The 70,377-nt window shown below is 41.0% G+C and overlaps 6 protein-coding genes across 9 annotated transcripts; 3 read left to right on the forward strand and 3 right to left on the reverse strand.

Annotated features, from left to right (window-relative positions):
- Positions 1-386: 386 nt before the first annotated feature.
- LOC119745958 (beta-lactamase domain-containing protein 2-like) lies at positions 387-4,756 on the reverse strand. Its single transcript, XM_038222677.1, has 7 exons — positions 4,402-4,756; positions 4,046-4,209; positions 3,647-3,783; positions 2,834-3,053; positions 2,234-2,403; positions 1,583-1,825; positions 387-1,189 (listed from the first exon to the last, which is right to left on the reverse strand). Exons 1-7 carry the CDS (start codon positions 4,542-4,544, stop codon positions 1,007-1,009), a joined length of 1,260 nt encoding a protein of 419 aa, XP_038078605.1. The 5' UTR covers positions 4,545-4,756; the 3' UTR covers positions 387-1,006.
- A 1,052-nt stretch (positions 4,757-5,808) lies between these two features.
- Positions 5,809-19,785, reverse strand: LOC119745957 (beta-lactamase domain-containing protein 2-like). The gene is made up of 8 exons (XM_038222675.1): positions 19,484-19,785; positions 11,149-11,291; positions 10,733-10,896; positions 10,348-10,484; positions 9,794-10,013; positions 9,119-9,291; positions 7,869-8,108; positions 5,809-6,795 (listed from the first exon to the last, which is right to left on the reverse strand). The coding sequence occupies exons 2-8, from the start codon at positions 11,289-11,291 to the stop codon at positions 6,613-6,615; spliced, it is 1,260 nt and encodes a 419-aa protein (XP_038078603.1). The 5' UTR covers positions 19,484-19,785; the 3' UTR covers positions 5,809-6,612.
- LOC119745956 (beta-lactamase domain-containing protein 2-like) lies at positions 13,871-19,501 on the reverse strand. Its single transcript, XM_038222674.1, has 7 exons — positions 19,341-19,501; positions 18,888-19,051; positions 17,571-17,707; positions 17,036-17,261; positions 16,167-16,339; positions 14,855-15,097; positions 13,871-14,610 (listed from the first exon to the last, which is right to left on the reverse strand). Exons 1-7 carry the CDS (start codon positions 19,481-19,483, stop codon positions 14,428-14,430), a joined length of 1,269 nt encoding a protein of 422 aa, XP_038078602.1. The 5' UTR covers positions 19,484-19,501; the 3' UTR covers positions 13,871-14,427.
- Positions 19,786-23,645: 3,860 nt separating the features above from the next.
- LOC119746303 (ketosamine-3-kinase-like) lies at positions 23,646-32,948 on the forward strand. 3 transcript variants are annotated; one of them, XM_038223168.1, is made up of 7 exons: positions 23,646-23,783; positions 25,787-25,945; positions 27,089-27,276; positions 28,125-28,284; positions 28,800-28,995; positions 30,195-30,369; positions 32,227-32,948. In XM_038223168.1, exons 2-7 carry the CDS (start codon positions 25,805-25,807, stop codon positions 32,288-32,290), a joined length of 924 nt encoding a protein of 307 aa, XP_038079096.1. In that variant the 5' UTR covers positions 23,646-23,783; positions 25,787-25,804; the 3' UTR covers positions 32,291-32,948. The 3 variants fall into 3 exon arrangements, with proteins under 3 accessions (XP_038079096.1, XP_038079097.1, XP_038079098.1); XM_038223169.1 differs by having other exon boundaries at positions 23,646-23,777; XM_038223170.1 differs by having other exon boundaries at positions 23,646-23,715.
- Positions 32,949-36,316: 3,368 nt separating this feature from the next.
- Positions 36,317-40,327, forward strand: LOC119718752 (2'-5'-oligoadenylate synthase 1A-like). Of its 2 annotated transcripts, none has more exons than XM_038188157.1 (5): positions 36,317-36,697; positions 36,891-37,100; positions 37,230-37,536; positions 38,537-38,903; positions 39,060-40,327. In XM_038188157.1, exons 2-5 carry the CDS (start codon positions 36,909-36,911, stop codon positions 39,232-39,234), a joined length of 1,041 nt encoding a protein of 346 aa, XP_038044085.1. In that variant the 5' UTR covers positions 36,317-36,697; positions 36,891-36,908; the 3' UTR covers positions 39,235-40,327. The 2 variants fall into 2 exon arrangements, with proteins under 2 accessions (XP_038044085.1, XP_038044086.1); XM_038188158.1 differs by having other exon boundaries at positions 36,894-37,100.
- A 6,030-nt stretch (positions 40,328-46,357) lies between these two features.
- LOC119718909 (2'-5'-oligoadenylate synthase 1A-like) lies at positions 46,358-48,063 on the forward strand. Its single transcript, XM_038188339.1, has 3 exons — positions 46,358-46,626; positions 47,115-47,493; positions 47,913-48,063. Exons 1-3 carry the CDS (start codon positions 46,377-46,379, stop codon positions 48,061-48,063), a joined length of 780 nt encoding a protein of 259 aa, XP_038044267.1. The 5' UTR covers positions 46,358-46,376.
- Positions 48,064-70,377: the final 22,314 nt, after the last annotated feature.

The following is a 70,377-nucleotide window of genomic DNA, read 5'->3' on the forward strand; positions in this document are numbered from 1 at the left end:
GTAGAATTTTCAAAATCTAGGACAAGAAAGCCCAATTCATAAGCTTTCTTTTAGTATGAGAATCATTCAAATCACTTATGTACTTTTCAAGCTACGGAATTTCAAACACAACCACCGTTTTAAGGTTCTGTCTACGGATTACGAAAGACTCAGTGTTCTTTCAGCAAAACGAAAACAAATCACATAGGGATGTGTGTGAATTGTTTTCATTTTGATGAAAGCACGCACACCTTTTTTGGTGATCCGTGGACATAACCTTAAAACGGTGGTTGTGTTTAAAATGACGTAACTTGAAAAGTACATAAGTGATTTGAATGATTCTTGTACTTTGGCTTTCATATCCTAGATTTGTAAAGTGCTACATGCAGAAATTCTATAAAACAATAATCTCGACATTTGGGTTTCGGGTTTTTGTTTACTATCCCTGTAGAGAACAAAGAAATCATCTATACTTGTCTTAATGAGAATGTAATACAAAACTTTCTCTGGCAAAAAAAAGCCAAAACACTAGCAAAAGAAATCTGAACGTAATTAAGCGTTGTTTTGTTCGGAGTTCCGTAACAATTAATCTTTTATAGCTAAAATCTACCAAGATTATTTAAATGCAATTAAACTAAACAAATGAAAACAAGTAACACAATTAAAAAAAACCCGAGGGCTGTATTATTTTTCCCAGACATCTTAAAACCTTGGTTAAAACTTCTTTACCACAACAACGACCCACAACTAATTACTGCAGTGCTAATTTGTTGTGCATGTATACTTAGATTTAACATAATTTACTTCCATTTTACTTTCTATTATACTTTTCACGTTTTTAAAAGATTTTATACACCTCTATAATGTCATTTTAATTTTGTAAAAACCTTTTTTTTTACTAGTTTAAGCGCTATATGTTTTACTCTCGTTTGTTTGCTTTACTGTTCGCAACACGAGCAATAACGATCCTCGAACAGCCGCCAAGCACACGACAAAACCTTTTCCCTACATCTTCACCACGAGACGATTATTTTGCTTCCAATTTCTCAATGCACTTGTACGTCTCCTCTAGCAGTGGGTGGAAGCGGTGGTCTCTCCCAATGGTGTACGTGGACAGGAAGCTGGAGACATAGCCGAAGCCGATCTTGCGTTGAGGGTCGGCCATACCGTGCATGCCCCCTAATCCTGCATGGCCGAACCGTTTTGTCTCCTGTAACAGAAACGACATTTTTTTTTAAGTTTTAAAGGAGGTTTGCTGGTGCACCGCCTTATCTGACGGCGATGGTGACCTATTTCTTCGAGCTCTCTTTAGACGGATCTTGTTTATCTGACGCCCCGGAGTCAGTCTTTTAGAACTCTGATTGGACGAACCTTTTATTTTATTTTTTTGCAGGGGACAGCACATGAATGCGTGACACCTGCTCGCACAAGTACCATGTTACTTGACAAGTGACCAAAAGAAAGAAAAGATGGCCGCCTGTTAGTCCGGAGGTTCGTTATAGACCACAGCCCCGATATCAACATCACCCTAAAGATTGTTTGTAGTTATTTTTAAAAGATATCTCTCATTTGAATCGATCTCATGACAAAGAAAACTTCTCACCTTTTCGATACCGAATCCTAGGTTGAAAGCAACCCCTAGTCCCTCCATCCCAACTGGACTTCCGGCCCATACCTCATCCATAAACTTTTTGATGATGGCCTCAGAAAGTAACTTTTGACCTTTCAACGTGGCTCCACCGTTGGCTAATATTCCGTAGGCTTTAGCGAGAGCACGGGCCGTTCCAACTCCGTAGGCCGACGGCTGTTCGAGGGCTAGTATCTCGGGGAACATGAGTTCATTGAACTGAATGTACAAAAAGAGACGCTCACTGTTTTAAAAAGTCTAGTCATTGTAATAAGTAAGCGGAAGAACAAATCCATGACATTTAATAAAGCTTTCGTAATTTATCCAATTAGACTAGTGAGTTTTATGACTTGCATAGACGTCATGTTATGACCTGTACACCATGCTATGACCTGACCAGACGCCATGTTATGAACTGTCCTGACGCCATGTTATGACCTGACAAGACGCCATTTTGCGACCTGACCAGACGCCATGTTATAACCTGACCAGACGCAATGTTATGGCCTGTCCAGACGCCATGTTATGACCTGTCGGGACACCTCGAACTATGCAATGTCAACAGTACAGATATATAAACATGATCATTATGGGAACGTCTGACCAAATGTTTGTTTTTTTCAATACCTGCATTGGCTGAGAAATCGTCAGGTTACTACTCATCAGCATATCCCAGAAGAATTTGCGCACCATCGGACTGGTTATTGCCGTCTTGAACCACATGTAAGCGCTGGCCCAGGACAAACGCGGATACCGGTGGTACAATTCCAAAGGGAAACCGATGTGAAAATCAATGCCTGTCATCGCACAAGAAAAACCGAGAAAAAGAAAATGGAATCAAGAATGGCAGCTGCCTACAGTTCTGCTCTGTCTTTCAAAAAAAAATACCAACAGGTTGAATATTGAGAACGAAAAACAAAGATGACATTTTCCTTCCCATTTCCACTTCGATGGATTTAATATAAGGTTATATTATGGGAAACGTTATTGCTGGATAAGGAACATCTCTTACACATGGAGCCCTGGCAAAATGTGCACTCGTGTGGCCACTGGTCAGAGCCCGTGAAAGACCGTTGACAATCGACAAAAACGCTATCAAAGCAGCGTAGCTAATTTATTAATAATTTCTTTATTCAATCGTTAACCATATCAATATATATTTATATCAATTGTCAATGCAAACTAAATGACATGGAAACTGCCAATACTTAGTGCCATGGATTTTACCGAATGGCTGAGCGATCTCTTCCTTGAAGAACTGGCCCAGTGTCCTGTGCTTGGGGTCGGCGCGTCTCAAGAGCTGGCTGGCGTACAGACCGAAGGACATCGTGTGGTATTTCTGCGCCGTACCTGGCTCCCATTCGGGGGCATACCGCGCCAAGAATTCTCCCAACGCATCTTGGTCTGCCAAAAGAGTATCGTTGCCGCTGATTTTAGATAGACCAGCCTGCCATTAAAAAAAAAAGAGTTTAGTTGGGTTTTTCGAAATCCAGTTTTGTCATGTCTAAACCACTGTGTTATCTTTTCTATTGTGCTGAAAACGGGGAGATTCAAGATGGGGAAAGTCATGTCGAGCTGACGATTGCATTTATTCATTTCCATGCTTCAATTAATCGCTTGTTAGGCCCTATGTGTAGATATTTTATTTCTGGTAAGAGAACCAAGGTTTCTTAAGTACCTAAGCACTGTAGCTGGAAAACCTCATGAAACCTGTAGAGAGAAGAAAATGAAAAGAAATTACAATTTAAGAGGTGGGAGGAAAAGCCCAGAGGAATATCCTGAGGAAAACCCACGGAATCAGGCAGGGACTGAAAACCCAATCCACATGTTTGTCCGCCGGCGGGATTCGAACGGGATTCGAACCCGGGTCACAGCGGTGGAAGGCGAGGAAAGTACCGCTTCGCCAACCTGAATCCCCGAATGTTTTAGGAATGCAGGATCAAGGTAGAACCGGAAACTAATACCAAGTTGCTAAAATGCCCGCCATCGATTTAGTGATCAGATCAAACTCGTCTAATACGTTCCAATCCCTCTTCTTACCTCGTGGTTCAGGAGCAAACGCACTGTGATTTTCTCCTTGCCATTCTGGGCAAATTCTGGCCAATAGGAAGCCACGGTCTTATCGTAGTCAAGGTGACCCCTGTCCACCAGAACAGCCATGCACAAAGCAGCCATGCCTATAAATATTTAAGGACAAGCAAATAGTTCTGAGCAGACACAGACTTGAGATTATGTATAATTACTTTCAGCCTATGTAACGCTTTTCTTCTCGGTTGAGAATTGCCTCCTCTGTGGTGCAACAATGTTTAAAATCGCTTGAGATCCCATCAAAATGTTACCGATTGAGGGCGCTCTTTTTCAGATCAAAAGGTGAATGCACGCAATTCATGCATTTCCCTAAGTTTCAATAGAAGTCGTCATCTGCAGGAATCACTATACCTTTTGTAGCTGAGAAGACTATAGTCGAAGTGTCCTCCTTCCATGGCCGTCCTGCCTCACTGTCCGCGTAGCCTCCCCAGATGTCGACGACCTTTGACCCTTTGTAGTACACCGAGTATGCCGAACCACCCGTTGGGTATTCTACTCCATTCTCGAAGTTCTCCCTGTAGAAAATGTTGTTGAATTTTTCAAAAGAAAAAAATACATTTCCCCATTCTCATATCTTCTTGTAACATGTAATATAATCTAAGCCTTAATACAAATACCCCTAACATTTATCGCAGAGCCTATAAATAATTTCGTGCTCTCAACCGTTAGACAATTAATGCTAGCTGGCACATAAATCAAGGGGTTACCTGAAGAGTTTGGTCACCGGTTCGAATCCAGGCTGTACAGTTCCTGCAGTGATGATGGGACGAGTCTTAATCCAGAGTTGCGGTAGGTACACCGTCAGCACCGCAGTCACACAGACCAGGATAGCACTCTTCATGAACGCCATGTTTGAACTACATGTATTCTACAGATATTCAGTGCAAAGGCTTTTGAAGTATCGGCAGCGTGCCCTTTGTTCGATGAAGGTCATGTATACTACGTGCAGGTCGAAGCATGGCACTGTTCGTACGTGAACGGTGCAAACCTGATGATAGGCATTAATTTGCCTACGCGGGCCCGCTATTTGTATGCCGCAATGGTATCCTATTATTAGAGCATTTTGTGGGTCATGAACTTGAAGGTTTGAGAAAAAAATCAGTCAAAGCCATGCAGAGGGTAGACTTGATGACAAATCGTTAGATATCTGTATTTGTCAAACTTCAGTCGAACTCCATCGGCGTGGCTTGTAAAAGTACGTAACCGGCCGGGTGAACAGCATTAGTTGGTCTGAGAACCAATCTTCGCGCATTGCAGCGCTAAAAGGCGTGCGTATGGAGCCAGTATGCAGGTACGCACAACAATTACCGACTTGCCACCATGCAGAGAACTGCTACAGCTCGTGAAATTCGGATGAAATTGGGCCATGAACTTGGTAAATTTTGCAATGGAGCGCACGCAGGCATCATTTTTCAAACTGCCGATTGGCCACAGGACTACGTACAGGGTTGACCACCTTTGGATAGAATTTTTAAGCTCTAGTAAAGAGCGAAGTTTTACAAGTCACTTTGTTGTCGGTCGGTCAGTCTGTCGGTCTGTCGTCCCTATAAATATTCTGTCCATGATTCAAGAAGTGTATTACAAATTTAACACTTCATGTCCAAACTTTTCAGTATCATGAGAAAAATTCGTTCAATTCTTAACGATCACAACGACCGCAACCAATAACTTCCGTAAGATGGGGTATCTTTGGTCAGTAAGGTAACTTTGGTCAGCACCGATATTTTAGTTACAAGTGAATATAAATCTCTGGGAAGCAAGATTTCTTCAGTAAATTTTATATTATTAGTTTCAGAAAACTGCAAAGTTTAATGCACTTGTAGATTTGAAGCGGATAATTATATTAGGTCAAACTTTAAAAGGTCAAAGTCAGAGGTCAAGGGACAAGAAGGTCAAAGGTCAAATGGCATGAAGGAGGACTTTGGAATGGAAAAAAACCGGTTATTTTTTTCAGGAATCTAGGCTCGAATGTTTATTTTATCTACTTTTCACCTGGAAGGAAACAATTTTGACAATGTGATATTTCTTGTCCATAGGAATTATTAGGGCTGGCTAATGTTGCCCCAAAATGGAGGTGACTGGGGTCGCATCTTGCGGGCCCCCACCCCCTTGTTAAATACTATTTGTGCAACCAAACAACACCAAAGTGCAGAATTTAGTCTGAATGTTCTAAATATTTCGGAGATTCCAATTTACCAGGTTTGTTATAAAAGCAGTAGTTAAATATGTCTCAAAAATGACCAGTTACCCCATTTGACGGTTCAATACTAATTATTGTACATGTACTTAAATTTAACATTATTCACTTACATTGCACTTTTAATTATACTTTTAACCTTTTAAAAAGATTGCATAGGGTTTACACCTTCTTAATGTCAGTTTCTCTTTTGAATTTTTTTTACTAGTTTTAACGATATATCGTCACCGACACCACGAAGTAACACCCAAGTCCTCTTCAGTGTTGCTTCGTGAAAACCGCTTAATGACACATATTGGTTTCACGAAGTAACACTGCGATTTGCGTTTTTAGAAAGTTACACAACTGTTACGGAAATACTATTTATCTTAAAAAAACAAACAAATAGAATGACTCCAGAGAGAAAACAATTACAAATTGACAGGAATATAATTAATCCGTGTGGTCTTGTAATTTATAGACAATTGTAATAAAAAAAAAAGCTTCAAACGGGTGAAATAAAGACGAATGTTACTTAATCAAAACGAAAATCACTCGGTTCTGTAATATACGCTCACGTAGCGCGAACCCAACTTCACTTGGGTATTACTTCGTGGTGTCTCTGACGATGTGTTTTACTCATTGTTTGTTTACTCTGTTGTTCACAACACCAATAACAACGATCATCAAACAGTAGCCAAGCACACGACACAACCATCTTTTCCAAAACTTCACGAAACGGTTATTTTGCCTCCAGTTTCTCAATGCACTTGTAAGTCTCCTCTAGCAGTGGATGGAAGCGGTGGTCTCTCCCAGTGGTGTACGTGGACAGGAAGCTGGAGACATATCCGAAGCCAAGCTTGCGTTGAGGGTCGGCAATGCCGTGCATGCCCCCTAACCCTGGATGGCCGAACCGTTTGGCATCCTGTATTAAACGGAAACGACATTAAAAAGGAGGTTTTCTGGTTCCCACCGCCTTATCTATTGCTGATGACCTTTAATTTCTTCGACATCTCATTGGACGAATCTTTAGAGCTCTGATTTGACGAACTTTAAAAAAAAAATATCGGGGGACAGCACATGCGTAACAGATGCTCGCGCAAGTACAAAGAAGTGACCAATAAAAAGACAAGATTACTGCTTGTTAGTCCGATGATTCGTTATTTGGGAGGTTCCAAAATCCGAAGGGTTCTATAAGTCCCAAAATAAAATAAGGTTAAATTATCCAAAAGTTCGATAGTCCAAATAGACGATCAATAGTAACGAACCAACAATAAAGTCCGATCCAGATAAGGTTGAAGGGAATTAAAGTGTTCCACGTATTCATTGTATGTGGTTTTCTGTTAATAAACCTTCGGACTATTTAACCTTGTTTTCATTTTGGACTTATGAACCTTCGGACTAATTAACCCTATTCTAATTCGGCCTATTGAACACTCCGACAAATAAACCGTCGGATTATCGAACCTTCGGATAAAAAGAACCTTCAGATTATTAACCTTCGGGCTATCGCATCAATAGTTCGGATTAACGAACCTTGTTTCATTTTCGGACTAATGAACCCCCGGGTATAAAAACTTGATTTGTGTGTTCGAACTATCGAACGTTTGGATTAAAGGGTCTATGAAAAGACATTTTTTTGGAAGACAGTTTGTGAAACTTTTTACTCCTCTGAAATGTATGAACATTATTTGACATCCCTTTTTGGTTAATTTTATGAAAAGTGTATTTCTTTAAACATTTAAAATTGTCCATGCTTTTCTGGACAACTGAGGGCGCTGTACGTTGATTCGGTGTCATTTCAGGAAGACATTGTAAAGGTTTTAGGGTTTTCTGTTATTGTGAACCCAAAATTTTGCTCATTGGAAACATCTGTATCTGGGTCGAAACACGGCACTGCATCCTCCAATAAACCCACCCTAAAGATTGTTTGTATTTACTTTTTATTAGATTTCCCTCGTTTTTCATCGATATCCCATGACAAAGAAAACTTCTCACCTTTTCAATAGCGAATCCTAGGTTGAAAGCAACAGCTGATCCATCCATCCCAACTGGAGTTCCCTTTACCTCATCCATAACCTTTTTGATGATGGCCTCAGAAAGTAACCTTTGACCTTTCAACGTGGCTCCACCATTGGCTAATATTCCGTAGACTTTAGCGAGAGCACGGGCCGTTCCTACTCCCCAGGCCGACGGCTGTTCGAGGGCTAGTATCTCGGGAACCATGAGTTCATTGAACTGGATGTAAAAAAGAGAGAAACTCCCACTGTTTTAAGAAGGTCAGTCACTGTGATAAGTTAGCGAAGAACGAAACCATCAAATTTAATAAAACTTTTCTGATTTATCCTAGTGAGTTTTATTCCGTCTTTCGAGACATACTTATTTGTTTTATTTGTTTTAAGGCCGGGTACATGAGATCATGTACCCATGTCATGAGATCGCTGAAATGTTTATGTATAAGATCGTTTTAATACTTGTCCTTTTCAAAGGTCTGGCTGGAAAGAAACTAACCTAAATTACCTGATGTCGTACCGTTCATGAAATATGACAATGAAAAAAACGGCTTACCTGACCAGACGCCATGTTAAGGCCTGACCAGACGCCATGCTATGACCTGTCCAGACGCCATGCTATGATCTGTCCAGACGCCGTCTGATGACATGACCAGACGCCATGCTATGATCTGTCCAGACGCCATGCTATGATCTGTCCAGACGCCGTGTTATGATCTGTCCAGACGCCGTCTGATGACATGACCAGACGCCATGCTATGATCTGTCCAGACGCCATGCTATGACCTGTCCAGACGCCATGCTATGATCTGTCCAGACGCCGTCTGATGACATGACCAGACGCCATGCTATGATCTGTCCAGACGCCATGCTATGATCTGTCCAGACGCCGTCTGATGACATGACCAGACGCCATGCTATGATCTGTCCAGACGCCATGCTATGACCTGTCCAGACGCCGTGTTATGACATGACCAGACGCCATGTTATGACCTGACCAGACGCCATGTTATGACCTCCAGACGCCATGTTATCACCTGTCCAGACGTCATGTTATGACCTGACCAGACGCCTCGAAATAACCTGAGCAGACGCCATGTTATGACCTGTCCAGAAGCTTTTTTGTTATGACCTGAACAGACGCCAGGTTTTGACCTTTACAAGGCTGCTTTCATAAAGCCATGAATAATCACATCTGATTACGGGTAATTACTAAATATTTGTTTTTGAGATTACCTGTACTGGCTGAAAGACCGCTTGCAGTTTCCCGGTCATCAGTCTCTTCCATATGAATTGGCGCATGAGCCGACTGGTTATCGCCTCCTTGAACCACATGTAAGCGCTGGCCCAGGACAAACGCGGATAGCGGTGGTACAATTCCAAGGGGAGACCAATGTGAAAATCAATGCCTGTCACCACACAAGATAAACCGAGAAAAGAAGATGGAATCAAGAATGGAATCTCCCTTGAGTTCTGCTCTGTCTTCTAAACAAAAATACCAACAGGTTGAATATTGAGAACGAAAAACAAAGATGACAATGTGGTAATGGTTCAACATACATGGACAACATTATTAATCAATCCATAAACGCCATATGTTCAAAGTAAATTGTGTGTGGCGTTCTTGGAGTAGTGTTATACTCTAAGAACCTTTTCCTTACCATTTCCACTTCGATAGATTTAATATAAGATGCAGGTAATTCTATGGGAAACGTTATGCTCCCTGGCAAGTGTGGCCTCTGGTTAGAGCCCGTGAAAGACCGTTGGCAATCGATAAGACAGCTATCACAGCTGCTTAGCTAATTTGGTAGAGCATTACGTTGTTCCGATGGTCTCAGGTCCATATCCCACTTCAGGTAATTTCTTTCTTCAATCATATACTGATATTAAAATGATGTGCAGATTAAATACCAAATGGTTGAGCGATCTCTTCCTTGAAGAACTGGCCCAGTGTCCTGTGCTTGGGGTCGGCGCGTCTCAAGAGCTGGCTGGCGTACAGACCGAAGGACAACGCATGGTATTTCTGAGCCGTACCCGGCTGCCATTCAGGGGCATACCGTGCCAAGAATTCTCCCAACGCATCTTGGTCCCCCAGTAGAGTAACGTTGGCGCCGATTTCAGATAAACCAGCCTGCCATTAAAAAAGGAGCATTTAGTTGGGTTGTTCGATATTCAGTATCGTCATGTCTAAACCACTGTGGCATCTTTACTAATTGTGCTGTAAGGAATACGAGGCGAGATTCAAGATACAGAAAGACAGGTTGAGCTGACGACTGTGTTCAGTCATTTCCAAGCTCCAATTTCATCGGTAGTTGTTAGGCTAACGTATAAAGTTTTTTAGTAATGCAAAATCAAGGTAGAACTGCATGGAAACTAATCTGGCAATGAATTGCAAGTTTTGTAAATACCCGCCATCGATTTATTGATCAGATCAAAATCGTCATAGGTTTTAGCCGTCTTCTTACCTTGTGGTTCAGGAGCGTACGCACTGTGATTTTTTCCTTGCCATTCTGGGCAAATTCTGGCCAATAGGAAGCCACGGTCTTGTCGTAGTCAAGGTGACCCCTGTCCACCAGAACGGCCATGCACAAGGCAGCCATGCCTACAATATTTTTGAGACAAGCAAATTGTTCTGAGCAGACACAGACTTAAAATTGTATATAATTACCTTCAGCGTATGTAACGCTTTCATTCTCGGTTGAGAATTGCCTCCTCTCCTTTGGTGCTACAACTTAACATCGCTTGAGATCCCATTAAAAACTTAACCGAATGGGGGCGTTCTTTTGTCAAATCAAAGGTGAATGCACTTAATTCATTCCCCTCCATTTCAACAGCACAATTTGTCACTACCTTTCGTAGCGGAGAAGACTATAGTCAAAGTGTCCTCCTTCCATGGCCGTCCTGCCTCACTATCTGCGTACCCTCCCCAGATGTCGACGACCTTTGACCCTTTGTAGTACACCGAGAATGCTGAACCACCTGTCGGGTATTCCACTCCATTCTCGAAGTTCTCCCTGTAGACAATTTTGTTGAATTAACTTTTTGAAATGAAAAAATCCTCATTCTCACATCTACTTGTGGCATGTAATACAATCTAAGCCTCGCAAATAAACATAAGCTTATCGCAAAGATGATTCCCGCCTAAGTTAATTTCGTCCTCTCAACCGTTAGACAATGCTAGCTGGTAGATATCTTTAGTATAATCGAAACTTAAACTCATTAAAAGGGTTTCATGTAGGCCTGCCGTGAAAAAAATTGGGGGTTACCTGAAGAGTTTGGCCACCGGTTCGAATCCAGGCTGTACAGTTCCTGCAGTGATGATGGGCAGAGCCTTGGTCCAGAGTTGCGGTAGGTACACCGTCAGCACCGCAGTCACACAGACCAGGATAGCACTCTTCATGAACGCCATGTTTTTACTGTACAACCGATATTCAGTGCAAATTTGCTTTTTGAAGTATAGGCAGCTTGCCCTTTGTTCGATGAAGGTCAGGTATAACTTGCAGGCCGACCGCCGAAGGAAAAATAGCACTGTAGGTACGTGTAACGGTGCAAACCTGATGATAGGCCCTAATAATGATTTTCCTAACGGGCCCACTACTTGTATGCCCTTAACTTTTACAGAAATTCAGTGCAAATGCTTTTGAAGTATAGGCAGCTTGCCCGGGTGAAGGTCAGGTTTAACAGGAAGGCCTGTAGCCTAGCATTGCACTAGCGCTGCAAACCTGTCAATAGGCCCAGAATTGCCTACGCGGGCCAAATCACTATTTGTATGATCTCTATTTTGTTTCTATAATGCTATTCAGAGCATTTTGTGGGTCATTCGAACTTGAAGGTTTGCAAAAAAATGAGTCAAAGCCATGCAGAGGACTGCTAGCTCGTAGATTTGTAAAATTCGGGACCCTAAATTTGGTAAATTTTGCAATGGAGCGCATGCTGGCATCATTGTTTTCTTTCAAACTGCCGATTGGCCACAGGACTACTTTTAGGGGTGATCATTTTTGGATGGAATTTTATCCCAAAAGTCATCATATCACCACCCAACAATTGAGCGGAAAATGAAAGATGATGAAAAGCTTTAGAGTGATGGGTGTTCCAATACCTTGGAGAGTTGCGAGTATTATTAACAATCTTGGAAGTGCGCGTAATTATCAATGGGGTCTAAGGGAGTCGATATACAGATCTGCACCCTTTAGAATTATTAATGGACGACGCCACGAATGCCGCGACAGTGTTGTTTTCAGTGGGCGGGACCTCTCGAGAGGTTAAGGGGGCAGCATTTCAATAGGGTTACCAATTAGGGCGGATCGGCGACAAATGCACTTGAGGGGGGGGCAGATAGGTCATCAGCTGATCACAGCATTTTCGAGAAAAAAAAATGGGGGTTGATAAACCCCTGGAACTTAATTAACGTCTTGGGCGTTGCCAAGATTTTTTCTAGTTTTTCTTCTGATTTGTTTTTCTCCGATAGTCCTAGGTTAAATGTTGTAAAATTCGTCCATACGGCGACAATCAGCATTCAGCACTGCGGTATAAACGTAGACAAGAAGAGCACTATAGCTGTTCATGTAGGCCTACGTCGGGTTTTATGAATTGATTTTCTGGTTGTAAAGGTCGAAGCCTTCACTACGCTCGTCCATTAAATTTGGATAAGTATGAAACAGGTATTTTTGTATTCATCCAGCTGTTTTTACTGTTTTTAGTCGAACTTGTAATTCTAACTTGTAATGTTTTTGTAATTTTCATGGAAATTTCGTGTGTTTTTGGTAGATAGGCATGCAAGGGCAGATCCAGAACACAATTTTTTTTTTTGGGGGGGGGGGGCAAAAAGAATGTTGGTCCCCCGAAAAGTGGGTCAGAAAAATTACGGCGTGGGGTTCGGGGCCCGCTTAAGGGCCCGGACATTTTTTTGGATTCTAGATACTCTGTGGTGCGATCTGAGGCAATTTCTGACCACTTTAACCAATGTTTTTTTTTAGGAAAAGATGGTGGTGTACTCATTGCCTGCCTTTATTGCGATGTCACATAAAAACAATATAAAACAATTGGTTTCGTTGTGTTTTTTTTTGGGGGGGGGCATGGCCCTCTTTTGCCCCCCCTCCGGATCCGCCCTTGTTTGCATGTAAGATCATTTTGTAAATTACCACTCCCTTTTATAGATTTTTAAAATTTGTGAAGCGCTTTGAGACATTTTGTGTAAGTGTCATTATTATTACTATTATTGAACTTGTTCTAATTTGTTCGATGATCAAGCCAATAAAACCAGACATGGTGGTGTTTGGTAGACTAGTGATGAATTTGTCCTACGAATGTTTCATGTTTCAATGGGCGCTCGTGTTGAAGTATCGCACGGTTACTAGGCAAAAATCAACGACCTCAACAAAAGAGGCAAAGTACTGAACAGACGACTTTTTGCCAACAGCAAACAGTACGGAGTAATTGTACCTTGCGTGAATCAGCATTTACTAAGTATTTTTGTTCATACAGAAGATAACATTGATAAAGTCCTTCTCATTGATGTCAATTTTTTTTTATCTTCCCCATATTTGTCCATATCTTTTCAGGAAACTCCGGCAAAGTTTTTTGTTTGAGAAATTTGGTTTATTTGTTTTCGAGTGTTTGCTGTGAACAAAATATAGTAACTGTAGAGATGTCCATCAAGGAAAAGCCAAAGTTGACAGTGATTCAAGAAGTGTTTGAAAATGTTTATAACACTTTACGTCCAAACTTTCCAGCACCGTACCAATCTCCAAAACAAACAAAATGTTCATACAATGAGGATATCCGATTGTCACCTGTTGAAATGAAGGATGGGTCATCACAGTTTTTTTCTCACTTACAAAACAAAATCGGATTAAATTTTGTTTTGTAAGTGAAGACATTGGGGATAATTGTGATGTTACCTTCGGCGTTCATCTGAATCAGCGGCGTTACTATAAGCGCTGGGGAAGAGCTGGGGAACTGACATAAGCACACGTACATCCACTCGCATATCTTGGAGAAGGCAGAGTGCAATAAAAACTATCTTTATAGTGTCTAATAATTATGAGATGCAATACAAAGAAGCTCTGGCAAAAACAAAAGCCGACACACTACAGCAAAATATATCTTCACGAAATCAAGAGTTGTTCCGTTCAAAATTCCGTAACAATTAAACCAATTAAAGCAGCTAAAATCTACAACGATTATTCAAATACAATTTGGTTTAAAAAAATTTAAAAAGTAACAAACTTTCAATAAAAAGGAAAGTTCAACACCTAGCTTGAAAAATTCTTAACGATCGCAGCTAAAAACTACAACGATATATATACTAATTGTACTTAAATGAAATATAATAATCCAATTACATTTTAGGTTCGCTTGCATGTACTTTTAACCTTTTGTTATACAACTATTGAATGTCTTTTTTTCTTTTGTAACAATTTTTCTGATAGTTTTAGCTATATTTCTTAACTCTCGTTTGTTTACAACAACAACGGCGATCAAACAGCGGCCAAGCACTCGACAACAGTCACAAAACTATTGCCTCCATCTTCAGCACGAGACGGTTATTTTGCCTCCAGTTTCTCAATGCACTTGTAGGTCTCCTCTAGCAGTGGGTGGAAGCGGTGGTCTCTCCCAACGGTGTACGTGGACAGGAAGCTGGAGACATATCCGAAGCCCAGCTTGTGTTGAGGGTCGGCAATAGCGTGCTGGCCCCCTGCCCCAGGGTGGCCGAACCGTTTCGCCTTCTGTAACAGAAACGACATCAATACGAAGTTTAAAGAACCGTCGGACTATCGAACCTTCGGAGAGCGGGCCCCGACCTAACAGCAATGATCGACACAATGTCGGCAATCCGAAGGTACTCGACAAATTTTTTTTCTTCCGAATTTACTTTCTCGAAACTTTATCTTGATTAGCATTGGTTTGACACACAACACTCCGGATTTCCACTCGTTTTGGAACGATCCCATAACACAGAAAACTTCTCACCTCATCAATGAAGAATCCTAGGTTTAAAATAATTGGAGTTCCATCTGGAATTCCCAGAGCTTCTACTTGTGCCTGATCCGTGAATTGTTTCATGACGTCCTCAGAAAGTAACCTTTGACCTTTCAGTGTGGCTCCACCATTGGCTAATGTTCCGTAGACTTTAGCGAGAGCACGGGCCGTTCCCACTCCGTAGGCCGACGGCTGTTCGAGGGCTAGTTTCTCGGGGATCATGAATTCCTGGAACTAAAAGTTAAAAGAGACACACTTTCTTAATTTCTCCAAAGATTTATTATGTCTCTCGAGACATTATTTATTTACTATATTTATTCATTTGAAATCGTCAGTCCTTTTAAATATATGCCGAGTAAGGGCTGTCACGGAAATACAAAAGTCAAACTGTCATCAATCAATGTGTATTATTATCCAGACCCATGCCAACAATAAAAGCAAGATTTAAAATTCCACTCATAGAAAATTAACGATATTAAAAAGATAAAGGTACAAAAATATATCACTATACTGAGTACAGTTGTATAGCAATTACAACATTTTTCGACAATTTCCTTAATGAAGCAATTTTTTTCCTCAAACTCAGCAATTATCGCTGTTTGGCTCGCCTTAGACCTTTACCATGCTGACACCATTTCAGTCGTTTCCCTCTCTCCAATAACAGTGCTAAATGGTCAGGCGCGGTTCTACGGGGGGGGGGGGGGTGGTGGCAAAATTTGTTTGTCTAGCCCCCCCAAAATAAATTCCGTAAAAATAAATGGCATTAGCCGAAAGAAGGATTGTGATGTACATGCGAACGGTCTCCCCCTAAAGAAATAGTCGTGACAAGGGTGCATTAGTTAATATAGTGTGAATGATTTTAGGATTTTATTGGCGCTCCCCATTGAAAATATGGCATGAGCCCCCCCCCCCCCCCCCCCCCCCCCCCCCCACCACCACCTATTGATTTTCGGAGGCCTAAGTGTCTGGAGAAAATAACCGGTCTACATTCACGATCTCGCGCGAGTCACCAAGCTCAAGTCTGAGTCAGCATGGTCGAGTCCGAGTCCGAGTCCGAGTCATTTTCCAATGTGACTCGAGTCGGGTCCGAGTCACGAACAATGTGAATCGAGTACGAGTCCCGGACTAGAGTCCTACAACACTGCCCCGACCTGCTCATGAGACACAAATGTTATGAACTTTTCATTGCTTCACATGAAACCCTTTGCTTTGAACTTTACCCTGCTTTACGTGAAACCTTTTTGACGCCATATAAAAGTCATATTTCGGGTAATGACTGAATATGATAATTTTTTAAAGTTACCTCTGCTGGCTTAAAGATCGCTCCCAGTTCACCAGTCTTCACCCTCTGCCATATGAATTCGCGCATAATCGGACTGCTCATCATCTCCTTGAACCACATGTAAGCGCTGGCCCACGACAAACGCGGGTAGCGGTGGTACAATTCCAAGGGGAAACCGATGTGAAAATCAATGCCTGTCACCACACAAAACAAACCAAGAAAAGAAAATACAATCAAGAATGGAAGGTCTCTAGAGTTCTGCATTGTCTTCTAAAAAATAACACCCAATCAACAGCTTGAACATTGGGAACATAAAAACAAAGATGACAATGAGGTAATGGTTCAACATGGTACCCATCATTGACAACATTATAATCGGGTGCATACCTATGTTCCCCATACCTCTGTTTTCCAGTACCTATATGTTCCCCAAACCTAACCCTAACCCTATGCATCTAACCCTAACCCTAAGGGATTTTGGGGAACATATATGTATTGGGGAACATTGGTGTTGGGGAACATCGGGTAGACCCCTTCACGCCACGTGTTCAAAGTCTAAGCTGTAAACCTTTGCCTTCCCATTTCCACTTAATATAAAACTAGTGATTCTGAGGGAAAATGTATTCCTGGATGAAACATCTCTAAGGCCACCTGGGCATTCTCCCTGGCAGCATGTACATGTATACTGGTGTATGGTATCTGGTTAGTGCCCGTCAACAGGCATTGGCAATCGATTTCATGGCTCACTACCTAATTTGGTAGACAACCTTACATTGTCCTGATGGCCTCAGATCAGGTAATATCCTCCCACTAATTTGAAATGTCAGTGCAAATTTAAATTTAAATAAAAGTAATGGAGACCCCAAATATGTACTGCAATGGAAATGTACCAAATGGTTGAGAGATCTCTTCCTTGAAGAACTGGCCCAGTGTCCTGTGCTTGGGATCGGCGCGTCTCAAGACCTGGCTGGCGTACAGACCGAAGGACCACGAATGGTATCTCTGCGCCGTACCCGGCTCCCATTCGGGGGCATACCGCGCCAAGAATTCTCCTAATGCATCTTGGTCCCCCAATAGAGCATAGGTATCCTCGTCGCTGATTTCAGATAGACCAGCCTGTCATTAAAAAAAATAAGAGTTCAGTTGGGTTCTTCGTTTTCAATCTTTACATGTCTTATAAACAACAGTGGCAAAGTTTAATACATTAAGGAATGTACGGAGTTTAAAGATAAAGTGAGACATGTCAAGCTGACGGTTGTATTCATTCATTTCCATGCTCGAATTTATCGTTTGTTATGTGTAATTGCAGACTCAAGGAAGAACTGAAAACTAGAAAAATGGCGATGAAGCATTGAAGTTGCTAAATGGTTTTATTGGTCAGATCAAGACCATCGATCGATCTCTACGTTTCAGACGTCTTCTTACCTGGTGGTTCAGGAGCGTACGCACTGTGACGTTCTCTTTGCCATTCTGGGCAAATTCTGGCCAATAGGAAGCCACGGTCTTGTCGTAGTCAAGGTGACCCCTGTCCACCAGAACAGCCATGCACAAGGCAGCCATGCCTATAATATTTAGAGACAAGCAATTTCTAAGCAGACACAGACTTGAGAGTATTGTAACAAAATGTTCTGGGGGCGCTGCACCCAGCGATTGTAAAGCGCAGCAACGCACGCAGCCTTAATTGCTGAATTTTGATAAGTTTAATTGTATACAATTGTATACATTTGTACTACATTTGGCGCGCAGCGTGCACATGCACATATTCTTATTTATAGTTAAGTTTAGGCAGACAAGGCCTGGTGTCTGTTTAGGTAGGACGTATACGTGGACTTACTTTTTGTGGTGAGTAATTGTGGATTTAACGTTTGTCCTGAGTAATTGTTTTATATTATTCTAAGTTCAATAAATCAGAGATTACCAAGATGGTGTGCACAGTTTCAGTTCTTGAATTACCTCTGGATGATCCTCAATAATTCTGTCAATTACGTTTTCATTAACACTCCGACGCAGAAACTAGCCCTTTTGGGGACCCAATTAGGTTAATTACCTTAATAAAAAAAAACATTTCAAACCAATTCTGGTGATCTTCCATCTAATCCTAGCAAGAGACATCCTCTACAGATATATGCAGTCACCTTTAGTGTGTGACCCCGGGTCAGGCATATCTGAGCCTGACAACCTGGGCTGCCCATATACACGTGCACAAAACAAGGTCACTTGCGGGTAGCCAGTGCACGACTTGACCACAGACTATGTATACAACATCTGTTTCCTGTCAATGACCTCCTTATTTATAGTCTACAGACATGTCGAGATTGTGTACATATAGATAAAGTGTTGTGTAGCCTCAAACCAAGGCGCTAAATATCTGGGTCCCCGGAGGGACCCCTTACTGCAAGCGTGTTAGTAAATAGGCTTTCTGCGTCGGAGGGTTAAGGCCGTTATATTCCCCATGGTTTGGCCAACTGAATTTCCCCCTTGATTTGCTGTGTCGCGAAATCCCTGGGCCCGCTCAGACGACGTTACACAACTTTTAACCATTATGCATGGAACGCCTTTAAAGTTGGTTGAGGATTGCCTCCTCTCGTTTGGTGTTACAAGTTCTAAAACCACTTGAGTTCCCATCACAGAATTTCTTTGACAGATCGGGGCGCTCTTTTATCAGATGAAAGAGGTATGCACTTTTTTTGACCTATGATTCCTTCCCCTCCCTTTGTCGTCAACATCACAACATTTCATTACCTTTTGTAGCAGAGAAGACTACAGTCAAAGTGTCCTCCTTCCATGGCCGTCCTGCCTCACTGTCCGCGTAGCCTCCCCAGATGTCGACGACCTTTGACCCTTTGTAGTACACCGATAATGCTGAACCAGCCGTTGGATATTCTACTCCATTCTCGAAGTTCTCCCTGTAGAAAATCCCCATGCGAAAAAAATCCCATTTCACCCCGACTCAATATCTTCTTTTAACCAAATGTATACTATTTCAGCTTAAACGCATATAGCCTTCTCATTATCCTAGCTCATTGAAAAGATGATTTCCGCTTTCTTGAGTGTTGTCCTAAACACCTTAATTAATCTGTATCAGACGAAGTGAATTGGTTAATATCTCTCTTCGAAACTTATAAAGTCGATAGTAGGCCCCAACAGAAGCCCCTTTAAAAAGTTGCATGTAGCCTACAGGGATAAAAAGGTTACCTGAAGAGTTTGGCGACTGGTTCGAATCCAGGCTGTACAGTTCCTGCAGTGATGATGGGACGAGTCTTGGTCCAGAGTTGCGGTAGGTACACCGTCAGCACCGCAGTCACACAGACCAGGATAGCACTCTTCATGAACGCCATTTTTTAACGTATATGTTCATACAGACATGCATGCATATCTTTTGAAGTATTCAACGGATGGATTATTATAATGTAAGCGACGGATTGGTCCTACGGATGTTTCATGTTTCAAGGCCGGGGCTTGGGGTTACAAAATATAGTAGGGCTGTTAAGAAAATCAATTCTGAACCACACCGTAAATTTATCAACGACTATTTTGCATGCAGTCCTCCAGAAGTAAACATTGAACAGTCCTGCTGCACCTCAGACGTGAGTCAATGATTACCTATAGGCCTACCTGGGCGCTCCATTGTTACGAGAGATAGCAGACAGTCTTTTATTAATCCTGTGTGTTTTTAAGCTTTGCTACAGTGAAATTTTCTATCAACCCTGATTACACGTGAGTGGGTATCAATGTTGCAATCTTTTCCCATTATCTTGTGAATTCGGGGCATATTGTTTTATTTCAAGCTTAGATAACTTCCTTGTAGTCATAAGCCCATTTTATTTCATTATGAAAAGCTACATAATTATATACACGGGTTTGAAGAACGTTTAAGAAACAGACCCTCTCAAGTACCCATTTACTCCTGGGTGGGGGGGGGGACAAAGAACCTTGCCAACACGCACCATGGCAAGCCACAGGCTGGACTCGATCCCACAACATGCATTTTGTGCATGTGCACTGCGAAATGTTTCGCTATGGCGGCATGTTTTTCAGAAATCGGCCTCCGTATCATAAACGGTAATAAAGCTGTTCTTAATAAGTACATTTTGCACGATTTGTTTTATTAATCTAAAAATTAATGTGGCCTGACGTTGCGAACTTAGCAAGTTCTTCTTCAGAGGCTAAAACAGAAATGACAGAGGTACAAACATTAACAAGGGGGTGCACACAAACAAGCAGGGATGAAAGAAGAAACACAAAAGGAGGATTAGGTGGGAAAGGTGTGGAAAGATGCAGGGGAGGGTGGATGAGAGAACAAAGAAACAAAGGGAGATGGCAAACCACAAGGGGTCTGGTATGAACAGGGGAGGGACCAGAAAGGGGAAGGATCAAAGGTCACAGGGAGTGGGAAAGGACAAAAGAGTGTGGGAGTGAAGGGGGATTATGCGGGGGGGGGAACAGTATGGAGGTGGAAAGGGATGAAAGATGGGGGAAGATGGGTAAACACAAACAATGAAGACCAGGTGGATTATCTGTAACAGAAGACAATGGAGAAAGAAAAAGATTAATCATTTCCAAGTTGGATGTTGAGACCATGTGGTTGAATAGTTCGAAGACGATTCATCCACACTTTCTCTCTGCTGAGGCGAACTGAGTCCTTGCGATGGCCAAGAGATTCAATGCCCTGCAAAATCATATCAGAAATGGAGTGGTTAGGCAGGTTGAAGTGATGACCAACAGGGGTGTCTAGTTTTTTGGTGTTGACCGTTGACCGGTGGGCATAGAAACGCTTCTTGAGTGTATTCTTAGTCTCACCTACATACTGCACTCCACAGACCCTGCAAGAAATGAGATATATGACATTGGGGGTGTTACAAGTGATGTTACCAATGGTTCTGTGGGTAGTGACAGAAGAGTGGCCAGAAAAGGAGTCAGACTCCTGGATATGAATCTGGCAGACAACACATCTGGAACTGCACTTGAAAGTACCATGCTGGGTGGGAGGGGATGCATCTAGGGATGGGACTTCAGCTCGAACAATCAAGTCCCGTAGATTTCGAGGACGCCTGTAAGCCAATGTGGGGCCGTTGGGGATGGCGCGGGCAAGGCGATCTGAAGTATGGAGGATATGATGATTGTCATTAGTGATTTTGCGAAGGGGAGGGAGATTGGGGTGAAACGTGGTAACCAAGGGAATCATGGGTTGGGCCATGGCATCAGGGGCCTTTCCCGTGAGAGCTAGATTTCTGGGGATAGCTTTAGCTCTGGCAATGGCACGATGAACTTGGCGAGAGCTGTGACCCCTGGCCACCAAGTTGTTCCTCAGTACCTGTGTATGGCGGGAGAAATCGGAATCATTAGAACAAATTCTTCTGAGTCTGAGTGCCTGGCTAAACGCTATGCCAGTTTTGCAGTGCCTGGGGTGACAGCTGGAGGAGTGGAGGTACTGGTGGGTGTCTGTGGGTTTGGAATACAGGTCAGTGGTTAGTGAGTTGCCTTGCTTGCGGACGGTGACATCCAGAAAGTGGGTTTGGTGAGCCGAGAACTCCGATGTGAATTTGATGGTTCTGTGGAAGGAATTGATGTGGTTAGTGAAGGTCAAGAGACTGTCCTCATCGCTGGTCCAGATGAAAAAAACATCATCAATATATCTCCACCAGATCCAAGGGCGACATGGGGCCGAGGCAAGAATGCGTTCTTCGAGGTCACCCATGAAGAGGCAAGCCATGGATGGGGCCATGCGAGTGCCCATTGCAGTGCCGTGTACCTGTAGATAGTGTTCACCAAGGAAGGAAAAATTGTTCTTCGTTAGTATAAGTCTCATGAGGTTGCCAACATCACTGATGGGAGGAGTCGTGTGTCCTGCCTTGGCCAGAGCCAAGGAGCAAGCACGAACACCCTCCTCATGTGGGATGTTGGTGTACAGAGATGAGACGTCGAAAGTCCCAATGATGGCTGTGCTGGGAATCTGGTCCTTGATTCCTTCAAGCTTGCGTAGGAAGTCTGGGGTGTCGTGAATGTATGATGAAATCTGTGGGACAATGGGTTTGAGAAAACTGTCAATGAACAGGGAGATGCGTTCCGTGGGTGAGCCATTACCGGAGATGATGGGTCTACCGGGATTGCCAGCCTTGTGAATCTTGGGTAGAAGGTAAAATCTGGCAGTCCTACAATCACAGGGAGAAAGAAATTTGTGAGCTTTCTTGGACAACTGGTCACGTGATCGCATATCGTCAAGTACCTGTTGTATATCTCGACAGAAAGTGCCTGTGGGGTCAGAGTCAAGGCGGGTATAGTTAGTGCGATTATCCAACTGACGGTGGGCCTCATCAATGTACTGCTGACGATCCATGATGACAACAGCTGAACCTTTATCTGCTGGCTTGATGATGATGTCGGTGCGAGAGCGCAAGGAGTTGAGAGCCAGGCGCTCCTCTCTGGGGAGATTATCATGAGTCCTGTGGGGGAAGTTGTCCGGGTTAGTGACTTGGGAATTGATAACTTGAACGTATGTCTCTATGGCTGGCACACGATTCTTAGGGGGTACCCATGAACTCTTGACTCGAAAAGGTTCTGGCTCACACGGTTCACTGTCCAGAAAAAACTCACGCAGACGGATTCTGCGGTAGTATTCCGTGAGATCTTGGCTGAGCTGAACCTGGTTCACAGAACGGGGAGCGGGACAAAAATTGAGACCCTTGGAGAGAAGTTTGTGCTCTGCGTCAGATTTGTTTTATTCTTAAATTGAAATTCTGCCTACTCTTACTCATACACTATCGTTTGGTGTTGGCATGGTCGTTGTGCTCAACATTCTAAGTAAGCACATACAAAATTATTCCTTAACGGGCGGCTAAGTAGTCGTTATTATGCACAAAATGCACGAGAAAATCCATTCTTAAGTTGCAAATCTTGCATTTTGGTCACGTTAATAAGCTTTTAGTGAAGGTTTCGCTCTTGTGCTCAAAATTCTAATTAAAGGTGAATAATTAGCACTAATTAGGCCATTCTTAAGCATGGAATGCACAGGATTTCTCATTCTTAAACTATTGGCCATTGATTATTAATTAATCGGCGACCTTTTCGCGTTAGAATTGTGCTTGTGCGCGATATTCTAATTAAAGGTTATTTTTTAGGGGGTCTTTATAGGCGGTGCCCCCTCCCAAACGCACGGGGTGTGACACTTAAGATAACGGTTTCGAAGGTTGGACTCCCCCACCTACTCGCTGCCAGCATTTAGTGTGCGCGACTATAATTAAACCTCACTGGTCTCTCGGACTGTTCTCAGTGGAGAGCAGCAATGAGTGCTAAAGTATCTTTGCCCAAGGGCACGCGCACCATAGCCGTGGACTGGACTCGAACCCAGAAACTTCAGAATTCACTCCGCCCCCCGCCCCCCCCCGGGCCCCCCATATCCCTTGTCGTAGCGGGATTTTAATTTCGCTCGTACCCCCCGCCCTGCAAACAGGACTGCAGGGCGGGGGGTACGAGCGAAGAATTTAATCACCCGCAGACCTGTCGTTGGGGGCGCTTGTCACGTGTGTAGCAGGAGCAAAGTCAACATGGCGACTCCCATGGAACGAATTTTGTATGATGAAAGCCGACTGAATTTTTTTAATTAAAAACCAGAAATCGCACACTGTAGCGCTGGTAAAAGTGTGTTTTCATTCGATATATTTTTGTGTTTGTTTTATTTAACGAAATTTGTTTTTGTTGAAATTGCTTTTGCCTCCTTCCAACTTCCAATCCCAGTTTTCGGACGCGTCGTTGAACAGTCATGCCATCTAATGAGTAATGATCTACAATGATCTACATGTTAAACAGAGAACCGAGTCAACGGTTTATGCATGGAGGTCCCATGGTTTATGTCATGAGGGATGACATTGACATGGACCGTTGAGACTCGGTGTCTGGAGGCATAGTATTGGCATTTTGCAGTTTCATTTTAGACACCACTTCTTTTTTTGTCTACAGTACAGTTAAAGGGAATGTACATCATTTGCTTTTGCTGTAATTTTCAGAAATGGGTGGAATTGGGGGGTCGGAAATATAAAGCAAATATAGTTACACTAACTTTTTGGAGGTTTTGGGTTCGAAAATGCTATAAAATCCAAGAAAAACGATCATTTTCCTGTAGTCTGGTTCCCTGACTCCATATAAGAAGAAACAGAGCAGTTTACATACATTGGGGGAATTGTAAGGTCAGGGAACCAGTCTAGCTGGCTCGTACCCGTTTATAGGTTTGTAATCGATTGCAAACAAGTGCAATGGTCAATTGGGGCCAGTATTTGATAAAAAGCCAGTTGTTTCCAACGCTGATCGGCCGATCAGCGTTGGAAATTGATACAAAAATACCACTTTTCTTGAAAATGACAGTATACCAGGTGCCATAATTTTACAGGATGCTTTAGACTGTCATTTACCAACATCCTGTTAAGGTATTTCGCAAAAACGTGATAGTTTTATTTTTCGTTGTTTGCAAATGTTGTATATTCCCTTTAAGTCTATGGACAGTCACCTGACAGTTGACATGGTTGAGTGCATTGATTTACAAAGTATTTTCTATTATTAAATTAGCAAAATTGGAAGTGTTTTTCAGTCCCGGATTCATGTCTTTTCAACATTTTTTATAACGTGTGACCTTTATGGAGATGATGACAGTTGATGTTTATTGTATAATTGTGATGTGATCATCCTTACATCACTTCATCACATCTCTTGGTGTTCCAACTTTCATAATTTTGGAACTAAAGATGGTACCAGCATGCGGTTTTCACAGTAGTAATGCTGAGATTGTGCTCTTTTTAAATCTGTAATGAAAAAAAATTGACCATGGTCAACAAATTACTCATTTAGCTTAATCGCATCAGGATAAAGAAAAAAGTGGCATCATTATGTAACATTCTTTCCTTGATTTTCCTGGCCAACTCAAGTCTCAACTATTGATTGTGTTGATTTTCATATTTATGTCTTTGAATAAGTTTTTCCCAGTCCAAAAAAAAAGAATTTCTCTTCCAGGGTATTTGACGAACTGAAGGAGGTGGGTGTTTTTTTCTCTGGTTTTCCAAGATGGCGGATTTTTCAAATTTTGTAGAGGATGGACTCCTTCATTTTCTTAAGGAACTGTAACCATTTGTACACACTTTTGATGGAAACAACTAAAAACACAATAGACCTACATTGACAGTATAATTTTTTTTTGAAAAATGTATTTGAACTGTTTTAAATAAATAAAACTTTGTATAAACAAAAGAAAAAGAGGTGGGGAAGATAAGCATTGTTTTGGGAAAGAATGTTGCAACCTGATGCTGCTTTTTTCTTCATATACCTGTGTCATCTCAATGAAGGTCACTCATTGCAAAAATAATGATAAACATGAATCTGGGACTGACAAACATTTCCAATTTTGTTAGGAAATACTTCGAAAATGTTCTTGACTCTCCATAGACTTTGTACACAACCGCTGAAGTAGCGTCAGGATGCAACATTCTTTCCTAGTGTTTTTTAAATTTTTGCTTGGCCTTAAAGACAAGTTCATCATTTTCATAAGCTTGAGTTACTAATGACGTTGGAAAATTTTCCAATGGAAAATGAGCTTTATCAATTAAAGTCATACCAAAGCCCATTGCAGACTTGTATTTTATTATCTTTCCGACCAGTTCAAAGTTGCCTGCGTAATGGAAGCATTACTGAAGCGAGAACTGGGACTGAGCTTTGTCAAGGCAACCGGTCAAGGAGGAGGAGGCTGCATCAATGAGGGGTTAGGATACAGCACAGACAAGGGCAAGATCTACGCCAAGATCAACAAGAAAAAAGAGGTTACTATCCAAGGATTGAGTCAATCACAAGCCCATCTTGAGATTTTTGACTCAAATCACATTTTTTTTTTTTTGTTAATTTATTTTATTTCTTTCTGGTAATGAAACCAAGGATCCCTCTTTAGCTCAAAAGCCTGAAGAAACCTGTGCAGAGAAGACAGTGAGAAGAAATTACAGTTTTAGAGGTGGGAGGAAAACCCCAGAAGAATATTGTGGGGAAAACCCACGGAATCAGGTATGGACTGAAAACCCAATCCACATGTTGGCCCAGGCGGGATTCGAACCTGGGTCACAGCGGTGGAAGGCGAGGAAAGTACCGCTACACCAACCTGACTCCCAAAGGCAACACACTAATTAAAAAGCCATTTTTTTAGAATTTCAGTTACTCCCCCCCCCCCCAAAAAAAAAATAATGGTAAAACAAAACATAAAATTAAGAATTTGTCAGTAGAAAAATAATGGAATTTAATGAACAGTGAATAGGGTAGATGCTACATATTTAATAACGTCAAATTATTGACATAACAGTGGCGTAGCCAGGAATTTTTTCAGTGGGGGGGGGGGGGGGGGGGGGGGGCGCTGGGGGGCTGGAACATTTCATGGGGGCGTCATGTAGATCAATGATAATTTTTTTAGAAACTAAAAATCTCAGTGGGGGGGGGGCGACTGGGGGGGGGACAAGGTTTCATGGGGGGGGGGGCTGTCCTACGCCACTGGTCAGTAACAAATACCAAATCCTGATCCTTGCAATTCTATTGGACATCATTAATTGATCTCATCTGGAGCTCCACCCCTATTTGTTGTTATTTTAGGCAACAACGAATTGACCATTCAGCAAAGAATCGATTTAAATGTTCGATTAAGGAACAACAGTCAGTATTGTAAGGAGAATTTCAGTCACTTTCTTGATACCCACAAAACCTTGTTTTGATCTGTGCCCAGTTCTGTCTCGTTTTTCCAAATCGTCTTCACATATGAGAAAAATTAAGTTCTCATTGTTGAATCTTCTCTTATTTTTTGAGAATTTTAGTCCCTTCCTTGATACCTGTGCCCAGTTCTGTCTCGTTTTTCCAAAATGCTTTCAGATATGAGAAAAATTAAGTTCTCATTGTTCAATTTTCTCTTATTTCTCTTGTCTTTTCAGGCCAAGGTAATGTTTGATGGCGAGCTTGCATGCTTGGAAGCAATCCTTGCCACAGACACAGTCCGGGCTCCCAAACCCATGAAGGTGATGGGCCACCCGACAACAGAGGGCGCCGTTCTTGCCATGGAGTACCTGGACATGAGAGGCTTGAATACGCACGCTGCCAAGCTGGGTGAACAGCTAGCCAGGTTGGCATCTACAAATTATGCGGCATCAAACATGACAAATACTCCCCAAACTTGTGCTAAAAGTGCTTGTTTTCAGTTATTTAAAAGATGGACAGTTGTTGTAGTAACAGGGCATGTTCCTAAGTTGTTAAGCATCTCGTTTGAGAAACTTTTGCAAGATCTGTACATGGCTGGAGCAGAAACGAATGTTGAAAGCTGTTAAGCACACAGATTGGCTAGGCATACAAAAAAAATATGTTTGCTTGTTATAGCTTGCCAACCAAAAGTGTGTGTTGCATGTAACTTATCCTGGGCACACTTTCACTGCTGATGTAGCTAGGATTTTTCTCAGTGGGAGGCCCAGGGGGCACCAGCATGCTATGGGGCATCAAGGGCAGACCCTTTTTTTTCCAGAATTTTCAGAGCCAACTGATCAGCCAGGAATTGCAAACTCAAGGAGTGGGGGGAGGGGGGGGGGGTGTGCTGGACTTCTTTTGACGCTTAAGGGCGCTCTTTTTTTTGTCATGTTATGCAGATTATTATATCTGTAGGCTTAAGGGAACAAGAATCCAGTAAAATACTAGTCCTATACTTTCCTCTTCTGGTTTAATTGCAAAAAGAAAGAAGCACCCGCACATGGCATTTGTGGGAGGGGGATGTGCCCCCAGCCTCCCACCCCCCCCCCCCCCCCCCTTGGCTATGCCACGGGCACATTCACTGCAAAGCCATATTTTCTGCTCAGTCTCTTAATAAACTTTCCCTAAGATTTGTTTTACATCCTCTCACAATGATGAATCATCCTTCTTGTCAATGCCCAATTATGTTGTCAAAGCATTAATGCTCGTCTCCCCCCCCCCCCCCCCCCCCAGGATGCATCAGTTCAACGAGGAACTATTGAAGCAGAAAGCAGCCAATGAGAGTCGGGTCGGAGGGGGTGATGACGTGGAGTGCATCACCAGGTTTGGCTTCCCTGTCACCACCTGCTGTGGCATCATCCCCCAGGACAACGAATGGTGTGACGATTGGGTGGTGAGTTGATGCCTAAATTAACCACCTGATCACAGAAACTTGCTGGGGTCTGTTGGCAGGTTTTGAATTTGATGTATTTAGCGAGTCTTCTTGTTTTAAAGATATAGTCCATCATTTGTAATTTGTGCATTTTGTTCGTTTGAAGCAACAACAGTATTCAAAATCTAATGACGGATACTGCACAACTAACCTGATGAAGTTTCAGCTCAGCTTCAGCTGTACATTCCGAGAAAAACAGCATTCTAGGATCTCAATTTCAAATCAAAAGTTGCTGAATCATTGTTTTGAATTGCAGCCATATGCGATGTCGCGCACTGATCCAACGAATTATAGCAACCGTGCGCGCGTGTGCGTCGTGCCAATGCTTGCGCGCGCTTCGCTGAATAACAAAACGAACTACGATGCGTCTTAAGACGCACAGTTGGAAAGGCCTTCTTTCAAATGATGGACTGTAGTTTGTTGGCATGTATCTAGCGAGTCTTGTTTTAATGAACGGCAATTCTAATCATCTGCAGGCTTTCTATTCAAGGAACCGCCTCAAGTTCCAATTGGGCCTGATAGAGCGTGATTACGGAGACAGAGAGGCGAGGGAGTTATGGCCGCAGCTAGAACGCAGGATTCCAGGATTGTTTGAAGGTCTTGAGATCAAACCTGCCTTGCTTCATGGGGACCTATGGGGTGGCAATGTAGCAGAGATGACCTCAGAACCAGGTTAGCGTTGAATGCTTAGCAAGAACGGGTTTCCAGCTAAAAAAAAAACTTGCGATGAACACGTTGACTGGTTCCCTGTTCCATGACGGAAAAACTTGTTTAGGAAAATCAAGTAATAAGAAAAATGTAATGTTGTGTGGACTTCTTGTGACTGGTTCTGTCCCTTTCTTGTGATTGGAGCAACTAAGGCCAAGTGAAAAAAAAACACTGTTTCTCGTCCCAACCTGCTTCCTATTTCCTGCCTGCCTCTTTTTTTCTTTTTTTTTTTGCCTCTGAAGATCTTGTTCAGATCAAAATGTCAGGCCGCTAAATTTTTTGTAATTTAAAGTTCAACAAAGAATTGACCGGAGCAGACTTGACAGCTTCCGGTACTCTACCAACTGAGCTATCCAGTTAGGTTCGCCATTTCGTCAGTGCCTCAGTTCAAGGGTACTAGTCAAGAGCCACAAACCTATGTACCATGTAGCCAGGGATCACGCCCAAGGCCATGACGCAAGCAACATTAGCAATGTTTCAAACCTGGGAATTGGGCACAATCTTGTATCTACCGTTACATGTATCTATTCATAATCCCAGGTGGAGAGAGGCAAAGTGGAGAGAGAGAGGTAATGCTAGTGCCCAGGGACACAAGGACCACGTTCCCCGTCGGGATTCAAACCCACATACCATGGCACATAGGTCGCACAATGTTACCATTGGACACCCCCTCCCAAGCCTGGCTCCATTCCCAATATGGGCTCCATGCTCCAACAAAAGAGGGCACATTTTTTACCTCTTTTGAGAGCTCCGTGGACGGAACACACAACGTGCATGTACTGTACTGGTTCGCGCGCGAAGTACACACGACTTTCTGAAAGCGCAAAAGCATCTTCGCGTGAGCGTCAGGCGTCGTCGGCGAGCGAATACATTCGAATTGAACTTGCGACTCATCCCCACCTCTAATAACTTTGGATACATTTGAAATACGCAGTGGATGGATCGGGAACCAGTCCAGGTCACCCCCAACTCTCCTTTTCTGGCCGGTGATGGGGTACTTGTGCATGGAGCCCATTTCCTGGGTTTGGGAAAAATTTCATCGAAGATGTCAGTAAAACATCTTTTTAGAATGAACTGCTTTGATTTGGTTTGCCACTGATCCAATGATGAACCAACAAAATTTAACTTCAGACCAATGGATTCATTTATCCTTCCCCTTTCAGTCATATTCGATCCAGCCAGTTTTTACGGACACTCTGAGTATGAGCTAGGCATAGCAGGGATGTTTGGAGGTTTCAACAGAAGTTTCTACTCGGCATATCACAAACTCGTCCCAAAGGCAGCGGGATTTGACAAGAGGCACGAACTCTACAAGCTGTTCCATTATCTGAATCACTGGTGAGTTGTGATAAAAAGAAAAATCCAAAAAACTTTGAGTTGCAGTTTAGACAATGTTGAAGGAACAAAGTTCTTTAAGTCAACCAGTTTCTAGTCAAGTGACTTGTTATTCAGTCAAATGACAGAGGCATTCATTTGTCATAGTTCTTCCCCCGTGATAAACTTGTGACAAGATGAGTGACTTACTTTGTGATTAGAAGAAGTCCCCCTCAACTTTCAAACTCACCATCCTACCTAATCAGAACACAGACTCAAAACGGCAAACCATAGCGGGCCACATTTAGCCTGATAGTGGCCAGTGCATCCATTTTCCAAGAATCATCCTATCAGCGCGTACCAATTGGTTGCTGCGTTACGCGTGACGCTAGTCTTGGCCCAAAACGTCAGCGATAGTTGCACTGTTGTCTAGCTCCCTTACATGATGGCTTTTTACTTTCTTGCACTAATGTCTTGGTCATTTTGTAACAATGGGGCGGGGGTAGGAAAGCACTGATGATCACGTACCACGTCACGCGTATGGTTACAACCGTTGGGCGAGCCATTGAACCTAGGTTTCTCGATCCGTTCCTTAGGAAAGTGCTGATGATCATGTGCCGCATATGTTTACAACCATCAGCTGAGCCATGGAACCTTTTTTCAATTGCTAATAGGAAAGCCTACTGAGAAATTATAGAAAAAGTTAAACTGCTGAAACAAAATGGCCAAGACGTTAGTGCAAGTAGGGCACGCTGGTCTTATTTGATCACTAGCGTCTTGGGCCAAGACAAGCGTGACGCAAGAGTGTAGAGGAAAAGTAAATCAATCTAACTTATTCACTGCTTGGAATAATTGCAAAATAATTACGAAATTTGGTGAGTGAATAGAGGGTTGGTCTTCGGTGTAGATCCCGCCCTGATTGAATTGTTTGAAATGCATGTGGAAGCTTCTCCGTTGCAAGTAGAGCCTCACATTCGTTCAAGTATATGCAAAGAAGGAACAGCTATGAGCAAGTTTGGGCGAGCACTGCTAAGCAGAGTTCGACTAACTTTCCTCAAACGCTGGATGGTTGGACTACTCTAGTCCAGTATTCAGAACCTTGGGGCACATGAAGTTGCATTGCGGATTACCAATACAGGGTGAGTAAAAAAAAAAAATGTCGCGACCGTTGTTTTAGTGACGTTCTGTATGTTGCACTTTCAAAATCTAGGATATGAAAGCCCAATTCATAAGCTTTCTTTTAGTACAAGAATCATTCAAATCACTCAAGACATGTACTTTTCAAGTTACAGCGTTTTAAACACAACCACCGTTTTAAAGTTCTGTCCACGGATCACAAAAAAAAGGTGTGCATTCTTTCAGCAAAACGAAAACAGTTCACACACATCCCTATGTGATTTGTTTTCGTTTTGCTGAAAGAACACTGAACTTTTTTGTGATCCGTGAACAGAACCTTAAAATGGCAGTTGTTTAAAACTTCGTAACTTGAAAAGTACATGAGTGATTTGAATGATTCTTGTGCTAAAAAAAGGTTTATGAATTGGGCTTTTATATCCTAGATTTTGAAAGTGCTACATGCAGAACTTCACTTAAACAATGGTCCCGACATTTTGGTTTCCTTTTTTTTCTCACCCTGTATTCCCGCCCATTAGATGCACAGCAGGGAACCAGAACCAAGAAGTTTTGTGATGACGTTTTCATCAGCAATTAACAGGGATGCGTTCGCACGTTGTTATTAGTGCGCATGCTTAAGTTACATCAAAACCAACCATTACTTGTAGTTGACTAATGGTTCTCGCCCAAATTAGTTCTGTGGTGTCATAATCATTTTATAAATTTTCAACCGTTTGCCCTTTTCATTTGTTCGTACTTTCAATGCAGGAATCATTTTGGATCCGGCTACAGAGGCTCATCGATTTCAATCATGAAATCGCTCATTAGATGAAAACTATAAAGGACTGCTTCCAGATGAACAACGCCCTATTGTGTTCTAATTACGGAGAGTTGGTTGAATGCTGTGTAAAACCTAATGATGTAGCTTTGTCTGCAGCACGATATAATTTCTATTTTCGTACAGAGACAAGGTCATTTTAGCCTATGCATGCATGTTCAAAACCTAGTATAAAGGGTGACAGCTCCTTAGGACACAAACGTAACAGCAAAAGAGTCAAGAAAATGGAGGCATCCTTCTGCCATCTTGGTAAACCCGCCATCTTAATTGGGAGAGCAAAAAAGAAGAGCCTCCTCCTTCCTGGTAGATCAATTGTCGCAACCTATTTGAGGTCTGGAAGGCGAGAGAGGCTGAGGAGGAGCAACCCGTTTCAAGATGGATGGCGAGATGCGAAACCATTATTGCAAGCGATCCTTGACACCTATCTCATCTTGACACTTGAGCAGATAGTCTGAGTGAGCATCTGCCGGAAAAACGTGGGGTTTACCAACATAGTCAGGGCCTTGGATGGGATGATGATGCTAAAAGTAGTGGAAGATGTTCCCGATACAAGAAATGCCCCTGCAGTTCTCAATCAACGTGTTCAGTATGCTGAGTGGTTCCTATAGAACTGTTTTCTGGCACACCCAATCTTCATTGACGAAACGGGATACTTTATGTTTCATGTTTCAATGGGCATTCTTGTTGAAGAATCGTATGGTTGCCAGGGAAAGTCACGACCTCAACGAAAATGGGGGCCAGTATATACTTTTTGCCAAACCTAGGAAAGTAAACATTAACAATTACGGAGTAATTGTCACCTTGCATGAATCAGCATTGACTTAGGGATTTGTCTTCTCGCTAACACTGATAGACTGAATACTGTCGCTATGGCCATTTGAAATGTGGATGTAATATTCCTCATTAGTAGTACCACTGGATGTCGGTGTTTCCATCTTTTCCCTAGTCAGTGTCCCCATTTTTTCAAAACATCCGAAGGTTTTTATCTGAGCAATTTTGTTTACATGTTTGTTGTTATCCATGTGATTGTTATAAAGGGTACTGTAGAGATGTCCAAGGGAAGTCAAAGATGTTAGTTCTTTTACAGATATTGAACTTTTGCTGTTCTTTGATGCAACTGTCTAATGGTTTTGCGCTTTTGTCCAAACTTTGCAGTACTAAAAGGATACTCCTTTAATTTCACCTGTAAAAATAAATGACACGGGGGGCCTCATCTATTATTGTTAATGACCAATTTATTTTGTGAAAAATACAGTGTACAGTGTTAATTTCGTGACTGTCATTGCTGTGCATGACCCTCTATAGTGTATAATAAGCGGGAATTAATATAACACTGCCGCGATTGATCAAAATGGCTAAAAAGCTTAAAATAAAGGCTGTTTCAACTGAATTGCTAAAACACTAGCTAAAAAGTCGCAAAGATTACAAGTTTGCCGATAAAATCTAAAACAACGATTATTAAAAGAACTCGGCAAAAAAAGTAACACAACTTAAGTCCAAAGTAACATCATTTCCACGAAAAGAAAAGCTGTTTCCGCTGAACTCTTAAAAAGCTGGCTAGAAAAATCTTCACCAAAAAAACTACCACAGCTCAGAACTACGACGACGCTTAATTAAATTCACTTGCATCTGATGTAACTGAATCGGCATATTTTACTTCCGTTTTTTTCCTTGCCTTTATTTTGCGATGCGTCCCCGTGCAGTATTTTCGAGTTGCATCCCCAAAAAATAGATTACTTCTAGCAGTAACAAAGAAAAATACTTTAAAATACGACATCGACCGGAAAAATCTGCCGATGTTTATTGATTTTTTTCTCTAATTTGTAATTGGCTGCCTAAATTTTGGCGGGAGCCGGCTATCAATATTGACATGGATACATGTACCCGGAAAAGAGGATCTGTTTGTGCCCAAAATAAAGCAACAATTTGACAGACTGATGATTGCCTGTATTTGCTATCAGGCACTTTGAGAGGCGGAAGGGTGGAATTTGGTAAATTTTTGGTGTTTTTTTTTAAGCTAATAAAATTTCGTTGTTTTAACAAGCACAACAGTATATAATCGAGACTGCGTCTTCTCATTTATTTCTGTCATTAAGACAAATCAGTACACGTTTGAAGACTGTTTTGGAAAATGCCGGTGTAGCGTGAATTTACGTTTCTATGAAATTCGGACTCATTGGTAATACCGCGCATGCGTAAGTATGGTAATTAGGAAAATGATCGGTCACGTGAAAGGGATTAACCAATAATAGGGAAAAGGGGTCCGATTTTCATAGGAGTCGGATTTTCATGTGACACCGTAACCCTGCACTCGTACTCATAAGCCTCATCTATAGCTGGTGGGTCTCCATATTGTACATTGACATATTGTACATATTGTACATTGACTCCACTTTTGGAGCCAACTAGATATTTCTTTTTGGCCCAACCAGCCGTGTGATTGTGTAGGCCTAAAAGCGTCGCCGTTCATATTATAATTGCTAATATATTCCGATTACATGATTACAGAAGGCAATTCACAGATTTCATACGTAACAACCAGCGGTTTAATTCAAGACGTGAACCTGATAGGCAGGGTATTTAAAAGCCCGCAATATTGAGCAACGGTTTAGTCATTGGGAATTACCCGATATGGTTGATTGCTTTTCGTGTGTTCGCGCAAACTGCACTGTTACTTCGTTTAGTTAACAGATCGTAAGTGAATTGCATTTATATCCATCTGTATGTAGCTTCATTACTGGTCACGAGCGCATATTCACATGAACGAGGCTTAAAAAACAGTGTGAGGTACATGATGTGCACGCAAGCCTTAACCTTATGAAAACAGTGCATGCAAAGTTACAAGATAACCTAAAAATCTGCACTCTGTACTCACCACCAAAAAGGGGGGGGGGGGCTGAGAGGAGTCAATCCTTCCCATCCCTAGGGATTTACGCCCACAATTCCCTTTTTGACCAACAGCCTTAGGCCAAAAAAAAAGTCTCCGGTTTCTGGTATGCGCGCGCGTCGCCGTAGCCATGCGCGTCGGCAAAATGAAAACGTTTTTTTTTTCAATGAAAGATGTCTCAAAACCGCTAAACTCACTGGTTTGACTGGAATTCTGCTGCTGCGCAATTTCAACGTGTTTTTAGATGGGGTTATGATCGAGAATAAGCTTTATGTGGCCTCTCTGGACTCCCATATATTTGCACTAAGTTTAGTCGGGCACCATTTGCAGTCATCAGCCGACATTTGAAGCACATTTGAAGCAAAAAAGTCGGGTAAAAAAAAAAAAAAGCCGCGTCGCCGCACCACTTTTTGGACAAGCTCCATACCAGAAACCGGAGACTTTTTTTGGCCTTATTGCACTTAATCGTCTTTATTGTTCCACGAAGACACGCCTGTTTCGTGTATTTTTGTCATAGGAAGAAAACGTACGGTGTATTAAAACAGTGCATGCAAAGTTACAAGATAACCTCGAAATCTGCATTTTGTACTCACCGCCAAAATGGGGGGGGGGGGGGGGGGGGGTGGTGAGGAGGGGGTAAATCCTCCCCATCCCCAAGGATTTATGCCCATGATTCCCTTTTTGACTTACAGCCTTGCATTAATCGTCTTGACGATTATTCCTCGAAGACACGCCTGTTTCATGTATTTTTGTTCTACTAGGAAGAACACGTAGTGTATTAAAATGCATTTTCGATTAATATCAACTTCAATATTGAGAACGGCAACTAGGTGTCCATGAACCTGAATGCAGAGTATTTAACAAGGCGACAATGTCGCTCAGATGATTAGCACATGACGAAGGCCGCAGTATCTGTAATCTATATTAATGTACGTACATGTACATTGATCCTTACAAAAGCTCGCAGTATTGAGCAACAGTTTAGTCCTTGGGAATTACCCGATTCAACAAGGCGACAATGTCGCTCTACTGAGTAATGTGATAAAAGCCTGCATTATTGGGCAACTGTTTAGCCATTGGGAATTACCCCAATCTACAAGGCGACAATGTAGCTATATAGGCCTACTGATTAGCATGACAAAAGCCCGCAGTATTGAGCAACAGTTTAGTCATTTGGAATTACCCGACACTTAGCAGAGCGGCACATTAATAAATGATAATTTGTATCTGGACTTCGTAATCTATTTCCTCGATTTCTCATCCGGGGAATTCCAGTCTTCTGTCCGCTGAGTGTTCATTAAAAATTAACCGACGATATTATTGGTGGGAGCCATCATATACGAATAAATGTGTATATAGTTGCTAGGTTATATCTAATTGCTATGAGCTGCCATTACCATCTGGCGAACGTCGTTCAGCAGGAAAACGTGAAGCAGTCTGATTTGTGTTTCTAGATCGCAGAAAACAGCTGTCAAAGACTGATTTTGGATTTTGGATTTCTCGAAGAGAGTAAGGTAAGATCAATGTCGTTTGTATATTGTGTAACATAGTGCGACTGGATGTTAAGATACTATCAGAGGGACTATTAAATAGACACCAAAAAAACGACAAATAAGTAATGAATTATGTTATAAACAACATGCTTATTGCTCAGCAGAAATATCGCATGTCCACAATGAACTTGTTATCTTCTTTTGTATACCCAAGTAGAACCGTGGCATCAGCATGGCATCGGCTAACAGTGAGCCGTGGTGTTTGCCTCCAAGCAAATTGGAGAAGTGGTACAATGAAAATGTTCAAAAGGGTACGGCATCTTTCGACGCTACATGTCGTGAAGCGGTGAACGACGTCGTCCGATCTATCCAGCGAATTTGCTCTACGGATGGAGACATGTTCAATGTCAGCGAAATTTTTAAGGTCAGTGTTTCCTTGAAATAAAAATATTAATTTGGTATTGACTGAAATTTTGTTACTGCATCTCGCGCACATCTTTTAGGGTTTGTGGACTTCTACGTTGTTTTGCAAAAGTCTCTTCGTTTGATTCAGGGCGGATCCCTCGGAAAGGGAACCATGGTCCAGAATTTGTCTGATGTGGATCTGGTTGCGTTCATCAACCCGCCCTACCTGCAACATATTCATACGGTGGAAGCCAAACGCTACAGGAAGCAATTAAGGAAGGTTATCAGTAAAATGAAGGCAGCACTGAGAAAAGAAGCGAAGTTTTTCACACACCTCGTGAAGAACATCAGTAGTTCTACTTTCCTGGTAAAGTTCACAATCGTCGTTGGGGATCGTCCGCTGAAAGTAGACCTTCTTCCAACGGCGTCCATCCCTCCTGGTGTTGAGGGTCGGGGTAAACGTATTAGGTTTATCCGTATAAAAAAAAGCAAACGAACAACCCCATAACCACACCAACAATTTATGCAGTTATAACAACCCAACAAACACAAACAATAATGTTACAATAGAGTGATTCTTTATCAGTTTGATGCTTGATATATATATATATATATAAATATATATATATATATATATCATGCAATAAATTCATGCACTGTGAATTCATGCACTGTGAATAAATTCATGCACTGTGAATTGTGATAGAAGACGATTTCATTGGATATATATATATATATATATATCCAGTTTAAATCATTCATGACTGAGATCGTGGAAGGATTAAATTCTTATCGAAATTAAATTTTCATTACATTTTAAGATGTAATATTGTGGTGTTAAGTCATGATGAAGCAGTTCTTAAAAGCACACATTTTCTGTATTTACCAAACTCGTGAGTTACTGAAAAGAACCATGGAAACTCTTTAGGCATCTTTCACTGAAAGGAAATTTTCCAACGTTATCAAGCCAGTTTCCCTGCACTGTAAAAAGGTTGGATAAAACACTGTTGGGCAATGTAATTTACCCAGCATTGGTATGAAATTACCTCATATTGGGTTGAATTGGGTAAAACTGACAAAATATTGGCAATAATTTGCCCAAGAGTGTAGGCAGATGATAAGTCGACCAGCTTTGGTCGAATTATCAACCCATTTTGCCAAACATGTTTTAAAGTGTGGTTCTGCAGAGCTTCACAGAATCTCAAAAGAGATTTGTCACATGGTGCTATCGTAATCTTTATCCGATTGACATCTCCTCCATGCACACCTTCAAATATGTTATTTACAACGTTAGCTTTCCCTCCCTGAGGTGGTCTTGCTGCACATTCAACAGGTATCCATTGGTCGCAATAATGCACTTCAGTCTTGTTAAGACGGTGGTGGGTAATTTCCATACAGAGGTACGCTTTTAATGAAACAACCATTTGTTTGTTTGTTTTACTGTAACCTTGGCAGCCTTGTTCGAGACTATGATGACTCGAAGCAGCGAGGACAGAGAATTGTACTCTGTATCGTTCGCAAAGAGTCAGGTAGATTTCGTCAAGCGTCAGCCTGGATGTGTCAAGGAGCTCATACGTTTGGTGAAGAATTGGGCGTACACGGAGCTACCCGAGGAACTTCAGAAGTCCTACCCGCTAGAGTTGATTACAATCTTCAAATGGCAGAGGGCTGGGAAGCCGGAGAGTTTCAATAAAACCAGGGGGTTGAAGGATGTCCTCAGATCACTGCAGGCAATAAAAGCACTACGGACATATCATATGGCCCAATATTCTTGCAGCAAACAACTTGCAAAAAGCATATTTTGTCAACAACCCTCTAAAGGGTAAGTTTATATGCAGCATGTTATAAAAGATTAAATCTATAAAAACCCCGTGATTGGGAGGTGAATTTTGACAGGAATGTGTTTTCTGCAATGGTATAGCATATGCATTAACATCCACAACCCTAATCTGGATAATAACTGTGATTTTGTTTTTAGCCCTATCATGTTGGACCCTGTCAATCCAACCAACAACGTCTTCGAAATCTACCAAAGGGCCGGTAATTCCAAGAAGATTAGCAGGGCTGCCAGAAAGACACTCGGATCCGAACTCCTGAAGAATGTCACGTTGGCCAGCCGTCGTCGAAAACATTGGGGTGATCCAGCAGTGTAACTTGGGGCCACCTCTTTTTTTCACAAGAAAAAGCTCAAATGCCTACCCAAATTCTGAGCAAGGGGAGAGGGGCACAATATTATTTTCTGTGCCGGGAGCGGCACGTGTCGTGTCCCTATTCCTCTTGCTTATTCACACCACGGAAAATATACTTCAAAAATAGACATCATAAATTCAGTCTTTATAAATTTGGTTTGCTTTAACTTTTAATTTTAACTTCGCTGAAATACTCTTCTTATTGTGTGAAAAAAACGTTGGTCAATCTTGACCTTTTCTTGAATGGTGAAGACTTTGCTGGTAAAGGTTATAGTTGGTATATTTTCGAGATATGCTTAAAAAAATACTCTAAATTGACCACACAAAGTCTTCACAAAATTTCACAAAGTCTTCGTGCGTATGTCTTTAAATATTTACATGTACATGCACAACTTTGCTTATGACTGAATTTTGTCAAACTGTATTGCTGAGTTTAAGTCGCTTGCCAGCAGAGATCTTTATACATATACCTTAAAGTACAGTTTTGTAAAATATTGATTGAATGATTTATAAACCATATTCCGGCTCCTGATTTATTAACAATTTATTAACAAAATGGCCGACACTGGAATTTGCTTCGCCTGCGTGATTCTGTGGTCTGACCACAACTCAGAAAGAATGTCTGGAGAAATTGCAAAGGCAAGCATTTCGCATAATTTTATCTGAGTACAGGCTCCTGTAGGAACGTACATACCACTCGTACAAACAGGCCTGTGCCAATCTCATCACATCCTTACTGGGTCAGAGGGACTAAAATAAAAAGCCACAAAAACCTCAGGAACTCTGATAAACTTACCCAGTGTCGGATGCATGAGGCTAGTCGTTACAAGAACAGCCCTATATTCCTTTTTTTACCTTCAATTATATATAATCAGTGTATTATTTATTTATATTTTTTCCTGTTAATCACCCTTTGTGGTTGTTTTTAATACATGTACATTGTCCATGTTGATCACGTGATATATGTGTGTATGTCAGTGTTCTTATCAGCTTTGTGAAAACAATTCATGTGATAAGCCTCTTCGGAGTTCCAACTGTGCGCATTCGTAACCCGTGACAACGCACATTGTTTGTCTCAAATGCCCTTTGACAGTACCCACAATGCACAAACAGCCTTTTTGTAAAGTCAGTGGCGCGATGTTGTCAAAGGCCATTTGAGACACTCAATGCGCGTTGTCACAGGTTACGAATGCGCAGTTGGAACTCCGAAAAGGCTTATTGAATTTAAACATTTCGACTTAATTCTGTCTTTATTCATCTACATGTACTTGATAATAATCCTATATTTTGTTTTGGATAAGTTGATAAGTAGAAAGAAACGCAATTCAGCACCAGGCTGCCCGGTTTATTTTAATTGACGTGAAATAAACCATTAATGTTACTAATATAAAAAGTATGACAAAACATTATTAGCCTCGTCTCAAACAGATCACAGTTGGCACACTTCCCAATAGTTCGGAATACGTCATCTTCACAAATGGTTACTGGTGGCATATTCTTCAAGAGTGTAAAGTTGCAATATGTCTCTGGTTCACGAAGCCGAAATTTCAGTTTCTTTCTGGCACATCCGTGTTCCCTCCTTTAATTGTATCAACAAACTTTGCTCCAAACAAGGGCGGATCCAGGGGGGGGGGCCAAAGGGGGCCATGCCCCCCCCCCCCAAAACGAAACCAATTTTTTTTTTTTTTTAATGTGACATCGCAATAAAGGCAGGCAATGAGTACACCACCATCTTTTCCTCAAAAAAATTGGTTAAAGTTGTCAGAAATTGCCTCAGATCGCACCACAGAGCATCTAGAATCCAAAAAATTTTCGGGGCCCTGACGGGCCCCGAACCCCACGCCGTAATTTTTTAGACCCACTTTTTGGGGGGGACCAAATTTTTTTTTGGGCCCCCCCCCCAAAATTGTGTTCTGGATCCGCCCTTGGCTCCAAATTGACGTCTATGAATGACATTGTTAAAAGAAAAGCAAGTACAATGTATACGAAATATAACCTTGTTTGATGAGCAAAAAGATAAACACAATGGCTACATGGACCCACTCCGCTTGTAAAACAAAAACACGTTCTGGTGATTTAAAAGTGTTAAAGGCTTAAAAATAGAAAAACAGTAGCTTGTTTTTAAGTACATTATGTTAAGAAACTAATCAGTATCATTAATCGTGTTAATATGTTTATGTAAAAACACATAAAATAGTGTTCATAGAAATAAAATCAGTGTTCAACTAATTATAAACATGTGTTTAGTGTATCTTCACAACTTTAACGTGTCAAAATGTTTGTAAAGTGTTATTATAGATTTACGTTTAATATTGTGTTCAGAAGTTTAACACATGATTTACAGCGAAGATATGACAAGAAGCATTAAAAAACAATGGGGTAATATGTACAAGTTGGGAAAATTTCCACTGTCAAAGTGGCTCCCTCAAAGGATGGTAGTGTGCGGATTTTTAATGTTGCATAGAGTGAACAATTAGTATTGCAGTGCTCCGTGTTTCGAAAAGTTATCCTTTTTTTATTTTGTACTCCATCGGAATAGCCGGAATAGCCATGATGAAAGTCAAACTATCCATTTATGAACTCCATCTCCATATCACACCACAGCTGCGCTAAATTGGAAACCAATTTTGAAAAAGGCGTAACAAGAAGTACGTAACAAGAAGATTTAAGTCGTTCTATTCATGGGCGTCGTGGGGGGCCAGGGGAACAGGGGCCACCCTCCCCCCCCCCCCCGGCGACTAGTCTATGCAATAGACTCTTGCCCTGGCGAAGCCGATCATGGTATATTGTACGTAAACAGATTTGGCGATTAATTATGCAACTAGACTGCGTATGACCTCGAAAAAAAATGGTACACTGGTTGTTGTATTACAAAAACCAGTAAGCTCCCCCCCCCCCCTCAAAGAGGTTGTCAATTTATTTTATTTATTTTTTTTTGGTATTTTTTTTTAGTCCCACGATTTGGCCTTAGTGATATTAATGTAGCCTGTTTTTGAGTAGTATAATAGGGGTGTAAGTGGCGCCACTAACGTCAAAGTAGGCCGCCCCTCAAAATAAAACCAATTCATTTCTGCGGCCAAAAATTGTGGGCAAATGTTTTTGAAAAAAAATCCACAACAAATTTGTCAAAAAAAAAATGAGCCCCCCTCCCAAAAAAAACCCAAATCCTGGGTGCGCCACTGACTAAAACGCGGCATCGAAAATTTCAATTGATCAATCACAATCTTAGTCCTGATTTCGGAATGAAATGACGTCACGCATGCTCAGATATATCAGACGTTAGACAGGAGAGAAGAATGGGCTCCGTGGATCGCGAAAGTTACTTCACCTCATAAATATTCATGATCAAATTGGAGCGCGTCATTGGCCGATTCCGCCACGCGTCCGGGAAATAAAAATGATACACACCCAGGTGACGTCATCGCGGTGAGTATCCAGCTCGCTGCCGTGCGGTAGTTTTTTTTTTCTGGTAGCACCAAAAATTCCCCCTGGAACCCACCTCACAGACATATGCAGTCTATGATATAATTATGTAATCTTTACGGAACCAGTCTGTTGTTATTGTCCTTGTGTTACTACTGCAGTAAAGACACAATTGCAATTGGTGTTTGTAAGCAAAACATAATACTCAAACTGAAACAGCGTCCGTCCATTGTGTCCATTATCTCAAACAGTCTAAATAACAAACAGTATTCTGCTTCGACGAGTACCCTTAAAACAGCACTCTGTACCCATTCCGAAGTCAAAGCAATATTACGAGTATGATCGAGAAATGTATAGTCATGAATATTATGTATGCATTGAACGCAAGGAATTAGTCAGTAGAAAGAAAAGCAGTGTTCGGGATAAGCCGTTCCCTATGATGGTAAACCAAATTGGATGAGTAACCTATTTCACGGCTTATGCTAAATAGATGTGATTAGCACTCATCAAAGCGGGTACAGGTAAGATTGAATGGATGAAGACTTACTGGAAGTATTATGAACGGCCTACAACGAACTACAGTGCCAATTATATAGACACGACCATTCTCCGAAATTAACTTTTTAAAACATTGATTCAAAAGTTGAACGAAGAAATTGACTGGAGTGCATGGGTTTGAGCATGCGACCTCCAGATACCGTCTACCGACCTTATGGCTTCTGACTAGCTCCCCTTGAACAAGCATATTGACGGATTGGAAAACCGCCAAGATAGGGCTGGATAGCTCAGTTGGTAGAGCACCGGAACAAAAATCTGGAGATCGCTGCGCAGGTTACAGCCCCGATCGAGTCAATGTTTTTGTTCAACTTTGTAATGAATTGTCATGATTTTTACCTAGTCAGTTTCCTATTGTGGTTAATGTTATTTTTTAATGGCATTTTGATCGGTTTCAGGACAATGGGATGCGTGTGGTGCAGCAGCAGTCGCGATTCAGAGACGACGGAATATGTGCCTTTGTCTCAAATTGAAGACGAGGAACTATGGTGCTTGAGCCCAAACGAATTGGAGACATGGTTCAGGAATAATATTAGAAATGGCCTCATGGCATTCGATACAGATTGCCGGGAGGCCATTGGCAGTGTCATTCACCATATCCAGCGTATTCAACTCCTTAAAGTCGGCAGAACTATCAAGGTGAATGTGTACGGATCATTCATATTTCACGTTGAAAAAAAACAATGCGTCCAAAAGTCAGCGTGATTTCAGGGTTCATAAATTAACTTGCCCAGTGACCATAGAAATTGATTATGTCTACAGACGGCTTGACGCATGGGGTGGGCCCTATATACTGATGTGTCTCACAAAACGCAAAAGTGTTCGAAGTCCGGCGCCGCTGCATTGCCACATTAAGTCTTGGCCAAAACTGCATTTTGGATTTTGTTCAACTAACGCAGGTCGGTCCCTGGTCAGCATGGGTTAGCTGCCTGCGGCGACAGAGGGCGCTTTCAACAATTAAAGGGAAAAGTTTGGGCAAGTTCGAACAAGGACCAGTGGTTAACTATATAGTGGTTGATTCGTGACGTACTTAGCGCATGCGCACTGAGGTTGAAGTGGGAACGACCCTGTAGTCGAACTATTGTCATGTCAACAACCGTAAAAAAAAAACACACACACACATTTAACTGCATGTGTTTTAAATGATGAACAGTAATGCTCCTCGACAGATTTTAAGATGTTCGTCCCATCCTGCTTGATACTGCCGTTTTTGTCCCGATTACTTGGTCCACTTTGAACTTCTCTACACGCAACAGCTATTGATAACCAGCGATGCAAACAAACTCGGTAGGCTGGTTATCAATAGTCGAATAGACTAGTCCAACCATCGTCGACTAACTTGTATGTGCGTTGCGTTCTATCAAAGTTATTAAGTATATATATAGTTAACTGTAGTTGTTGGTCGAACTTGCCCAAAGATGTTGGAACTCAAACCGAACAATTCCAGGCAGACTTCACGCCTGCTATATTCCAGGCAATGCGCGCAAACTCAGCATGCTCGGAGGTCCCTATACCGCCATGTGCCGGAATTCCCGATTTGATTTATCATGACGAAGGCGCTCTCTACATTTGAGTTGATTGGTAAAGGGACCATTAGGCCTTAAAAAAAAAAGAAGTTATGTTGGCGTAACGGGCCAGAAAAAATAGGGTAGGTAGGTCGGGTTTTTTTTTTTTTTTTTTTTTTTTTTATCCCAGCAACGAAAATGACATTAAGCCGGTAGTAGTACACGATAACAAAAGAAAACAAGGCTCATCATCAACCTTTCCAAAGGTACATATCAAAAAGCGGAATCCAAAATCAGACAAAATGTTAGCCATTTCATCTGCATCGACATCTTTATATGGACCCGATTCTTCCTTTGAAGTTTGTATTTTTAGCACGGTGTAACCCGCTTTTACACCATCGGCACAGCTCTGGGCGATTACCCCCAGCTCTAGACTCAAATTTATCCGCATTAAACGGTCGAAAATGACCGAAGATCCCCATTTGCCCTTGATGGAGACACTGTACGCTTCGGTACCGGGCGCCATGATGCGACGGCGTACGCGCGTAACCACGGGCCGAGGGCCGGCCGGGTCGCGTCGGCCGCCGGGGTTACAGAATAGTTTACCATTTTTAGAATAAATATATATCAATTGTTATTGTGTAAAATAGTGGAAAATTAATTAAAATAATTTATGTTATAATGAACTATTTTTTTTAACATGGAATAAATAGCGAAGTATTTTCAATAGTGTATGTAGCAGTTCGCGCCGTGCAACAGTCTAGGACGAGGCTACATGTGTACTGTACATGTATGTACATGTGCATCTATCATGCATGCATGGTGCATCGATCTCCGCACGCGCACTGCCTGTAGGCCTGCGCGATCTTCTGCATGTTCGTTGTGTCATGGAGAGGAAGGTGCAAAACATTGTGCACTCCAAATTTCCACGCGCGCTATCGTCAACGGTCAGAAATGGTTTCAAAACGTATTTAATTTCATTAATTAATTTCATTTCAAATTCATTTCTATAGATTTTAATTATATTTCTTCCCTTCAAAAAAAATAAAAATATATCCAGGGTCGGCCGCATTTTTAGGGTCGGTCGGGTTACGCCAACATAACACTTTTTTTTTGTTCGGTGATCTCCACTTTTCCTCTGCTTCTGCTTTGTATATTTGCAACAATTTCCTGGCAGGGATATTTAAAGTTGCGGGCGCAAGGTGGCTGCCAGACAAGGATTTAGTAGTGTCCCCCCATGACTTTTGATCAAGTGTTTGCTGATATGACATCTTGCAGGGCAAGGGCGGATCCAGAACACAATTCTGGGGGGGGCCAAAAAAAATTTTGGTCCCCCCAAAAAGTGGGTCTAACAAATTACGGCGTGGGGTTCGGGGCCCGCTAGGGCCCCGAAAAATTTTTGGATTCTAGATGCTCTGTGGTGCGATCTGAGGCAATTTCTGACCACCGTTAACCAATTTTTTTGAGGAAAAGATGGTGGTGTACTCATTGCCTGCCTTTATTGCGATGTCACATTAAAAAAAAAAAAATTGGTTTCGTTTTGGGGGGGGCCATGGCCCCCTTTGGCCCCCCCCCCCCCTGGATCCGCCCTTGTTGCAGGGTGGATCACTTGGTAAGGATACTATGTTGGCAGATTATTCTGATATAGACCTTGTGGCTTTCGTCAATCCGCCCGACTTGGAACCCATCAGCGAGTATCGGTTGCCTGAGGACTATCAGAACCAACTCAAGACTGTCATTGAGGATTTGAAGGACTCACTATGTGAGCTGCCGTCAGTGACAATAAATAGAACTGACGCGTTCTTGGTAAACTTTGACGTACAAGTCGGTACGAGGACAGTGAGCGTTGATCTGCTCCCAACGGCAAACAACGGTACGTAAGAAGTTAATTCACTATTTTTGTCTGATTGTAAGAATCGGGGGCGATTTTAAACGGCAGAGGTTAAATTCGTGGAATTTCAATGATTTTATGGTAATTCCTAAGTGGTGCAGGATGAAAAGCCAATTAACAAACATGTAAACAGATTTGATATTAGTGTTGGGAACGATACAACAGGTGATTTCCAGGATTTAATGCAGGGAAAAGGTCTGCAACATTTAACATCTTTTCGGGGAATATACAGTGACGTGAATACAAGTTCATTGACGGAAATTAAAATAACTAAAACCCCCACAATTCGTTTTTTTTTTCAATATTTAATATTGAAGTACAGTTACTGCTTAAACTGCTTAAATGAAGGAAATTTTGGCAACTTTTTTTATCTCAGAAAATGGCGTGCTTGTAGCCTACTCCATTACTCAGCCGCAGACCCAAAAGGTCTGACTGTGTATGAATTATTGAACATATTTCCATCTCGACAGATCACTCAGACGTGTACAGTGAAATGATGAATCAAACATTAAGTCACCGAGAGCGGGGATTCTACTCGGCTTCCTTTGTCAAAAAGCAAATGGATTTTGTAAGCAAGCAGCCCAACATCGTCAAGGACCTGATCCGGATGGTGAAGTACTGGGCTTACACCTGTCTACCCAAGCGCCTTCAGAAGTCCTACCCGCTGGAGCTGATCACCATCTACTGCTGGGAGAAGGCCGGTAAACCAGAACGCTTTAAACTAGTCGAAGGTCTTAAGGCCGTCCTCCTAGTTCTGGGGCGTCAACGGTGGAAACGGAGGAAGTTCTGGCCGGACTACTATTCGAAGGATATGGCACTGCATGCTATCAAGACGCTAGATATGAAGTGGTGAGTTGAGACAAATTCCTTGTTTTAGAAACTATGGCAGAATTTTTTTTTTTTAAAGTGCAGAACACTAATTAGATCAGCTCAAAAAAAAAAGTTTTAACCCTATCCAAATAGGGCCTTCCTTAGTTTGTGTCAGCAATAACTCAAAGGCTAATTAAGTTGAGTGAAACGATTGACATTGATGTGTGCATCGGGGAATATCAAGTCCCAGCCATTTTGCGTCTGCGTGCAATTAGTTGACGGTATCTCTCTCCGCATAATAGGGATCTGAGAAAATGTCGATGTTCACGCTTGCAGAGGGCGCTATATAGAAGATTGCTAAGATACCGCAAATGGGGAATATACAGACAATTCCTGTGTGTGGTTTTTTTTTTTTTTTTTTTGGTTTGTTTGTTTGTTTGTTTGGGTTTTTTTGGCAGGCCTGTGATGCTGGATCCCGCTAATCCAACGAACAACGTGTTGTACGTATACCAGCAAGGCGATAACATGAAGGAGCTCCAAAATGCTGCCAGAAAGACACTTCAGACGCGGCTTCTGAGGGATGCACGCGTTCGCTCAAGATGGAAATAAAACACAAATTATTGGCGTTCTTTTAGCCGTTAACAATGCTGGAGCAGATTTTCTGATAGATAATTGAAACATTGTGGCAAATTTCCTTTAGTTTTAAAGGAGAGCAACATTATTTTTTGCCCATTATTATTTTGCTTGTATTTATCTTTAGGGGAATCGAATTTTTTCTGGCAATTTCTTTTTGTTGTTATAGTAACCGATTTGCAAAATGCTATAGCAATCATGACATTTCGTTATTGTTGTATAAAAACATGAATATTGATTTTTTTTTGTAATTAAAAACTAATGTTTATTTGCCCAAACCTGTCAAGAAGTAACTTAAGATAACAACACAAATTATGGTCACACAGGTAACCATGTATGGTGGGAATGCGATGTGGCCACCGTTTTTGCCAAAAAAAAAAACCCCAAAACAAACAAACAAAGCTGGTGGTTGCATTCGTACATAATCTTTGGGGATTTTGGGACAAACAATCTTTGACAATGATGGATTTGGCTCTGAAACTAAGTATAGCACTCTTTAACGGTGACATAAGCTGTCGAATGTTTATGAATTGGATGAATTTTGAACGTTTGTGCCAAATGTGAGAGCATTTAAAGAAAAACCATGTATGATGCCCAATATACAAATTCTGACCACAAAATGGGCAAAACTGATTTGTATGTCATTCACAGGAAATCACAGAGCAATTGCCTTGTGACTGTCAACATGTGATTTGATGTTCTCTGGGGACCTCATGGCAAGGTGGTTGACTCCGGTCACTGACTCGGATTCGAGTCTAACTTGAGTCGCTATTTTTTTTATTTTATTTTTACTGGAGACTTGACTTTGAAAAAAAAATGTGCTTGATGACAACACTTTCGTTAAAATAAACAAACACTTTCGGGCGCACCCTACAATCAGTTGAACAGAAGGCAAGGACCCGACTAATGTAAGCCCACATGTAGCAAAATTGTATGACATGGCCCTTCAATCACTGTTTGTTCACTGTGTTGTATTTTAAAAGATATTAATCTATATGTCAAATTTTGATATTTTTGTGTGTTGAACCGAGTTATATATGCCATTGTGACACAATATTGTTTGTATTTTTCGAACACTTTTTTTAAATAAAAAAACAACATTTGAAATTGATTGGGCTTAATTTTAATCGGATATCTGAAGAAAAATAAGCATATCGAGGCGTTATAAAATGAATGCTGACAGCTTTGACAATACTGGGTACAATGAAACCGTGATCAAAGGAGCGTTCCATTTTCCCCAAAAGAACATTTTTGTATGGGATCACCTCAGAATTATAATTGTGTGCTGAATCACACATAGCATTCAGTACTAATATTCTAGTCCATTGTATGATTTTTATCGCCATAACTGATTGCAATCGTCGCGTACTTCACCAGTTGTGCTCTCTTGTCGCAATGCAGAAAGTAATGGTCTGTACTGTGTAGCTACCAACCATTATCTCGTTAGCTCAGAGCAGAATTGTATTATGCCCATGCAAAAAAATATGGATGTTTATCGAAACTGACCCTGTTTTTGAGTAGAAATATGTGCAACACCAGAAATACGTTGACTGGCTGGCTTTTAAGGACAAATTACCAATGCTATAAATATTCATAAGTATTTGTGGACAAATCACCCTTTCGCTTCTAGTAGACCTTTCCGATGTTGCAAAAAGTCTAATCCTTGTGACGAGCACATTAATATGTTACGTTGTTGGTACTATTATAATCATCTTTTTTTTTATTTTTTTTTTTTTACATCCACCATTCAGTGCCCGATAGCAATGATTATGGCATATTTGTAGAAATCATTAACATTTGTTGATGAAGACATCCGAATACTATGTCGTTTTCAAATTCACACATTGTGCGATGTGGCGCAGAACACAAATGTGTCGGTGTAGTGTGAATTTAGGACTATGAAATACGGACTCGTTGGTATAGTAGCCTATTGACCTATTGCGGTAAAATCGCGTAAGAACGCGTCAATGCAGCTTGTGAAATATTGTCCAATTACATGGTAATGCAAATGGACGCGGTACGCGCAAAATCTGAAACAAAACTGTGTGTAAAAAAATTCCATTGGTTTGTCTAAGGGGCGTGGCTAAGTCGCTAACGGCGATAGGTCAATTGCGCATGCCTAAGCGGGGATTGTGAGCATTCAAACAATAAAAGGGTAAAACGGACCGGATTTCGTAGGAGTCAAAATATCATGTGACACTGGAACTTGTTTAAGACCAGCCGGCCGGTGTTTTATCAACCGTTTAAGACTGGCCACGTGACGGGCTCTTGACCAACCGGATTGGGTAAACTGTCTCTTTTGTTTTCGTTTTTATACATTAGGTCAACTGATTGATTTTTTTAACTGAAACATTTGAAATAGATTTTGTTTAATTATTCAGATATCTCTAGAAAATAACCAGAATTTGTGGATGAGACGTTATAAATCAAATGCAGACTGCTCCGACGCGGGAAACATAAAACATGTTCAACCTTGGGATCCAGGGAGCTTTATTTTTTTCCAAATGCCACTCTTTATTAGATCACCGTGGAAGGCTATAGGTTGTTTTTCTTTACTCAATCACAAGAAGCATTAAATACTCCAATTCAAATTTCTCATCGTATTCGCCATAACTGATTTCCATTGCACTTCATCACTTTCCTCTCATGTCTTAGAACAGAAAGTTCATATGCTGCACAACGTAGCTACGAGCCGTTCTCTCGACTCCGAGTAGCATCTTCTAATGCCCATGCAAGGATATTATTTTTTTGTTTAAGCCATAAAAAACAGTTATTTTTAAACAAGCATTTTATGTTGCATAAACTCCAAGGACGATAGAGTCTCCGTCAAACTCCATATTGAAATCCACAGATACTGAATTTATTTTTGAATAACTATACGTACAGCACCAGGAGCGCGGTGCAAAAGAAAATGATCGTCCTTTTTCTTGTTTTACCGGCCTATAGCGATAAGTGTGGCACAATTGCAGATATCACCAAAATTTGATTATATTCGAGCATGCGAATGCTGTAACGTCATTAAACCGGAACTATAAATGTAAATCAAAACATTACAAATAAAAGTTAGTTTTTAAATAAAATATTGTGCCTTGCTTGTTCAAATGATAACATGTTTAAACGTACCTCAATGCAGTTTTTCGTACAATGAAGCTACGGACCATTTTTTATCAGCTTTGAACAGACTTTTATTAGGCCCAAAGACAAAACAAAACCATAAAATATTTATTTTTAGTAAAGCATAAGCATATGTTGCATCAATTGCAAAGACAAAATGCACCCAGTGCCCGTTTTTACAATTATTCTAGTTTTCCTTTCACGCTCTCTTTCTTTTCTGGACGGTAATTTCTTCAATACTGTCCAAAGAATGAATTTTGAACTTTTTCTTTTCCCAAACTGAACTCTTAAGGCCAAAAAACTAGTCTCCGGTTTCTGGTATGAGCTTGCCCCAACTAGTGGTGCGGCGACGCGGGTTTTCTCCTCCCCCCTTGTTTTTCTTCTGATGATGCAGATGACGCTTCAATCCCCTTAAAACTCTCCAAAATATCCTTCAGGATGGAGCTTGAGTAGGTGACCTCAGTAAGGCCTTAAGGCTTGAGAATTCTGCACCCACTTACGATCTCGACCGACACGAATTTTCTTCGGGAAATTAGGATAGCAAGACAAAAATCAGGGAAAACGGTAACGTCAGACCATACAGCGACATCGGCATTGTACATGTGCTGCCAGGCTGGTCATTAGTCTGCTCCCTTACACATTGCGCTACTTAAAAAGCGTTAACAGGTTCCAGATAAACAACCATCGCTCCCTCATTCTGGCTTCCAGACGCACAATTACAAAATTTCAACACCGTCTGCAAATGGTGCCCGACTAAATTTAGTACAAAATATATGGGAGCTTTAGAGAGGCCACATGAAGCTTATACTCGATATAGTAACCCATATCTAAAAACACGTTAAAATTTTGCAGCAGCAGGATTCCAGTCAAACCAGTGAGTTTGGCGGTTTTGAGACATCATCTTACCCTGAAAAAAAAACTTTTAAATTTTGCCGACGCGCATGGCTACGGCGATGTGCGCGCAGACCAGAAACCGGAGACTTTTTTTTGGCCTGGTAGGATCACCTCTGAAGTCTAGTGTTGTATAAACCTAACGAAGCATTCAGCACTAATATTCTAATCCGTTGGGTGGGTTTTTTCGGAATTGGTGATTGCAATCGATTCTCAACAGTATTCCTCTCCATTTGTTATTGCACAAAATTAATATTTTGGAACGTAGCCACAAACCATATTTTTTTTCATAAGCTCAGAGCAGAATTTTATTATGCCCATGCACAGACCAAAAAAAGTCATAAAACATTTATTTTTAGCAAAGCATATTAGCATATGTTGCGTAAACTCTAAGGACGTTGGAGACTCCGTATATTTCCATATTGATGTCTATCGATACTGATTCTAGTTCTGAATAGCTGTACGTGTAGCGCTAAAAAGGCGCTTCAAAGGTAACATCATTGTATTCCACACATATTGTCTTCCATATACACAAGCCTATTCCAAAGAGTGAAAATTCACTCCATCCGAGTGAAGATTCACTCCCACAGTCGGAAACTAGGTACTAGACGTTTTAGAGTGAAATTTCTTCAATCGTAAAGATCAAGTTTTCAATCGAGCTTCGTCTGAAGTGGTTCTTTTTTCCGACTATTTCAATCAAACATGAGAGTGATTTTCACTCTAGAAAGTCTAGTCCCTAATTTCACTCCCTAATTTTTAGTGATCGGGCACCACCCAGTCACCATTTTTTACAATTGTTCGCTCTCTACGAAAGCCCATTAGCGCCACTGCAAGTATATATGTTGCGGATTATTGAATTCGTTATTACGGATTATTTATTCGTTATTACGGATTACTAATTCGTTATAACGGATTATTAATTCGTTATTACGGATTATTTAATTCGTTATTACGGATTACTAATTCGTTATAACGGATTATTTAACTCGTTATTACGGATTATTAATACGTTATTACGGAATACTAATTCGTTATAACGGATTATTGAACTCGTTATTACGGATTATTTAATTCGTTATTACGGATTACTAATTCGTTATAACGGATTATTTAACTCGTTATTACGGATTATTAATTCGTTATTACGGATTACTAATTCGTTATAACGGATTATTTAACTCGTTATTACGGATTATTTAATTCGTTATTACGGATTACTAATTCGTTATAACGGATTATTTAATTTGTTATTACGGATTACTAATTCGTTATTACGGATTATTTATTCGTTATAACGGATTATTAATTCGTTATTACGGATTATTAATTCGTTATTACGGATTATTAATTCGTTATAACGGATCATTTAATTAGTTATCACGGATTATTTAATTCGTTATTAAGGATTATTTAAATTCGTTATTACGGATTATTAATTCGTTGTTACGAATTACTCATACGTTCTGAGTCATTACTCGGCAAGTATGGCACAGGAGTGCAAACGTTGTATGCAAAGATAGCGCCACGTGCTCTCCATGTGTGAGAACATCAGACTTAATTCGTAATAACGAATTAATAATCCGTAATAACGAATTAAATAATCCGTTATTACGAATTAATAATCCGTAATAACGAATTAGTAATCCGTTATAATGAATTAATAATCCGTAATAACGAATTAAAAAATCTGTAATAACGAATTAATAATCCGTAATAACGAATTACATAATCTGTAACATATATACTTGCAGTTGCGCTAATGGGCTTTCGTAGCTCTCTGTGTCGTTTCTGGACAAAAAATCTTCAATACTGTCCAAAGCATGAATTTTTAATGTGGAATGAACATCAATCCTGATGCGAATATTACCATTACTCACGATGGCGTCACCAATATCAAATAACAATCGACTTTGGTTCACAAAATGACCATATAATTTCTTGCACTTATAACTATGTACAAAATCGACAACCATATTCATACTTTGTAATCTGATATACCATACCTCGATGGACCATTTTTCTTTATATAGGCCTAAGAAGCCAACGTCGCTTGACCTTTTCTTTCCGGTTGAACCGGAAGGTCAGAATTTGGTGAATCCAAAAAACAGACAGAATCATTTGAATCAAAAGAACACCTAATTTCTTGAAACGGGTCAAATGGTGAAGATTAAACCAAGTATGAACCAAGTGAAAAACATTAAAACAGTATTAGGTTAAAACTTGAAAATATACTTTGAACTACATTCTTGCTCATAATGAAGTACCATGTACATTACTTTCTCTCTGTACAGTATAAAAAACAGCCATTTCCCCAAATTTTCTCCGAGAATTTTTTTGTTTTTTACTTTTTCCTTACAAGGAGCGGGAGGTATCGCTGAAGCTCCGGCGAGATTTTGGTTTATGGGGGGATTCGAAACCGTCTTGCTTAAACCATTCAGACCTCGGTCGGTTGTGGGAAAGTTGTTGAAATATTTCAATTCATATGGCCCGTACGGCTGAGTCTGGTAATTTTATCAGCCATTTTTACCTCGATGGGGAATGGGGGTTTCTAATTATCCTTCAGTCTGTTAATACATTTTTGGGGGTTTTCCTTTGGTTTTGTTTAAAAAAAAAAACCCATTTGTTTAATTTTTTTCCTTTTCTCATCTTTATTCCTTTTATCCTTGTATGATTTTTTTTCTTCGTTTTGGTACCATTTTCTTAAACTTGGTGTAGGCCTATACGTGCTTTTTGGGTGTGGTACCCCGAAAAATTGATTTTTAAATTGAATTGATAACTATTTAGCATTTCATTAGTTATGAGCTTCCGATGAGATATCGCACGAAAACAATCGGCCCACGATAAGTTACCAATTAATTAATTAATTTCAACTTCTGAAATATAGGAGCGGCCGGCCTCGAATCTGAGGCCGGCCGGCCAGCGGGACCTAGTGTGCGCATGCGCTTTTGTGATAGTGCAGCTTATTAATAGTAATTCCAACAGCTGTTCAGAATTGACTGAACAAATTGGCGTATATCCATGATGTCTACAAACATAACGGTATACCACTAGAGTCAGATGGTCGTTAATTTAAAACTGTGTCGACGTGCTCAGGCTGACCGTAAGGTCACGTCCAAATTCTGCTAAATGCAATTCAAAAATCTGTCAGACTCATCTAAAATATGCCAAATTCCCCAGAATTACTCGAAATACACTATAAACACTTAAAATCACATGTAGATGTTTGTAGTTTTGCCTTAATTAAGGTTCAAATGACTTTAAAAACAATCTATACTAACATAAAGATGTTATGAAATTGCGACCCGACAAAGTCCGGTTAATTCCCAGTAAACCTCAGCACCTAGACCAGCCAACCTGTCCCATCATGCAAGGGTTTGTTTGAAAAGATTGAAGCATTTTTTTTTTACAAATGTATCATTTGTCTTCAAATTTGCTGTTTTTCTGTCAAATAGCCATGTTTGCAGAATTCTGCCAGCAATCTGCCAAAAAAATCCATTCGGTCAAATTTTCTGTCAAACTCGTTTTTTAACTAAAAAACTGTCAAAGTTAGCCGAAAATCGGCTAAAACGGTCACACTGAACGTGCTTCAACAGCAACCGGCATTAGATGACTGTCCTCTGACACTTGAGCCCAGCTACTACAAAGAAGTGTTCTCGGCGCTGCTGTGGCGCATTCGTTCAGTAGACATCAAGTTGAAAGCATCCAGTGCATTTCCGCCCGCTGACTTCGCTTTGGTTTTCGAGTCTGCTTCAACCTGAAAAGTAAGCTTTGGATAAACGTGGCCAGATTCGATATGTAAGCTTTGGATACACGTGGCCAGATTTGATATGTCAGTTGCTTGGAAAAATAAAAACACGTCCTGTTGGTAAATGTTTCCATGATTAGCTATAATCTGTCACGAATATACGTTGATATAACTTTGTAAAAACAAATACGACGATGACATAAGCGGTAACTTTTACCGCGGCGTCTGAGCAAACGGGCGCATACCTTAGTTCCCCAATATAGGCCCACCTATGTTCCCCAACCCTAACCCTAATCCGAACCATAACCCTAACCCTAAGGATTTTGGGGAGCATGGGTATTGGAGAACATCGGGTAGACTCCGAGCAAGCTTCACGAAAAGCGTAGTTATAGCAGCCAAATTATTCTGCAAAAATAAGAATGACACATGAATTTAATGTTACAGATTCGCAAAGATGTACGTCTTACATGGCGATACGACCATATCACGGCGCGTTTCTTACTGTCTATCATTTCCCCCTCGTTTTCTAGATTAGCAAGAATGAAGCTCTACATGTGCCTGGTTCTCCTGGTGCTCGTTGGATGTACCTGGAGTTTCGCAGAGAAGGACGGTAAGTTATTTATTTATTTTTGTCTTTCCCTCGGAGAAACTTTTATTCTTTAAAACAAACTTCTTTCGTGCGTTTTAAAATTGTTAACAGAAAACTAAATTAGTCGTTACCGGTACGTAAAAGTGAGTGTGCCATTACGCATTAAATTTGGCAATATTACCATTAGCCTTGGTCAATGCTCTCCGTACGCCGCGGTCAATCGTCGGCATATATCCTCACGCGCTATGCATATGCATGTAAAAATACAGCGCGAACAGCGACCTCATGCGGCCACTATTTTTTATGCAAATCAGTTGGGGACGATCGAGAGCCTTGGTTCAATCGTCGGCAAAAGCTTATGTTTTTCTTTATTTTGCCCTGGATTTCTAGCGCATGACCTCGTATGCGAATACAGATAAGTGTAGGCGGGGCTAATATGCGGAGTGTCCAATCACACCTTGGTAAATCCGGACGTCATCAAATTATTTGCAGCTATTCGCCTTTTGCGGACGTGACAGGAACCACAGTTTTTGTGCATTGGTGCCGTGTGCAGAGACACACAACGTGTACGTGTATGGATTATGTACGGTGCCACGTTTCACTATGCAAGTTTCCACGCAACGATCGACCAATAAGAAAACGACATTTAAGGTCAGCTAAGGCTATTAACATAATGAGCACCACCCCAAAAACCTCACATGGGCGATTGAACCAAGGCTCTCGATCGTCCACAACTGATTTGCATATAAAAATAGTGGCCGCGTGAGGTCGCTGTTCGCGCTGTATTTTTACATGCATGTGCATAGCGCGTGAGGATATATGCCGACGATTGACCGCGCGTACGGGACGAATAACGACGAGAGCATTGACCAAGGCTATATTACCATGTGTAATAAATATGAATTGTTCTGGTTCATAGTACCGTTTAACTCATTCATAAATGATATAAAAGAGGATATACAATTCATCTTCATTTTACAAATATTTTAACGGCACAGGAAAAGAATTAAGTTATGGGCAATCAAGTTGTTGTTAAGTATGCCAAATACAGTTGTCTCGTAATCCAGAAGAACTTTTAAATTCAAAGTCTTTTCAATCCATTCACTAATTTTGGATCCGAAGCAATACAAAAAAAGTACAAAATTAGGTGAGTAAACGATTCACTCTCTTTGATTCACAGAGAAAACACAAATCACCCCCCCCCCCCTTCCCGATCTTTACCAGATAGGAATTCGCGCCCAAGGCTTTTTGAACTTATCTATGTCGAAACCATCGTAATTTTGTGTCACAAGCTATCGTAAATGGGACAGTTTCAATGAACCGACGGATAAGTAAATGACTTTTGTCCCGCTTGGACTTTGTTCAGGAAAGAGACTATGCAATCACTTTGTCTGTATGTAGTAGTGTATATGTATGAACGTATGTGGTATTTTGGTTAAAGTTTCATCAAATTGGTCTCATTTCAAACGTTGAAGTCCAACTGGATCCAAACTTGAATCATAGGTGCAACATGGGAGCCTTCATATGATACTAATGTCCAAGGACACATTCCAAGGTCAAAGGTCATATCTCAGGTCAAGTTGTAAAATAGGCTGAACATATAAAATTGGTCTCATTTGAAAAGTTGAAGTCCAATTGGAACCACACTTGGGTCATAAATGTAACATGGCAACATTCATATGATCATGATGTCGAAGGTCACATACCAAGGTCTAAGGTCATCCGAGGTCAAGTTGTAAAATAGGCTTAACATGTAAAATTGGCAGATAATGTTAGTCAACTACATCTAACCAAAGATAATAATAATTAGAATAATATATATTTATAATGCGCACTTCTCCAGAAAACCGATCAAGGCGCCTACAAAAATACAAACAAAATACAAAATTAAAGAATTCATGGATAAGAATAGCAATATAATTAAACCTATATATGTAAATCTATTTGAACAAGTGAGACTTCAGTTCCCTCTTGAAGGTGTCGAGATGTCTTTATTATTTTGCTCATCCCAGTAGGCCTTAATAAATAAAACGAGAAAGTACGCGCTTGCCGTATTTTATTGAGCCATCTAGACGGACGCAATTCTTTTTTTGTTCAGGCCGACCCTACAAAAGAGGCACACAAATATGAGAATCATAAAAAAAAATTTAAATGTACGCCCTTACACTTCATGAATTCAGCAGTAAAAAAAGCTACTTTCATGTCTTGCAGACTTTCTTCCGGAGGAGTTGGTGAAAGAACTGAAATCTCGTGGAAAGGTTAAACAGGCGGAGTCCATCAGTGGTACTAATATAATACTGTTAAACTAATAATGTAATGCTATAGGTTTTCCCAGCCAACTTCCGAATTTTTCTATAATCATTTTCATTATCAGCCATTCAATTTCTTGAGAGTTTTACACATGAAATCAAATTGGGGTTTCCTTTTTAATTTTGGGGCATTCAATTTCAATTTTTGGGCACCCATTTTGCTCCTGACGTTCGTGTTTGTTTGGGGGCATTCTATTTCGTTTTGGTGCATTCAATACTTAATTTGTAGCGTTCTGAAATTGAGTCTTTGAAACCTTTTGACGGTTGACGCTTTCAACTTGGCACGTTTTTTTTGGTTTCTTTTTCGTTTCTGCACAATCACCTTCATCGTTGGGTCATTCAAATTGATAAGATGTTAATGATTAACTGATATATTTTCCTTTCTTTTTCCTCCGAGGTTCATATTTTCCCCCAAATCTTGGAGACTGTAAAATTGTTAAATGTAACAAATTAAATGATGTGAGGGATACAAGATGTAACGAAAACAATGAAATGAAAAGGCCTAAGATAATTTCTTTTTCACTGTTGATCTTTTCTACATGTTTAAACGTTTGAGCAAAGGCATCTTAACGTTGACGATTTCTTGGCCGTGCAAGACAGCAGGGCGTGGCAATGGTCGTTCCATCAGGAACACTTCTCTTGGATAATTTCTCAAATGTTTTCTTGGGTTACTTTCATCAGCCGTTCAAATCTCCACTCCTTGTAGGTTCATTCATGCGTATGTCTGACCTAACACTTATTTAAAGGCCCCGGCAAGTGGTTTTCCATGCAAACATGCGTAATCAGGGGTTGGGGAGTGCAGAGTGGCAGATTGCAACGGGCTCGACTTTTTAAAAGCGTAATCAGGACGCTGATATAGGAGCAACATCGGGACGGCGATATCGGCTCTGTCGGAAAAATCGTACATCCTTCGGGAAATTTGCTGGGATGAACAGCGAAAATGTCAAAGATTGTTCGCTTTTAACAGTGCCCCCCCCCCCCCCCCCCATCAGATGATGCGAACCACCCTCTCCACCGGACTTTCCGGAATTTCTTAAAAGATGCTTGAACAAAATACGTTTGCCTATTAATGAAAGTGAATGCCCGATCAGTCCCTTACTGCTGGTTCAGACGAAACTGAATGAACAATACGATATTTTTTTTTAATTTGAATGCATCTTTTTTTTCAGGGACGAGTTAATCGAAAAGACCATAGACTGTTCGGATAGTGAAATCGAATGATTCTTTTTGATTGTGGAATGACTATCTGCGTGATCTTTCAACGTCAATATAAACTGAATGAGCCAGGCGTTAAATTGAATGAAAAGTTGGTGAAATTGGCCGGGAAAACCTATATTATTTTTGTTCCATTTTGAAGGGTATTTTATTGGTGCCTTCTTTGTTTTTAAGCTGATGAAAAGTTCCATATATATTCATGAGCTAAACTTTGTCATTCCGGGCAGATTAACTACGTTACACGGCTATATTGGCACAAAAAGTTGCTAGAATTGTTGATATTTTGCTGTCATCAATTTCTTTTCTTTGGCGATTCATTGTTGTGTCAGCTACATAACTAGTATTATGGCTAATGAGCAACCCTTTCTCACAAATTCGTTTCTTTGTTTTTCTTTTATATATTTTTTCTCGTGTTTTTAGGGAAGTAAAGCCCACAATCTCATAGCGTAGGCCTTCACCCCATTTGCTTATAACGTTTGGCGGGGGGGGGGGGGGGAATCGCGGCCGGCCCGTTGCCCTTGGCTACGTCAATGTTCGTTGATAGGCAATCGATTTGTTACTGTCAAGGGTTCAATTTATTTATATCGAAAATTAAGTCTTCAGCTTTCTCTTCGTTTGCTGCTTATTAAATCAGTTGTTTCCAGCTAGAGCTTCCGTTAATTTCACACGGGTTATCCACACAAATAAGTTTCACTCACGTCATTTTGGTTTCTTTTCAGGTGGGAGTTGCGTTCATAACGCCCATTGTTCCATGGCCGATGGTGAGAGATGTATTGGATCAGACACCCGCAGGGGAATACCGGGAGTGTGCATAGGTGTACTGCGAGCTCACCGTCGCAGTTCTAGAACCTTTGATTCGGCGGGGATGGCACAGTGGATCCGGGAATATTTTAAACAGTCACATCCCACTACGGAGTGATTTCATATGGGGCGGGGCCATACTTTCGATGGGGAGCGCTGATAGAAACCTACAATCAGGCGCAATATATTAAATGAAAGTGTGCAAGTCCATCCTTCTCACAACTATTTATTTTATTTAGGGGGAGACCGTTGGCATGCATGTATGTCACATTCTTAAATTTGCTAGTGCAATTTTTATTGACTTTTTTTTGGGGGGGCTATACAACCTTTTCTTGGGGGGAAGCCCCCTAGGCCCCCCCCCCCCCCCCCCCCCCGTGTAACTACAGGTAGTTCAAGTTTCAAACCCCAAAAATACTGACAATGAACATGAATGAATTAAACCATAGTAAGCCTATTATTATTGATTTATCGACAATTTCAGCCATCTTCTTTCAAATTAGGGCTATGTGTCTGGTGATGGAAAATCTGAGGCTTTTTCTTTACAATAATTTTAAATTTAAAAATAACCATATTAGTGTATAACAATGTTTAATGGCTAACACTGGAAATCATAGCATTTTTCTTCGTTTATCATATCCAGAGTGAGTACGGTTAACTCACTGCAACGCTATAATCTGATTCAAGTAAACGTGTTAGATTTGGCATTTAGTTCAGTTTTATTCTTCCCAAGATTGACTTATCTAGTGTGGGTAGGTCTCTCGTCCACGGAAGCAAAAACAACAAAAAAATCGGAAAAATCATGCTAAAAAGTAGCACATGTTTGCTATCCCCTCCTCTTTACAGCTTCTGCCCCTTGAGCTATATCTGCCTCTGCCCTTGTGAGAGTTTGCAGTAGTGGATCTAGAGGGAAAATAGGGGTTGCAACCCTTAACACCCCCACCCCCGCCCACCCCCACCACCACCACCACCCCCGTTCAGCTGCTGACTAATGATACGATACTAATAAGATGGAATCCCAAACTAACATATGGAATGCTAAAACTCCTAAACTTATTCTCGATCTAATTGCCTTAGAATACAGGAGAAAGCATCGTTGATTTTAAAGTTTTCCATAGGGAAAGCCTTCGGAACTGGTTTGTCCTTTTCCAACACTACGGGATCCGTGTTCCAGCTTGATTTGCCCCTGCGTAAAATATCCTGTTTACACCTGATGGGCTTAATTCCATGGCTCTACTTATACCGTTAGCTAAGTGCTGTACCAGAAAGTCCCATGCTTACGGAATTTCACGGTAAGTTTGGCTACTGCACATCCCGTAAACTATTCGGACCCTCTTCTTGCAGGGTTAGAAGAATCGTTTCCTGCTATCGCTGTTAGCGCGAAATGGTGATCAAAGCGCGGAATTCTGTGAAGAGCCATGAAATTGGGCCCCGAAGGTTGCTCCTGATTGTGGATTGTAAGAGCAACAATGAAATCGAAATGGAAACCGAAAACTGTGAACTGTCTCGTGATTGGTGACAAATTTAATACACGACACATCTTTTTTTTCTTCACAGGAGGCATGCTATTCCTGGAGATAAAAACCTTTTCGTCATAACGTATTGTTATGGCTTATAATAATCCCTAGCAGGGACCCTATTATAATCTTGACTGTGTTATATCCAATAAATCTATGTAGCCTACTGTTTTTGTTCCTGTCTCCGTGTTTTAGTTATTCCTGGTTTCTTTTTGTATGAAACCTCGTCGCCCCCCCCCCAGTCGCCCCCCCCCCCACTGAGATATCATTGATCTACATGACGCCCGCCCCCCCCCATGAAATGTTCCAGCCCCCCCCCCCCCCGCTCCATGGAAATCATTTTCAGCAAAGATTTGTCAGTAGAAAATCACCCTGTCATTTCTAATCTCCCCGATGCCGCAAAAAGTCTGCCGTCATTGTACCGGAAGTACAATGATAAATGAATATAACTTGAAAAAAGAAGCATTTTTTTACGATATTCAAAAATATTATTCAAACGTTCGGTTGGGATGTTAAAACACAAAGGTCATGATGACGTCTTTACTCGAAAGGTAGCGCGACGTTAAATTCTGAAACAAAATGACAACCATTCCCCCAAATTTTTGTCTGTTTGCCCGCAAGTATTCCTTGGACAGTAACAATAAATATTCTGTTAGGTTTTTAAGGCCCCCCCCCCCCGAAAAAAAATAGTCGGTCTCTGGTCATCAGCGCACGCATCGATTTTAATCATGCGCGTCAATCTTTTTTTTCATAATGTTCCACGGTAGCTCCAACAGCGCCCTCTATTGCCGCACCTCCTTAATTCTTTTTTACCAAAGAGCACCAAGGAATGGGAAATTGCACCAAGGCAAATGATCGAGGGCACCAAGGCAAATTATGGAGGACACCAATGAACATGAGGACACCAAATAAAGCAAAATAGTATCCCACCTTGTCTGTACAATCCAAGTTTGAAAAAAAGCAAAAAAATTCTGGAACTTTGGTCTGACCAGAGACCGAGTATTTTTTTGGGGGGGGGGCCTAATGATGACATCATCAAACGGAGAGTTGGTTTAGAGAGAATTTGAAACTGATCATCTTTTCTTGTTGGATTCAAATCCATCATTCTGTGCCCAGTGAAGCAATGATTCAAGCGTGGTGCAATACCTATCATCAAAGTTTCAAAAGAAATATTTGTCCCATTACTGCCTTTGAACAAATTAATGGTAAAATTCTTGATAACTTATCTCTTAAAAAAACGCAGAATTTGCCGGTGAAGCGTTATTCAGTGCATACAGACACGGGGAACAGTAAAACTGTGATCCAGCCAGCGTTCTGTATTCCCAAATAGAAACGTACATGGGATTACTCCATATTAAAGGCTACTTTTTCAAAAATAATCACACGTACCACCACTGCTAATATTCCAGTTCATTTTTATGGCTTTTTTTTTTCCACAACCGATCGCAATAGTAACTTATCAGTTTTCCTCTCATATATTAATAGCAACGTTTATAGCTCAGAGCACAATTTTATTATGCCAATGCTGAGACTGAAAAAAAGCAATAACATTATTTTTAGACAAACATATATTGCAAAAACTCCAAGGGCATAAGAGACTACATACTGAACCCGGTCACCGGTTTAGAATTGTTCGAGTTTTTCTTTCTCTCTTTCTTTTTTCTTCCGGACAATAGCTGTCCGCGACTGTGCATGTTACCATCAGCATCTCACGCGATTTTAACCTCAAAAACTGACCACATCCTTTTACTTATACCTATGAACCAAATCGACAATCACGTTCACACTGTTGTTTGTTTGTTTGTTTGCTGGGTTGTTTGTTTGCTTATTGGGGTGTTTGTTTGTTGGGGTGTTGGGGTGTTTGTTTGTTTGTTTGTTTGTTTGTTTGTTTGTTTGTTTGTTTGTTTGTTTTGAAGGTGGTGTGATATTGGGCTCTCGTAAAACGTAAGTTTTTCACTGTTTTAAGACCAAGGTTGGTCTAAAATTGTATACCGTTGTAATTGTAGGCTGTTGTAGACTCTATTGGTCCTACTTTGGTGGTTTTACGTTCTACCATTTTCAGATAGTTTGAGTTTATTTCTTTCGTACCTTCGGGTACTCTTTAACGTTAGATAGCTGGGCTGGCCACCATGGCTAGTCGGGCTGTTGCACGTTCCAGTGTTCGGGTTCAGTCGAGCGATCAGTTGGCTGGCCCTTCAAAAACCATACCTACCGTGGGTAACGCCGATCCTTTCAGGAACATAACTCGAAACAATGGAATAGCTTTTAAAGCCGAAGACAATGTCTCAGTCCAGTCATATGTAAATGCTCTATCCGTCTCAGGTATGGACCCCAATGAAATAGTCTCAGCCTCTCGCATATCGAATGGGCGTGTGGCCGTCTATCTGAAGTCCAGAGGGGCGGTCGACGACGCTGTTTCGTTTGGGTTAGAATATAAGGACTCATTTATCCCAGTCACTCCTTTGGTTCAACCAACAGAGAGATTGGTGCTATCTAATGTGTACCCAGAACTGCCTAACGCAATCCTTGTCAAAAATTTGTCGAGTTTCTGTAAATTAGTATCACCGATCAAACCGATACCCCTAGGGATAAAAGACAAAGATCTGTCTCATGTAATGTCTTTTAGACGCCAAGTTCATGCCATCATTGAAACCAATGTCACTATCCCAGATCACATGAACATCACCTACTCGGGAGTCAACTACAGGGTTTTCATTTCCAACGACTCTGTTAAATGTTTCAACTGCGGAGAAAATGGTCATATAAGTAAACACTGTAAGAAAACCAAAACATCTGAAGTGCCTGCACCAGCAACTACTACTGAGCACTCCAACCCTTTAAACCCGCCTCCAGTATTCATGCATGGAAAGAAATCTGATCTAAAACATCTACATAAAAACAATAGACATGCTACAAATGATACAGGTGTCCAAAGCAAATCATCAGTCACCACAGATGAGCCGACCGAGACGGAAGCTTCACAGAAGTCACCTGTATTTGCAGCTCGACCTTCAATGAAACATCCAGAACGATCTGAGAACAAAAAAGATAATCTAGCAGATACACCCAAACATAACACAACTCCAAAACATTCTAAGCAAAGTACATCCTCTCCTCCACACGTCACCAACAATCAAAATGACTCCCTAATCTGAGGCTCACCCCCAGCACCAACTAGGGAAACTTCCCCTCTCTTTGCTGAGGTGGTGGCAAAAAGAAAACACAAAACACCTAAAGCAAAGGAGGATATCTCAATCTCTCTCGTGACACTCAAATCTCCCTCTCCACAACGAAAAATGAGAAAACAAAGAAATATAGTTCAAATGGAAACAGAGGAAAACATTACCCAAGTTCTAGATAACACTCAACTATCTGTAGAGACATCACCAATTCTACACAGCACTCAAATGTCTGTAGAGTCACCACAAATAAACCCATCTCAACAGGATACAGAGAGTGACCGGGAATCTGTATCTTCTGGTTTGAGTCAATTTGCTCAAGATGAAGATGGCCCAGGGGACCTACACCTGTCAAAAGGGCCATTAAACAATGCAGAGGTAGTCGCCTTTCTCAAATGTGTCAAATCACGCCGAAAACCACTTGAGGTTGCCAGAAAATTCACTCATAACATCCCCGGTCTCATCAAACAACTGAAACCGCTTCGCAACAGCCCTTTGTTAAAGAAGAACATGCAGCAGAGGGTTCGTAAGCTGATCAGGAATCTTGACCCAACCGATCCTATTCATCTTCTTCCGTGATGATTCTATCTCATCTTCACTTTATCTGCATGACACTCTCCCTAGCAACGCTAAATACAGGAGGGTGTTCGATGCCCATCAAAAATAATTCTATTCGTGTGTATCTAGACAGCACCCTTGGAAACCCAGATATTGTTCTTTTACAGGAAATAAATGATCTCAGAGAGGAAGATTTATGTTGGCAAACTTGGCCTTATAAAGTCTCTTGCTCCACTGGAATTACCCGTGGGTCTGGTGTCGCTACTCTCATTAAGAAAAATCCAATTTTCAAAATCTTACAATCTTGCACGATATCTGCTGGTTACGTTCATTATGTCAAACTTGATGTTCGCTCAACCACTTATCATATTTACAATATTTTGATTTCTCAAGACTATGGTGTTGCTATGAACTGTCTGAAAGCAATTGAGGACCATTGTTCCTCACAAGATAATGGAGTAGTCATCTTTGGTGGCGACTTCAATTGTACTCATAACCCTCTTTTAGACCGTTTTTCACAAAATATTGAAAGGAGACACAAACTTGCCTCCGCTCTGGAAGATGTCATTAACACTTTTTCCTTGTGCGATGTTTGGCGTAGAAATAATCCCAACTTGTCGAAATTTACTTGGTTTAGATATAACACTGGTCAAGTAAGAAATATCTCTAAAGCTAGACTCGACCGAATATATTTTCCTGTTCATCTTTTGTCTTCTGTTGTCTCCTGTGACATTCAACCTTGTTCCCTCTCTGATCATAGTGCTGTTGTTTTCAAAATAACATCTCCTGAACTCAGAAAAAAAGGGAGTGTCTATTGGCACTTCAACAATTCCTTGCTTCAGGATGAATTGTACAAAGCTATTTTCAAGCAATTTTGGAAAAATTGGCAAACTGAAAAAACTAACTTTTCCAACATCAGCACTTGGTGGGATGTAGGGAAGACCCACATTAAAACTATTTCTCAAATGTATGGTGTTAAGGTTGCCCGTGAAAAACGAGACAAAATTAGCTCTCTACAAAAATGTATTGATGATTTACAGTCTTCGCCTGATCTCACCCCGGATACTCAAAGAATTCTTCGTGAACAAAGAGATGCCCTGAATGAGTGTTACAAACATGAAGCCAAAGGTGCTCTTATTAGATCACGATTTCAACTTACGACCGAGATCGATACATGTTCCACCTTCTTTTTTAACTTAGAGAAGTCTAATTCCACTGCCAAAATAATCTCTAAAATTCGCCTCTCCTCTGGCAACGTTTCCGATAATCCCAGTGAAATAAAATCCCACATTAGGAATTTTTATAAAAACCTGTATTGTGAGGCTGAGACTGATCCGAATAGTTTAGAACCCTTGGTTAAGAATTTGCCCACACTCAGTGAAAGTGACGCTGACGAGTGTGATAATCCCATAACAATAGATGAGATGGATAATGCAGTGAAACAGTTGAACAACAATAAGTCGCCTGGCTTGGACGGGTTGACCGCTGAGTTCTATCAGACCTTTTGGAATATTATTAAAGACGACCTTATGTCAGTTCTTAATGAATCTGTCTCTACTGGACGTCTACCAATATCCTGCCGAAGGGGAGTTATTACCCTTCTTCCCAAGACAGGCGATTTGTTAGAAATTGCAAATTGGCGTCCTGTTTCTTTACTTACCACAGATTATAAAATCTTTGCTAAAATCATGGCAAATCGACTTAAAAATGTCATTAATGATATCGTTCATCCTGATCAAAGTTATACTGTTCCGGGTCGCTCCATTTATGACAATGTTATATTGATTAAAGATATTCTTATGTACACCAATTCTCACGATGTTCCTCTTGCGGTGTTAAACTTGGATCAAAAAAAGGCATTTGATAATGTGGATCATAATTATCTGTTTAAAGTTATGAAAGCCATGGGCTTTGGAGAAAAGTTCATTTCTTATGTTAAGTTATTATATAACGATTCGCAAAGTCTTCTGAAAGTGTGTGGCTCCCTGACCGCTCCATTCCCTTTTAAAAAGGGAATCAGGCAAGGATGTCCACTCTCTGGTTTACTGTATTCCTTAGCCATAGAACCATTTCTTCACACGATTAGATGTAATTCTAGTCAATTTGGTTTTAAAATACCAGATAGTGAAACTACCGTAATTACTTCAGCTTACGCTGATGATGTCTCAATTTTTGTCACTTGTGATAAAGCGTTCAATATTATTAGAGATATTTATAAATGTTACAGTCGCTCTTCTGCTGCAAGTTTGAATCAAACAAAATCCCAAGGTTTGTGGGTTGGTTCATGGGTACATAGAACCGACAGACCTCTGGACTTTAAGTGGAATAATAAAGGCCTCAAGTTCCTCGGAGTTCACATGGGAAACTCGCACAGTTGTTTTCAACAAAACTGGCAAATTTGTCGCGACAAATTACAGAAAGTCCTCGCCCGTTGGAAAGGCTTATCGAGGCTGCTTTCGTTCCGGGGCAGAGCCCTAGTAGCAAATCAGCTTGCGACTTCCAAACTACTTCATGTTCTTGCTGTTCTCTCCCCACCTCAAGATATTCTCAGTGAACTCCAGAGGAACTTGGTTAATTTTATTTGGTCTGATGGACGACATTGGCTAAAGGAGACAATTTTGTACCAATCCCCTGAAAAAGGTGGTTTGGGCCTAACCTGTCTTCAGTCACGAATGCTCACCTTTCGTTACACCTTCTTACAAAGATTTTTCAAGAATTCGCCTCATCCTGCTTTCTCGTTAATGAGCTATTTCCTACGCCAATATTGTAAGCTGAATTTTGACGCTCAGATTTTTCTCATTAATCTCGATGCCAAGTTTTTCGTCCATCTACCCACATTTTACAGTAACGTTTTGCAAGCCTGGAATCTTTCGAGAGCCCAAATTATCATACCACCTGATTATATTCAGTTTGTGTTGAATTTACCATTAAACTCTGTTTATTTAGTTAAATTTGCCGGTATTGATAACCAGCTCCTTTGGCCTCGTCTTCGCGTGCGTGGAATTCGCACAGTCGCGGACCTACTAGACCTCTCATCCGGGAAGTGGAAAGGACTGGAAGCTCTCCATTCCGACAACTCTATACGAAGGTACTCAAGCAGAACTCTTCATTCGGAACTCATGGATGCGAGAGAACTCCTCATACGTGTCTTTCCGAAATTCTTCAACCGCTCCGGATACCGTCTCTCCACACGTAACCTACAGAACATTCCAGCCTTCTTGGAACTTCCTCTCGCTATCCATTTCCCTCCAGACGTTGATGCTTCAAGTGCATCCTCAAAATTCATCTATAAAACTCTCAACGCAGAACTCAACTCTTTGAAGAATCCAATTCAAACTTACTGGCACAAACATAACATCATTCCGGAGAATCGAAGGATTCAATGGAAGGAGATATATCATCTTCCATCTTCGAAGAAGGAGGGCGATATTCAATTTCGACTACTACACAACATTTTACCCAGTTTACCGGTTCTCCAACATATAAATCCGGACATTTCGCCGCTTTGTCAGTGGTGCGGTGAAAGAGGAACAATTCTACACTTATTCATCCAATGTCGCGCTATCCAGCAAGCACTCAACTTTCTCAACTGCCTTCTGAGCCGTCTGTTCCCGGACCTCATCCAAGATTTTGATCTCTACTGGTGTCTGCTTCCTCACGGGAGAGGACGGCCAAAGGAGATGGTCAATCTGGCAAATTACTTCATTATCAGCATGAAAGCTACCATATACTACCTCTACTTACGTTCGTCCTCTACCGATCTCCTCACTGTGTGGAAACATCGAATGAAAAGTAAAATATTGATCGAATTTCACTATTTCTCAGCCAAAAACAACACTAGCTTGTTTCAATACAAATGGGATCACAACAACGCATTGTTCACTATGATTAACCAAAAATTAATCTGGCTGATATGAAGCTTTTTTGATACTGATTTTTTTTTTCTTTTGAAACATGGTGATTTCCACTACTTCCCTGCGGGGATGAAAGTGGTTAACAAACAGCTTTTGATTTTCGGGTTTCTTTTGTTTTGTATGATTTTTTTTGATTGTTTGATCTGTGAATTCAACAATATTTGTTCAATGAAGTTTGCATTCATCCATGAATGCTGTGAATTACTACGTTCCAAATTTTTTTAGTTTATTCTTTGTATATACATACTTTGTTTAATCCTTTTGAACCATGTTTAATTTTAAGTGGACTTGGTTTGTGATTTGATTTGAATTAAAGGTTCAATTGGAAAAGTGAAAAAAAGTGTTTGTTTGTTTGTTTGTTTGTTGGGGTGTTGGGGTGTTTGTTTGTTTGTTTGTTTGTTTGTTTGTTTACTTTATACGTGTACGATGTCCATGTAGAGTGCAAACATGAACACTACCCC

The sequence above is a fragment of the Patiria miniata genome, unplaced genomic scaffold (genome assembly GCF_015706575.1).
Source record: "Patiria miniata isolate m_02_andy unplaced genomic scaffold, ASM1570657v1 HiC_scaffold_7, whole genome shotgun sequence".
Taxonomy (NCBI): domain Eukaryota; kingdom Metazoa; phylum Echinodermata; class Asteroidea; order Valvatida; family Asterinidae; genus Patiria; species Patiria miniata.

Coding starts and splice junctions, on each gene's coding strand:
- LOC119745958 (XM_038222677.1), bottom strand. CDS start 4,544: ATGGCGTTCATGAAGAGTGCTATCCTGGTCTGTGTGACTGCGGTGCTG. Junction 3,784..4,045: donor AGTCTTCTCAGCTACAAAAG/GTATAGTGATTC, acceptor AAATATTTATAG/GCATGGCTGCTTTGTGCATG. Junction 3,054..3,646: donor GTTTGCTCCTGAACCACGAG/GTAAGAAGAGGG, acceptor TTTTAATGGCAG/GCTGGTCTATCTAAAATCAG.
- LOC119745957 (XM_038222675.1), bottom strand. CDS start 11,291: ATGGCGTTCATGAAGAGTGCTATCCTGGTCTGTGTGACTGCGGTGCTG. Junction 8,109..9,118: donor CGGTCTTTCAGCCAGTACAG/GTAATCTCAAAA, acceptor TTTTACATCCAG/TTCAATGAACTCATGGTTCC. Junction 6,796..7,868: donor TAGGATTCGCTATTGAAAAG/GTGAGAAGTTTT, acceptor CGTTTAATACAG/GATGCCAAACGGTTCGGCCA.
- LOC119745956 (XM_038222674.1), bottom strand. CDS start 19,483: ATGGCGTTCATGAAGAGTGCTATCCTGGTCTGTGTGACTGCGGTGCTG. Junction 16,340..17,035: donor AGAGATCTCTCAACCATTTG/GTACATTTCCAT, acceptor GTGTGGTGACAG/GCATTGATTTTCACATCGGT. Junction 14,611..14,854: donor TAGGATTCTTCATTGATGAG/GTGAGAAGTTTT, acceptor TTTCTGTTACAG/AAGGCGAAACGGTTCGGCCA.
- LOC119746303 (XM_038223168.1), top strand. CDS start 25,805: ATGGAAGCATTACTGAAGCGAGAACTGGGACTGAGCTTTGTCAAGGCA. Junction 27,277..28,124: donor CTGGGTGAACAGCTAGCCAG/GTTGGCATCTAC, acceptor CCCCCCCCCCAG/GATGCATCAGTTCAACGAGG. Junction 30,370..32,226: donor TTCCATTATCTGAATCACTG/GTGAGTTGTGAT, acceptor CTTTCAATGCAG/GAATCATTTTGGATCCGGCT.
- LOC119718752 (XM_038188157.1), top strand. CDS start 36,909: ATGGCATCGGCTAACAGTGAGCCGTGGTGTTTGCCTCCAAGCAAATTG. Junction 37,537..38,536: donor TCCTGGTGTTGAGGGTCGGG/GTAAACGTATTA, acceptor TAACCTTGGCAG/CCTTGTTCGAGACTATGATG. Junction 38,904..39,059: donor TGTCAACAACCCTCTAAAGG/GTAAGTTTATAT, acceptor TTTTGTTTTTAG/CCCTATCATGTTGGACCCTG.
- LOC119718909 (XM_038188339.1), top strand. CDS start 46,377: ATGTTGGCAGATTATTCTGATATAGACCTTGTGGCTTTCGTCAATCCG. Junction 46,627..47,114: donor GCTCCCAACGGCAAACAACG/GTACGTAAGAAG, acceptor CCATCTCGACAG/ATCACTCAGACGTGTACAGT. Junction 47,494..47,912: donor AAGACGCTAGATATGAAGTG/GTGAGTTGAGAC, acceptor TTTTTTTGGCAG/GCCTGTGATGCTGGATCCCG.